General features: G+C 36.4%; 4 protein-coding genes across 4 annotated transcripts; 1 reads left to right on the top strand and 3 right to left on the bottom strand.

Moving 5' to 3' along the window:
* Positions 1 to 1841: 1841 nt before the first annotated feature.
* Positions 1842 to 4224, bottom strand: LOC143560580 (pentatricopeptide repeat-containing protein At4g21300-like). The gene has a single exon (XM_077048860.1). The coding sequence runs from the start codon at positions 4222 to 4224 to the stop codon at positions 1858 to 1860; it is 2367 nt and encodes a 788-aa protein (XP_076904975.1). The 3' UTR covers positions 1842 to 1857.
* An 18508-nt stretch (positions 4225 to 22732) lies between these two features.
* Positions 22733 to 25693, bottom strand: LOC143560262 (protein FAR1-RELATED SEQUENCE 5-like). Its single transcript, XM_077048602.1, has 6 exons — positions 25672 to 25693; positions 24770 to 25337; positions 24225 to 24483; positions 23780 to 24141; positions 23580 to 23670; positions 22733 to 23125 (listed from the first exon to the last, which is right to left on the bottom strand). Exons 1-6 carry the CDS (start codon positions 25691 to 25693, stop codon positions 22733 to 22735), a joined length of 1695 nt encoding a protein of 564 aa, XP_076904717.1.
* An 11651-nt stretch (positions 25694 to 37344) lies between these two features.
* Positions 37345 to 38442, bottom strand: LOC143560252 (protein FAR1-RELATED SEQUENCE 5-like). Its single transcript, XM_077048594.1, has 3 exons — positions 38297 to 38442; positions 37965 to 38223; positions 37345 to 37767 (listed from the first exon to the last, which is right to left on the bottom strand). Exons 1-3 carry the CDS (start codon positions 38440 to 38442, stop codon positions 37345 to 37347), a joined length of 828 nt encoding a protein of 275 aa, XP_076904709.1.
* Positions 38443 to 53113: 14671 nt separating this feature from the next.
* On the top strand, positions 53114 to 55540 carry LOC143560569 (protein LURP-one-related 15-like). The gene is made up of 3 exons (XM_077048854.1): positions 53114 to 53404; positions 53785 to 54006; positions 55388 to 55540. The coding sequence occupies exons 1-3, from the start codon at positions 53114 to 53116 to the stop codon at positions 55538 to 55540; spliced, it is 666 nt and encodes a 221-aa protein (XP_076904969.1).
* The last annotated feature ends 16549 nt before the right edge of the window (positions 55541 to 72089 follow it).

The raw sequence follows: 72089 nt of genomic DNA, 5'->3' as shown, positions 1-72089 counted from the left end.
TGTACGGGAACCCCTCGAGTTCCGAAATTATAGTGTAATGTTATATATAAAATCTGGAGTGCACCCCTTATAAAATTGAAGTGCACCACCCTAAACAAGCTAGAGGATTGGTGGGGTGGTTAAGACGCCAGATGTTAACACAGATGTCTTATGTTTGATTCTACTGCTGGACGTTTTGTTTGGCTTTTAATTTATTTTACTTTTTGTTAGCTTGGTCTAAGATTTGTTTTAATATTTTTAGGGTTCAAACACAGCCCATAGCAGTCGCCTCCTCTCCTCCAATCCACGGTTTGTTCACTTCAATACTTGGTTTATAATCTTTATGTGAGGGTATGAATGTGTTGCTTTGGATAATATTGAAGGAATGAGCTAAAATTAATGAAACTGATAAGAAGCTTTCTTTCACTTCTATAAAAAATGTTTCAAATGCTACTGGTTAGCTTCTAATTATTAAGTGATTACTGTTATATGCAGTTTGAGAATCATACCATCCATGTTTGAGATAATACTACAAAGCAAAGCAATGTGAAAGAAAGTAAATTAAATAATACTTTTAAAGTTTTTTCTTTATTTGTTTTTCTGATTGATTTTCTCTTAGTCTAGGCCTTATTTAATTGTTTAGTTTATTATTTTTTTTACTAGTTTGATGCTTTTTATATTAAAACTGAATCGACATGCATGTATTTGTGTTTCTTAGCTTCTTGCAAGGTAGTGTGGCGCACTAACATCTTACACTTATGTAGTTAATCTTACACTAATATCCTCACACTACTTGAAAGAAAGTTAAAAGAATGATTTGAGCTTTTTTTTTTTGTCTTTCTATTGCACTTTGGCACTTTGCATATAAGAAAAGGTAGAACTCGTAAAGTAAGCATTTATCATATCATTTTTTTGATATTTTGTTACTTTGATTTTTGATAATTCCATCTTATCTCATGCAAACCTTTAGCATTTTGTGCAATTTTCTACATGACATGGGCACAAACACAACGAGATTTTCTCAAGAACACAGACTGTTTTTCGGCTATGAAGCACGACTTGACTCAATTTGTAAATATGTTTTATGTAATTGTTTTTATTATTTGCACAATTTGACCCATACCAGGATTAGACTAAGATAAAGGTGATGAATTAGTTGTTGAGAAACAATTAATAATATCATGAAAATGCCCCGATCTTAAGAGTTAGCTTTCGTATGGATGCAAAAATATATAATGAATTTTTAGCATAAAGAAATAGCATTTGATGAACCTTACCTGAATCGTTAAACTGACCCGAATTTTTTTATCTTCAACTATATGAAATTAGAGCATCTAACAACTGTGCACCCCCGGAAAAAATTTCTGGATCCGCCACTGCTGCCGTCCAGTCAATTACAGTCATAAAATACACTAAACCAATCATCATCTCCACATAAAGTCCTACTAGGCTATGCGTCATGGGTCATTCTCCGTCATTTCCATCATTCGTCACATCAGCGTCACCTCAGTTTTTCCTCTATTATTCAACCACAGCACTCAACTCATGTTATACCTCATTCTCCACCATTCCATTTATTTACATTGTTTAAAAACAAAAGGAAATGAAAAAGAAACTTTTTTTTAAAAGGAAAAGAACCTGATTGGAAAGTTTAGAGAATGACCATCGTGAGGATGGTCATTTGCACCCGTCACTAGTGACCAAGGAGGGGGTGGTGCGGTGTTCCAGTGGTGTCACGCGCGCCAATGACCCTCCTTGAGCTATATCCCATGGCCTTGGCTTCTTTGAATTTCCATAGCACTGATCTTATTCTCTGTTTTTTATATTGACTGCATCTAATGACTTCTTTATATCTGCCTTTTACAATATCTCAAGTTTTTAACTCTTCAAACTACTTAACCCTGGTTTCTTCATCACTTTACCATCTCCAAAAACTTTCCTAATTTCTATTGCTTCATCCCATTTCTTGTTAGACGAGTACATATTTGAGAGCAACGAGTAATACCCAAAATCACCCGACTGAATCTTGGTCAACTTCTTTCTTACAACCTCTCCAACCTCCATGTTCATACTAAGTCTACACGCGCTCAACAAAGCTCCCCAAACAGCAACACTGTCTAATGGGCCACAATCAGTAGATTTGATCAAATCATACGCGTCTTCCAAATTATTGGCCCGTCCTAACATGTCTATAATGCAAGTCCAGTGTTCTAAACTTGGTTGAATCTTGTACTTTGAAATCATCAGGTGAAAAAATTTACACCCATCTTCAATTAGCCCACAATGGCTGCAAGAAGATAGCAAAGATGTGAATGTAATGGTGTCGGGTGCATACCCGTTGACCTCCATTTGACTAAAAAGTTTACTAGACTCGCTCGCTTGACCATTCATTCCATACCCTGCTATCATTATGTTCCAAGAGCTTTGATCTTTCTTGAAATCAGGTTGCATAAACAATTCTTTAGCTTTTTCTAAATCCCCGATCTTTGCAAATGCATCTATCAAACTATTCATAACTTGCGTCTCGGAAGCTAGACCGTATTTCAAGATATATGCATGAAACAGGTTAAGAAAACTAGCGGAGACAGATAAACATCCTTGAAGTAATGAAATAACAGTTACAGAATCCGGTTTGTATCCCTTTTCTGATTGCAAGTTTTGAAATAATCTAAGGCCTGTGGAAGAACATCCAACTTCCATATAACCATAAATCATAATATTCCATGTAACAATGTTCTTTATAACCACTGAATTGAAAAAAAGTTCAGCACTTTTTGCGTACCCATGTTTCATATACATGTCTATCAATGCGTTTCCCACAATAAGGTGTGAAGAAAATCCTTTCACAAGACTAAACCCATGGGCCATACTAGCATGGTTTAGAGAGCCCATTTGTCCACATATTTGACATAACGTCAGCACGGTTATACAATCTAGTGAAACGCTATAATTAACCATGACACGAAAAAGATTCATCCCGCTTTCAGTTTGGTCATTTAGAATATACACAGCAATTAGCGCATTCCATGTTGCAGTATTCGCGCAACGAGTAGAAGAAAATATAATCTCAGCAGCTTTCACACGTGAACACTTTCCATATGCATCCAACAATGCAGTCAACAAGACAGCATCATGCTCAATGTTTAAACCCCTTTTTATAATCATCGAATGGATTGATTCAACTCTTTGAATATCTTTCAGACTCGCATAAACAGGAAGCACATTTGCAAAGGAGAATGAATCAGGCTTCACATTCGGTTCAACCAGCATATGTTCATATACATCAGCTGCCTCTCGATCATAACCTTGTTGCTTGTATGCTGCAATTAATGCATTCCACGACACTAAAGTCTTGGTTATCATGTCTTGGTTAAATACAATTGCAGCATAGTCGAGCAGCTCACATTTTGCATACATGTTAAACACAGCGGTTCCAATTTGGACATCAGAATATAAACCATTACAGATTAAATGCCCGTGAATACTCATCCCGTTACTAGCTTCCCGAGCTTGGCCCACACTCGAAAGCAAGGCCAAGAACGTAACAACATTAGGAACAAGTTTGTTGGCTCGTTGTAAGGATAAAAAGAGGTCAAAGACCCTTAACCAGTTCTGGTTTTGTGCATAGCCTGTAACCAATGAGTTCCACGAGACAATATCGGTAAACATAATATCATCGAATACTCGTTGAGCAAGATCCATCTTGCCCATTTTACTATACATAGATATCAACAAATTCATCACGGAAACATGGTTGTCAAACCCATTTTGTTTCACATAATCATGTACAAAATAACCTTTTTTTAAGCTGTTTAATTCACTACAAGCCCTGATTACACGACAAAGAGAATGCACACTCGGAACGACACGTAACTCCACCATCTTCTCGAAAGCATCCACTACATCCTCAGCGGTCCGACTAACACTAAACCCATGTATTACACAAGCCAAAAATTCGTCATTATTTGTGTTGGGCATTTCATCGAACACCTTATATGCACTCTTGAAATCTCCATACTTGACGTACATTTGCAGCAAACCATTCCCAGCAAGAACTCCGTATTTAATCAAGTACCCGTGCGTCAGTTTTCCGGTATTAAGATCTTCTGGCAGTGAAGAAGACGAGTTGAGGATTGAATGGAATGTGGGAATTTGGGGTTTTGAAATGTGCACAAGTGTCTTGAAAAGAAAAATGGATTGCGAGTATCCACGGCTGTCACAAAAAGATTTGATCAGGGCGTTCATATGATATGACTGTTTTGATTTTTGAAATGAACATGGGAGAGTAATACTTTGTTAGGTGATGAAGAACAAAAACAAGGAGATGAGGAACAAGAAAATGTTTTCCTTTGTTTCGAATATATAATAAAGTATTCAACGCAATTAAATTGTCTTGTTTCAGCTCATAGGTAGCAAACAACCAAGGTTGGTTGCAACACGGACCCAAGAGCTTGATAGTTTTCACAGGCCTTGCACGAGTTATAAAAATAGGCCCTAAAAAATTTAACTTAAATATATATATAAAGTCATATAAACTGAATAACTGATAAGCCAAATTTTCAAATAATCAAATGCATTTATCAACGGATAAACCTAGCAAAATAATTTTTCAAGGCATAATTTTAGAACATGAGAACAATACCTAGCAATCGGCCATTCACGAAATCAAAGTTACTTCAACCGATTAGAATTTAGAACGAGAAAAAAAAAACCTTGTTACAATTTTTCATCATATGGTAACTCTACACGCAATGCTAGTAACGGAACCTAAACTTTTCAACTTGAGGTTCCAAAATGATTTTAGCTAAGCTTTCATTAATTGTTTTAACGCAATGTTTAGTAGGTGATAGTTTTATTTTATTTATCTTTTTGCCAATTTAGCTTTTTCTCTATATTTTTTAGTTTTAATGTTTGTTTGAATTTCTTTCACCAAATATCATATAAAATGGCATCTTGATAAAAAACTATAATACAATATGTATATATTTAAAGGTAAAAGAATAAACGTTATAAACTACTAAAACAATAACTCATAAAATAACTAACTAAATAATCTACATTAATGTAATATATATATAAAACAAACTTGATTGAATTATTTATTTGTAAAGAATACATATAAAAAGATCGAAGAAACTAAATAAACTATAAATAAACATATCAAGATTTGACAAGTAAATACTGTAATAGAAGGGTTCCGCTAACGCAATACACAATCTAATTCTAAGCTGACAACTCTTTTATTTGGACCAGTGACTAGTGATGGGCTAATGGCTGTAGTTGAGTTTTTTTTTCTTTGGGCCCCTTCTGGTTTTGGGCCCTGTGCGGCTGCCTAGCTTGCACAGACCCAAATCCGGCCCTACATGCCGGTAACAAAGTCAGGTTGGTAGCAAACCAAACCCTGTTTTCTTATAGCTTCAAACATACATCTTTAAACCTCAACTTTGTTTTAGACATGGTTTAAAGTAAAAAATCACATAACATAGCATATACCCAAAAAAGAATAACCATATTAACCAATGCTACATATAGTTAAATGTATCCAAAGTTTGAAAAAGAAAATCGTTTTCACATTTTATGAAAAACACAATTTTCACAAATTTCCAATACCACCTAACTGGTTTTGTTCTTAGACAAAAAAAAATGATTTTGTTTAAAAGCTAAGAGCAGCATCGCTGCTTGATCGGTAGGGAGGAGCATCTCAAAGCGTGAAGCAAAGGATCAAAGGATTTTATTTTGTAACCAGGGATCCACGAAGTACATTTTAACGGGTGGCTCGTTCTATTATTATAGTTTTTTTTAAACGATCATCAAAAAGTTTATTCTATAGTTGTACTCCCCTAGAATGGTGAGTGAAAAAAAATTACTTAAGCGTCTCTTTCTTTATCCCTTTTACAATCAAAACCAGTTTTATAAGGTTATAGAAAAAAAATATATATATAAAAAACAAAAGAAAGAAAGAAAGAAAAGAAAAGAAATAGCGCACTCTTTTTAATCTTCTCCGATGCTAATACTATGTGTAGTGGATGGAGTTCCTATGGAGGTGTTATATGCCATATGACACCATGTCATTACAGAGGCTTTATGGCTAAAATGAGTGTGGTGGATAAAGCCCCTTTTAATCATTACCTTATTTTTTTTTAGAACGGCAACTTTCTTATATTTAGGCTACCGCACTCTCCAAATTTGGAGAGCCCCGATGCCCCACTCTGGCTAGACTATGTTGTTTTAACTGGGCCCACGCTGGCTTCAGAGTTTGGCTTGGGCGTTCCCCCGGGAAACCATACCACCGACTGCCACTTGACAATCGTTGTGCCACCACAAGAGCAGAACTCTTTGGCATAACACACGGTGGGACGAAAACCCAGGTGGGCTCAGGATTCAAACTGACAACCTTTGCACAAGGCCTAGCTCAAATTCTTCATTGTCAATATCCACCCAAATATGACACAAGTGAAATTCGAACTTGACTCTCCACTGGAGAACCCAAGTCTCCTACCACTAGGCCACAAGTGAGGGATACAAGTGAGGGATACCTTCTTCTTCATTTAATAAGAATAAAGAAATAAAATTACATTAGATAAAATAAAGAAATAAAATTACATTAAGTATCACAAGAAATAAACTTAGATATTGTAAAAGATAAAATTTTAGGTAAAGATTTTAAAAGTTATAAATTAAAGGTAAAAAATGTAACATTTATTTTTCAAATAAAAGAAAATGAGTTAATGTAAACCCTAATCATCTTTTCCAGCCTCCTCTTCTTCTACAGCCACCTCCCTTTTCTTCTCAATGGTTATCGGCAACTCCATTTTCTCATAAAAGACATTAATCAAACACAATTAAACCAACCCACCGATCACCTTCCACTTCTTCTCCCTTTCTAGGGCTATGTGGGAAGCACCCCCCCCCCCCCCGCCCCCATCCATAGCGCCCCGAGGGGCGGTGTTCCCGGCGCTATGGGGGCTTCATGGGCTAGGGTAGCGCCCCAGTACAGATGGTCTAACATAACCCTTTTTTAATGTTTTGTACAACAACATATAAAGGGTGTTTGGGATTTGCTTATTTTCACCAACTTATAACTTATTTGAAAAATAATAAGGTGTTACAGATTGCTTTTGGTGTGAAAAGGAAAAGTTAATAAGTTACATTTTTAATTTATTGAAAAGTTATAAGGAGTTTTCATAAGAAATCCCAAACACCCCCATAATCTCCGCCCCCACCCAGAAACAATTTATATTGCGTTACCCCTCAAAATTTAGAAAGCCCAAAACTTCACCTTTCAAAGTTATGTTAATAGCTAAAAGAACAAGATTATTAAAAGCATACTACTTAATGACAAGTTAAAAGCCCAACTTAAATAACCGGGCAAAGGCACACGTGAAACGCGTAATCGAGCGTTGATACGCTCGAAACGGGCAACTAGGAGCCCGGTATACACTCGAAACGCGTGGAACTTGTAACCTGGCCCGGTATACACTCGAAACGCGTAATCGGAAACTCGTACTGGCGATACAGGTAAAAGAACAATTCTTAACATGAGGTTAAAAAATTTGTGCTACCTCTAAAATTATACCCTAGATCCGCCAGTGTGGTCTAGTGACAAATGCTTATGCCTTACAACGAAATGATTGTGGGTTATAGTATCATTTGAGACATGTGATAGGAAATAATATTCGTTGTTAAAAAAAAAAGAACAAAAACAATACAAAACAAAAGCTAGAAAACCATTTATGCATCAATTCTCCAAAAATGACCATAGCGATAATAACTTCCCTAGCTCATGTTTGCAAATATTACGCTATCTAAGTCTTGTAAAAACATGATTACATCTTTACAAGAAAATTATATATATAGCGAGAAGTGTGAGAAATGAACCTGAACCATTGATTGTGTTTAATAAGTAGTCTATATTATAAATGACAAATTCGTAATTAAAAACACATATTTATGACATATAATTTAATAAAAAGGTTAGATACGTCTTTGTGGTGTATGCCTCATTAAACCAGATTTTAATGTTTTCAGTGGTTACTTTTTTGTGCCCATTTAATGTTCATTTGAAGGTTAATACTATTTTATTTTTTAATTAAAATTATGATAATTTTTTATGGTTATGTAAATTGTTTATTTGCTTTCAAAATTTGTTCATAAACATATAAATTTTGCAACATTACATTGTACATTATGGATTTGTTTATAGTACATACAATGTATTAAAGTAAGCCTATTTTTATTTGTTTTGCCAACACTTTATTATATAAACAAACAGCTTCATACAAAGCATTAGTTTTGCCTACACTATATTAGATACTATATTAGTTATAACTACACAACATTCAAAAGTGTTCATACATTACATTTTTTTTACCTACGCTACGTTAGATATGTTTACACTACGCTAGTTATGACTACACAACCATTTGAAAGTGTAACTACACAACATTAGTTTTGTCTACACCACATTAGATATGTCTACCCAACATTAGTTTTGCCTACACTATGTTAGTTTTACTCACACAAAATTAGTTTTGTCTACACTACATTAAATATGCTAACACTACATTAGGTATGTCAGCGCTATATTAATTATGACTACACAACATTAAAAGTGTGCCTACACTATATTAGATATGGCTACACAACATTTGAAAGTGTACCTACAATACATTAGATATGTCTACACTACACTAATTATAACTACACACATTTAAAGCGTGATTACACCACATTACATAGCTATATTTAGATTACATTAGATCAAATAATAATAATAATAATAACAATAATTAGCCATTTTTAGAATAAAATGATTTTAGATCAAATAGATTCTAATGGTTCAAATTTTATATGAAATAAAAAATAGTAATAATAGTTTGTAACTTACCATTTGCTAGTAACTTATCATTAATTATCAAGCCATTAATGAGCATGGGTTACAAAACAAAATACTTTGTATTTCACTAGTATACCCTTGCATATAAATAATCAGAAAATAAGAAAAAAATATATGATTGGTTAGTATCTCTTCTCGCACTTCTCGCAATAAAAAACACTTCTGAAATGAACCTAATCCTATATATATATATATATATATATATATATATATATATAGGGGCTGTTAACGTATACTAATACATTATTGTACATTATGTACGTGAGTATCCTGAACGTACAATTATACGCGATTAAATTTTTTAAATACAACTATACGCCAGTTATCAGAAGGGTATTTCCGTCCAAAAGATTTTCCGTCCAACTATACTCCCCAAATCTATTCTTCAATTCCCCCGAATCCCTGTTCTTCAAAATTCCCCCAAATCCGTTCTTAGCTTCAATAACTCAATTACTACCAAAAATCCTAAAACCACATTCCAAACGGCAATCAAACTCCCAATTGCTTACAAAATGAAGTTCAATCAATAGTCGAAAGCAAACCCTACTTCAAACGTTCGGATTATTAAGGTTAACAAGGAACGTAGGTCGAAAAAGAACCACGACAGATCACAAAAAACTACAATATCAAATAATTCTAAAAAATTCTAAGCATACTTGTTAATATAAGTTTTAACCTGTAATTAAACTTATTAGACAAATTTTCGGATTTTGGTGGCACTGCATTGTTTTTGTGTCTTCAAAGTTTTTAACCGTATGTAATAGGTAGATGTTTATGTTTAAAGGAACGTATTAAGAGATTCTTTAGTTGCATAATCCGATTTGATTTTGGCTATTTTTAGACGAACATATTAGTTCAACTGAGATGATGTATAAAGCAGTATTGTTGATTTTTTTAAACAGAACGTATTAGAAAAACGTTTTAGCGAAGTGTATTAGAAAAAATCAAATTGGAGTTTTATAAGATTTTATTAAACATTTTTTTAAATATAACTTGTTAGCAGAACGTATTAGCAAAGAGTATTAGATGAACCCAAATTGGATTGTTGATTGTTTGTTTCAGACTTTTTTTTAACATAACGTATTAGAAGAACGTATAAGCAAAACATATTAGCATATATAGTTGTTTTTGTTAGTTTGATGCTTATATAGTTGTTTCAGACTTTTTTTTAACAGAACGTATAAGCAAAACGTATTACCATATATAGTTGTTTTTGTTAGTTTGATGCTTATACCTTGTTGTTTCAGACTTTTTTTTAACAGAACGTATTAGAAGAATGTATAAGCAAAATGTATTCGCATATATAGTTGTTTTTGTTAGTTTGATGCTTATACCTTGTTGTAATATGTTTGACTAGATGCTAATCAGAAAAAAAAAGGATGATAAACATAAGCAATCTGAAAAAGACCTCGCAACTGCAAAAAATAAACGTAAAAGAAATCAAGGTGAGGAAAGGAACTCAGATTCAAACTTTGAAACACCACTGAAGATTCGGACCATATTGAAAAGAAAAAAAAAGGCGAATTCAAGTTGATTTTGAAAATTCAGATTTTGACTTTGAAGCACTAGTAAAGAGAGATAAAAAATCAACCTCTATTAAATCACTTGTTAGAAAAACATTTCAAGAATATAGAGATACAAAAATTTGGATGAGGTGTGCACCGGCAAATATCTTCTAAGCAATAAAAGAAATGAATGAACAAGAAAAAAATGGGTTGAAGAAATGGGATTTGGATCATTGTTAACAATGAACATTACCACCATTCCCACACGTTTATGATATTGGTTGGTTGTGAACTATGATTATGACACTAATGAGTTAAACATAGGCAATGATATTGTTAAGATAACACCCCAATTAGTTCATGAGGTTTTTGGGATACCAGTTGATGGAGAAACAGTTTTAGAAAAGAACAGACCAAGGATAGGGTCGAATATCTATACAAATAACTTCAGAAAGCAATTTGACCATTCAAGGATAACTGCTCAAAATGTGTTGGACAAAATGAAAACACATAATGGGAAATGTGAAGAGTTTAAGTTGAATTTTCTTGTGTTTTTCAACACATGCATTGGATTGATAACAAAATCAACAACAGTCAATCTAATGTTTACCTCCTTAATTGATAACTTTTCAAAAATATCAAAAATGAATTGGTGCGTCTACATGATACATAATTTGAAGAAATCAAAAATGGAGTGGAGAGGTATAAAAGAAAAGGGGAAAGAAGAACAATTCAATGGTCCTGTAACCTTGCTTGCAGCACACGAGTATCAGAAACGTCATGGGGCATTTTAGGACCCAATAAAAACACCAGCAATTAGCTACATAACAACCAGAACTCTTTTTAGCATGGACAGCTACTTGTACAATAATGGCCCGTTAACTGATAATGAGGATGGCGAAGAAGAATCAAGTAAGTTACTATAATATACTTTAAAAAATATTTATTCTATAATAACTGTTTGTTACTGCTACTATAAACAGGGGAAAATGCTGAAACAACTGAAAATGCTATAAACAATGAAAGAGTGGGAAAAGAAGAAGCAAAGCATAAAAGAGTGAAAAAAACAGAAGAAACAAGCAATTGATGAAGTTAAGAAACAGAAGAAGCAATCAACTAATGAGGTTGAGAAACAGAAGAAACAAACAGCTTATGAAGTGGAGAAACAGAAGAAACATGCAACTGATGTATTGGAGAAACAGAAGAAACAAGCAGCTGAGGAATTGGAGAAACAGAACAAACAAGTAGCTAATGAATTGGAGAAACAGAAGAAAAGAGATGTATCAAAGTTGACAAATGATGAACAGAATGATAACAGTTTTGAAGATTATAATACTTATGACAACAATTCACCATTGGATTTCCAGATGCCTATAGGGACATCAACACAAGAAATAATAGACTACTATACTACCCCTCTATCGTTGTCTGGTTTGTCAGCATATTTGCCCAGAAAGCCGTTTACCAATGAGGAGCAGGTAACACTTCTAACAAATAAAAAATTTATATATTAACAAAAAAATTATAATTCGTTACATTAATATTTATTGTAGAAATGGAATGAAAAATGGATAAAAAGTTAGAAGAATTTGATAAAATTGTCTTTGAAATAAACAAGTTGGTGAAGAAAGGGAAGACAAAACATGGATCAAATGCTTGGGAAGCCAAATTTAATAAAAAAGCATATGAAAGTCAAACCGAAGGAGGTTTAAACAAATTAGGTAAGATAATACATTCTTGTGTAATATCTTACCTGTTAAACAATAAACTGACTGCCTTGTTATATAGTTGCAGTAGTTGATCTGTCTCTGAACGAAAAAGATATTGAAACATGGTGTGTGAACAAAGACCTTGATAATACTCAAGGTAAATATCTATCTAATACATTTCGTTCTAACTTTTATAAAATATCTCTAATACGATCAATTGAATTAGTTGAGAAAGGAGGGCATGATAATAGAGATTCAACATATGCTGAGAAAGGAGGTGATGGCTACAGCACTCAAGGTATAATATTTTTATACCTTCTTCTTATACTTTCCTAATACGTTCTTCTTATACTTTCAGAAAAAGGATGCAGTTGAATTAATCCGGGTAACTAAAAAGGATGCAGTTGAAAATCAAGGAGTTGAAACAAATATGGATAACAAAGTGCAAGGTATAAATACATTCTATTAATATTGTCACACCCCAACCTAAGGCTGAATGACGGGGCGTGATCCGATTGCTCACAGCTCGAAGATACTATCATACATAAACAGTGACAATATCTATTTAATTATTTTATTGAAAATAAATACACACAATATCCAAATAGAACAAACAATTTAAATACATGAATGTGAACTCAAATAATGATTATCCCGTTTATATCCTAAGGTCTAGTCTAAGTGTCTAACTTCAATCTTCAATACAAAGCAACCTGCATATGCGTAGAAAATGGAGTTTGTCAACAACACATGTTGAGTGAGATGATCACCAATTTTGACACAACAAATAGTTATATAATAGATAAATAATAAATGGTAAATATTTAATACGCAAACAAACTCATGTGAAAGTAATCAATCAAATCATAACAAACATATATCAACCATAAACACAACCAAAGACTAATCCAAGACTTGCTAGTGTGCCAACGAATCGTTGCCAAGCGAATCGGGCATTGATTACGATGACTAAAGTTGTCGTTTTACCTTCGCTAAGCGAATCAGGCTCCGGTTACTAAGACGGTCGTATGATCATACTAATGAGAACCCTATACAAGGGGATATGTTGGACCTCTCCAAATGTGGTCAAGTAAACAATTAAACATGTAGCAATTAGCAAATAACATTCAACTAATATTCCCATAATGGTTATGTTTGAAAATATGAGTAAGTACGCATATGTCCCCAAAACATTTGAAAACAGTGTATAAAAACGGGAATGATCAAACTCACCTGATCAAATAAGCCAAACGGGAATGAATACAACAAGGAAGCGATAATCACGCTCTTCGGGAATTACCGACAAGAATCCTAATTACAATAATTACGGGAATAAATATGAATCCAATAACGAATCTAAAACTAGATAGAGACTCGAGAATTAATGATCGAGTGTATTCTTCCGAAAGTTAAATATTACTTAGACTTATTATCAATTTATTACTTTTATTTATCAATTTTATAATAAATAGCGTATCTTTAATAAATTTATAATTATAAAAAAAAATACTTAAATAACTAAATATTATAATCTTCCATAGACTATATAAAGAGGTTTGTTTTAAGTAATTATTTTAAACCAAAATTACACTTAATGTATTTATATATATTTTCACCATTAAAATAGATTTACTTTTTAAATACATATTGTAAATAATAAAGGATAATTAATAGATAATAATATTCATATAAAATATGATCTCTTATAAAACACTTATATTTTTAATACGTATTAACGAGATTATAATAAATATATATTTTAAGTTAAAACCTTATAAAGATCAATACTAAATACATATTCATACATATGTTCATCTATGGTTTTTAACAAGTATTCGGAAAACATTTAGTTTAAATGTTGATGTTGTAGAAATATTGAATAAATAGTGTATTTAAAATATTCGAAATATATTTTAAATAATTAAGAAAATGATTAAATGAATAATTAACAAACTTAGCAAAAAAACTGGGCTGGGTGGGATCGAACTTGCGACCCCGGCCAGGAAACCTTAGCACGCACACCCTAGCCACTGGGCTAGGGGGTTTTGTTGATTAATATGTTGAACATATTTGTTTATAAACAAATACCAGATAACAAATAAGAACCCTAAATCAGAAATCAATCAATCCGTTAAATTTTTGATGAATTGATGTTAGGGTTATTGTGATGCACAACAAGACGAACTCAACCATATAATTTATTACCTAATGTGATGTTTAAACATGAGACCAATTGGAATCAACAGGGCCGGCAAAGATAACTACGAACAGCATATCACCAAACGTTGATAACCCAATTAACCAAGGGGTTTCAGTTGGCGCCGAGTCTAGAGGTGTGCAGACGCGAGTAATTGAATTATGATCAATCCTAAGTTATATAATCGGTTTTAGGTCAAGTCGGTTTAGCTAATGAATAAATACGCGTTATATCTGATCTTGTTTCTTAATTAGTGTTGTCGGTTAGGCCGATAATGGTAAGAACAATCACACGATTCAATTCCTAATTTAGAATGACAATTGTGGCTCAATATAGCTAAACAGCTCACAGGTATACGGGCATACGGATCTTAAACCACGGGTTAACGGGTCAGGGACCAAATAGTTATAATTATAATATGCAGAAATTGCAGTTTAGTCCTCGGAGATTGATGGTGGGAACAATAGAGGTATAAAGTTTATATTTGGGTTAAAAATGTACATTTTTCAAAGTTAAATATATATTAAATAAATATAATAAACAAATAAAAATTATATAGTAATTACTCGATAAACGTGATACTTTTCAGTGTTAAAAATTTCCCGAACTTAAAACGGGTCGGATAATAGATATAAATTAGTACGTGTAAAAACCGAGTTGTTACAAAAATCATCCTATACGTTTTCTTATACGTTCTTCTTATACGTTCAAATATCAAGGGGTCTCAACAGAAGGAGTCAAAAATCAAGGGGTCTCACCCGAAGGAGTTGAAAACAATGTGTTAACAAAAAAGGTAACAAAATCATTTCCTCTAATGCGTTCTTCTAATACGTTTTTTTTAATAATTTATTGTTTATAGTTATCTCGAGTGAAGATTTTGATCAAGGTACCTCAAATGAAACAGTTGAGAACAGATCTGATGATAATCAAGGCTTTAATAACAAAATCATTGACAATGCTCAAGGTGACTAAATTTGTTCCACTTATACGTTCTTCTTATTAGTTCATAATAACAATGCTTATACGTTCTACTTATACGTTCTGCCGAAGTTGCAGTTGAAAATCTAGGGATCGCATTCGAAGGTGACGAAGAAAGAGATTGTGTTGCAGATCCAAGGGTGGATAACAAAGAGCAAGGTATAAACACAAAAAGTTCTTGCTTATACATTTTGATTATGTAGTTCATAATGGCAATGCTTATATATTACTCTTATACATTCTGCTTATACGTTAAGCCGGAGTTGCTGTTGAAAATCTAGAGATCGCAATCGAAGGTGATGAAGAAAGAGATTGTGTCGCAGATCCAAAGGTGGATAACAAAGAGCAAGGTATAAACATAAAAAGTTCTTGCTTATACATTTTGATTATGTAGTTCATAATGAAAATGCTTATATATTATTCTTATACGTTCTTCTTATACGTTCTGCCGAGGGTGCATTTGAAAATTCAGGGGTCTCAATCGAAGGTGATGAAGAAAGAGATTGTGTTGCAGATCCAAAAGTGGATAACAAAGAGCAAGGTATAAACATAAAAAGTTCTTACTTATACATTCGGATTATGTAGTTCATAATGACAATGCTTATATATTACTCTTGTATGTTCTACCTATACGTTCTGCCGAAGTTGCAGTTGAAAATCCATGGGTCTCGATCGAAGGTAACGAAGAAAGAGCTTGTGTTGCAGATCCAAAAGTGGATAACAAAGAGCAAGGTATAAATATAAAAAGTTATTACTCATACATTCTGATTATTTAGTTCATAATGAAAATGCTTATATATTATTCTTATACGTTCTACTTATACGTTCTGCCGAAGGTGCGGTTGAAAATTCAGGGGTCTCAATCGAAGGTGACGAAGAAAGAGATTGTGTTGCAAATCCAAAGGTGGGTAACAAAGAGCAAGGTATAAACATAAAAAAGTTATTACTTATACATTATGATTATTTAATTCATAATGACAATGCTTATATATTACTCTTATACGTTCTGCTTATACGTTCAAAAGAAGGTGACAGAGATGACGGCGAAAGAGATGTCGGTGAGGGACAAATTAATGAGATCATTCGAGGTTGTTGAATAAAATATTATTTTTATACAAATAAATAAAAATTAAAAACACACAAATTATATTGACAAAAAAATATGATTTTGCAGTTACAGAGATTGAAGAGTTAAATAAAGAAGTTGGAGAAAATGATGTTGACAAATGTACTAATTCAAGTGTTAAAGATGATGCGAAACACATCAAAACGAGTTCATTCAAGGTTAGACAGATTATAATTTTTATTTCATATTACACTGTAAAATTATTTTTTTTAACAAAAATATTATGCAGTTACAGAAATGGAAGAATTAAATAAAGTTGTTGAGAAGAATATTGGAAAGGGAGAAAAATCAGGTTGAAAGTTTTATACATTGAAAAAAGTATAAACACTCATGTCAATATATATATATATATGTATATAACTTAATTTATTACAGGACTTGTTAATGTTAAAATTGATGAAAATTATGATTATAACAGTCAAGTTTTGGATTCGGTGATAATGAATTCTCCATTTTTAAATCAGTCAACAATATTTGCAACACCAACATCAAAGTCAAAGATTATACCGCTTAAAGCTACATCTCCTACACCACCATGTGACCTTAATTTGGAAGCGGTACAAAGAGAAGCACGAGAGAAAAAACTACCTCCTGCATTGAAATCACCTTACCTACACAGGCAAATCGCAATGGCTGAAAAAGTTACAACTGATGAGAGGATTGTTGCCGGTTACATTTTTTCTGAACCATCTGAGAACAATAAGATGATGATCATTTAAAAGTCCAAATTCACATAATATTTCAAGTTTGTCTTTGAATGTTTTTACCTTGATGTATCCATTTCAGCTGGTGCAATGGACATTTTTATTGAACTGTTAAATTACGAAGAAAGGAAGAGAGATGAAAAATCATCACCTTTACGGTTTTTTGCATCATCTACGCTTATAGTAAGTATTACCTATTGAATTATATATATATTATTAAAATTTTTTACTGTTTTATTTCAACCCTAATATTTTTTTTTGTATGTGTAGCCGATTCACTACTATGATGAAGCAAGTACTGCCAACAACTTTCTATTGCTGGGAATTTTCACTGATAACCTTGAGAAGTTAATGCGGAAAAATAATTACAAGTCTCTTCAAGCTGTTACCTTGCTTATTGTGCCAATATTATTCGATTACCATTTCTATTTGGTAGTTTTCAATTTGAAAACAGGAACAATCGAGCTGATAAACAACATGATGAACGGGGAAATACCAAAAACCAAAAAGTTTGACTTGGTTGTGGAGAAAACAGCAGCTAATAAAGATTCTTTTCATGCAATATACAAAGCGATACCGAACAAACTGGTAAATATTTTTATTTTCTTATAAAAATGTTGCTGATCTAATATTCTTTAACCCCCCCCCCCTAGACTGGAACTAATATTATTTAATCCCTCCTTAGAGGGGTATTTTTTTGCATGTACTTAAATAAAAAAAAAAGAATCCTATTGGACAAAGGTTGGAAATTGCTATTACAAAAAGAGTTGAAATGGAGTGGAGAACAAAAAACAATTTGAAGGATTGTGGGATCTTTGCTATAAGACACATGGAAACATACAAGGGGACGCATCCATGGTCATCTGGTTTTTATAAAGAGTCACCAAGACAAAAAAAACAACTAAACGATTTGAGGGTAAAATACTTGTCTAAAGTGTTACTCTCGGAAATCAACACTGTCAGAGACAAGTTAACATAGTCAGCAAAAAAGTATAATGAACGGGATAGAAAAGGTGACAAGTTTCAATTGAGGAAGATATACAATTTAATCAAAGAGAGACAGGAAGAATAACAGTTTTTTGCTTTTTTAAATCTTGATTGTGTTTATACGTTCAGATAACACGTTGTATGTTATTAAGTAGTTTATCTAATACGTTCAACTAATACATTTTTTATTTTTGAATTTTGTTTGTTGGATTTAATTTGGTTGTGTTTATCTACCATGCTCTGCTAATACGTTCAACTAAACATTTGAAAACAGTAAACCCTGATGACCTTAAACTCAACACATAAGTCTTGATGGGATTTCATTCTAATATTATGCTAATAGGTTTCTAACCTTTACATTCTTTGTTGTAACAAAACGTTTATACGTTCGCCTAATACTTTCAATCTTTTTATTTTTTTGATAGATATATTTAAAAATTAGTTCAAATCTTATAACATGCTCAAAACAAACACAAATTAATCATAAAACCTGATAAAAAAGCTTAAACACAATAAGTTCTAGATGAAAAATACATAAACACATTAGACAAAAATCAAAAGAAAACATGAAGCATAGAAAACTGCTACCATAAAGCACAAAACATATTCAAGTATAAACTCAATCTACTACATGACAGCTTTGAGAAAGTCAATCTTCAATTGAATATAGCAGTTTAGAAGCTTTATTGCCTTGCACAACTCTTTTAGCTCATCAACTTCTTTTATCCCTGTGTCAATGTAACGCCCGTTAATTCCAGTTTCAAGTATTAAAGTGTGTAGAGTATGTATAATTCTCGGGACTTATCCGACGTTTCTCAGGAGCCTTTACGTCATCCCGGTACGTTAAAGAACCTAACTTTTCCTTCCATTTTGCCTTACACTTCAATCTGGAGGGACTAGAGTGTAATATATTATGTTATAACATAAACTAACCCTAGCCCCCCCTGTTGCGATCGGCAGGAAGCAAAGACCCAAGACCCTCGATTTTTCTTTTTTGCAGCCAATTCTAAGCCTTAGAACTTCAATTCAAGGTATGTACTACGATTCCCCAAGTCTTTTACACCATAATTGATCGCTATAACGCGCGTATTGATCGATTTATGGCTTGTTGTAGGCTAGCATGGTAGCTGTCCAATTGAGCGTTTCCGGGGCTGTTTTGAGTGAGGTTTTTGCACCAAAATCCTCCTAGGTATGTGTGGTACATCATACTTAAAAACCGTATTCATTGAAGGTGTTTAGATCGGTCAATTAATTTTAGTTCGAAAACTGGGGTTTACCGGGTGTAGGATTGGCAATTGTTGAGTTTGATGCGTTAATCGATCGGATGACAAACCGAATCAGTTTGTACAGCCCTGTGGGAAAATTAAATTTTTGATACTCAGGGCTGTTTTGGTTGGTGATTGGTCAATCGAGTCGGCGGTGCGCGAATTTTCGTTTAAATGTTAAATTGAAAGTTGTAAAAAGGAACCGTCAACCCTATCAACTCGGGTGACATAATTATGATGTAAGAAAAGGTTAAGATGGGAATCTAGTCCATTTGGGGCTGATTCGTTTGACAATTGGTTTTAAGATTTATTACGCGCGTATTCGACTCGATTTGATTACCGGCGGGTGAGTTGTGCATCATGGTTAGCGCCGACCATAATCATAGGGTGGATTTGGTTAGTTGAAAGGTTTTAGGGGCTAAGGTAAGGTAATTAGGTTTGGGTTGGGCCTCGGCCTAAGTTGTGGGGCCTTGGGCCAACATGTTGGGCCTTGAACGGCCCATTAGGCAAGAGTGTTCTTACGGTCTAGTTTAGTAACACATTGTGTACTATTTACAGGCCCTTAATTGTGAGTGTGCACTTAGGGATTTCCTAGCTCGTTGCAGGTGTTCGATTGATTTCAGGTGAGTTCTTGATGCCCCGTTTAACTCTTTTTAAGTTTTGGGCTAGCATGCACACCTAAATGTTTTCTTACTGGATGAAATGTTTTAAACGATTTTACATAGGCTTGCTAGTATTGGTAGGCCTTGGAATGTTAAAGAATGTGTGTATGTGTGTGTGTATATATATATATATATATATTAGAATGGCCAATATTTGGTGAATGTTGTAGTCGTCTCGACTACTGAATGTTGCGTATGCCTACTTTGTGTTTGCATGCGCTGAATGTTACGTGTTTGGGTTGTATGTTTTCTCGGCCCTGAATGTTATTATTGAATGTTATATATATATTGATATATATAGGAATGCACGTATAGAGATGCTCATACGTAAGGATGATTATTTATTGAATGTGGTGACTTAACCGATGTATTTCCGTTTACCGTTTTAAAACCGTTGGAATGATTATTAAAACTTTTGTTACATATTTAAAACTTGAACTCACTCAGCTTAAGCTGACTTTGTATGCATGTTAGTGTGAGTTTCAGGTTAGGAAGAGGATGCATTATCGCTTGGACGTGCACGAAGTTACTTGGACGGTGAAGGGCATACGGGATCTGAAGACTTTATTATTAAAACATTTATTTTTAAAATTTTTTTTATTTAAAGATAATTATGTTGGTTTTGGGCAAAATTCCCGGGTTTTGGGAACTTATTTTGTTATTTACGTTTTCTGCCGAATTATACTCTGTGATGCTCATTTTAATGAAAAGAATTGTTTTAAGTTTAATTATTTTTACGAGTGTTTTGAATGGTTACCAATTGTGAGGTTCCTGGGGTTCGGGGCCTTACAGTCAACCAGAAACGAAGCACAAAATAATTAATAGTACTACCAGGCATGTTTACCAGCAATTTGTTATTTCATCCCTCATATCCATGTTAACACCAGTAACTTTGATAAACTGATCCTGTAAAGCGTAACAGTTTTTGGAATCTTATCTGATCTTTTATCTTTTTTAGCAACAACTCTTTAACAGATGAAGAAGAAGAAGATGATGATGACGAAGATGAACCATCGCAATCCATTTTTTGTTGATAAGGTTTGTGATTTGATGGAAATTGTGTGGTGAAAATCTCTTCTCCTTGTTCTTATAGTGTTGAAAAATTATGTGATGAAAATCTATTTAATAAACAAAATTTCAAAAGCAAACAAAACGTCTTTTAAAACAGTAATAAAATAAATATTGAAAAACGTGAAGATCAATTAAAATATAAATTTAAAGGGAAAAGTAAAGATCTTTTAAATCTTTTAAACTCCAAATAAAATTAAATTAATAAAACATTCAATTAATACGTTCAACTACCAAAATTATTAAAAATTAGAAATGTAATTGTGCCTAGAAGAAAAAATAGTGAAGTGATACCCATATGTAATTATACTTACGTCAAATATTAAAAGTTAACATTGTAATAACTTTCTACAACAACCAAGTTTATAACTAAGATTTAAAAATTAAAACTTTTAGAACAGGAGCAAACAACACAAGCATACACAAAAAAAAAAAACACACAAAATATTAAAAAAGGATAAAAGGTATGATTAAACGTTAAACTTCAATAGGAAATTAATTTGATTAAACGTTCAATTAAAATTCAATTGAAAATTAAACTACAATAAAAAATTAATTCTCAAAATCAAAGAAAAAATATAAAATGATATGATTTAAACTTCATTAGAAATTAGTTTTGTAAACGTTGAATTAATACGTTCATCTATCAAGACTTAAAAATGGAAATATAATGATGCCTAGATGAAAAGACATCTGTAGGTAATGATGCTTACTTCAGATATTAAAATCTAAACACTACAATAACTTCCTTTAACAACCAAATTTATAATTAAGACTACAAAATCAATATAAGAACAGGGGCAGACACCCAACACAGACACACACAACACACACACATTAAAATATGGATTCAGCTAATCCTACTGTGAAAAGCATTCTGAGGGCAAGAATCAACCTGGAATTGGAGAAAGATTCCTATCGTCTAGGTGTGATTCAAGAAACCAAGGAACGCTTGTCTGAAGAAGCAACAAAAACCAACGACCTGTATGAAGAACTACTGAACCAACCCTAAAGCTCTTTCAAGACCAATGCTGTGAGCTACTTCGAGCAGCAAGCTTCATACTATGGACGAATTCAAGTCGTCCTGGAGAAAATTGCTCACATGGTGTAGGTGAACAAAAAATCAAAGCTTGAAGGAGCTGAAGATATCATCGACAACAACTAGGGATGGCGATGTGGTCTTCTTGTTGCTTGGTTTTTTGATAATGTCTTTTGTGATGTTGTTTTGTTTGCCTCTCTGTATTCCATGACAATGACTTTTGTTTTGTAAATGGTTGATGGATCTAATATAAAAAGGTATTTTGAAAGTTGTTGTCTACTACCATAATAAAAATATTTTGTTAATACGTTCAAGATATACTTAAAACGTTTTAAGTCAAACTAACAGAGATATAAGTCTTTTATGATAAAATGCTAATCAGTTCCACAACTTCTTATGATAAAAAACTATTTTTTTTCAAGTCCGGGACATGTTCTGCTGTTATAACTCGACAAATTACAAACCTTTCATTCTCTATAATTCTTCCCAGACTGACCTATGGCTATCTCTTTCTGAGATTTAATCCTTTTATGTGACCCACGACCCTTATTTCTTATTCCACTCGGCACACTGACGGTCACCTCTAACGGTTGATCATATCCTAAAACTGCAGCAAATCAGTCCCTTTTTGACAAAGAAATCCTTTTGTATCGTGTCTCATCTACTTTTTGGATCATAATATTCATCTGATTCCTAACTTTAGTAAGTTCATCAATGTCTGTGACATAGTTGTTTATAAGATACTCACCAGCCAATGTTACTTCCCTTGAAATCTCCTTAACTTTCAAATTCTTCTCATTACCAAAATTTGAAATTGGAGCCGTCCTAGGATTTACACCCACATCTCTCTTCCACCGATCCAAAATGTATTTTTTAGGGAATCTTTTAACTCGGAACAAATTTAAAACATAAAGAATGTAACGACGCAATAACCCGTATTGTTCAAATCTTTTGCAACTACATGATACAATAGAATCTACTCCATCTTCACCATCATTCTTAAACAAAACCTTAACAATAAAAAAATCAAACAAAACTTAGACATTTATAAAAACAAAATTAAAAATTAAACCTTCAAACCAAAAAAGCTATTACGTTTTGCTAAAACGTTCAGCTTATACGTTCAATTTTAAAAATGTATAACAAAATTCATCAACAGTTCAATTTTGATTTCTTCTAATACGTTCCGTTTATACGTTCAATTACATCGCGTCTGGTAAAAATTCATCAACACTACAAATTTTGATTTCTCCTAATACGTTTTGCTAAAACGTTCTGTTAATTAGTTCGGTTAAAAAAAGGTCTGATAAAATTCTTCAATCACTCCAATTTATATTTTCTTATAATAATGTTAAAAGACAATTATGCCCTTATGTTAATACGCTTTGCTAATACGTTCTTTTATCATACATCAACTTTAAAACAAAAAAAATATACATTCTGTATAATTTAATTAAATCTTACCTCCAAACATCCTGGTACATATGCGTTAAAGTCGAAGATGGAAAACTTTATATAATCTTCTTCTTCAGTTGACTTAAGAGACGCAACACCACTTCGAATGTGATACATTTCATCTTGAAAATCATTAAAAGTTGCCCTTGTACATCAGTTCTACTTCTTCCTCAATAGGACTTTCGCTTAACATATCAAGATGTGTATACCTTGTATCATGATCATTTTTCCTACTATTGTGCCTTTGAATCTCCATATAATGATCAGAATGACTGAAAAACTCAACAAGTGATAATTGTGAGTTAGAAACTTGACAAAAAAAATGATTTTCACTTTCTGATCTTGATGTAGTACGCATAAGACCAGAAAACGGTTCATCTCTATAATAAGTTGGTATCCAATCGTATCTCATATCAAACATGTCAATCAACCATTTATTAGACTCAAGATCATATTCCTTCATTATCAACTGCCACTTAGTCTCAAATTCGAATTGAGAAATTGAATCAGTCCATACAATGTCACAAATTTTACGTTTAAAATCTCCATTGTTGCAAAGGGCAACACCAACCTAGAGTAAAAATAAACATGCATTACTACAAAAAAAAACATATGTTAATACGTTTTGTCATCGTTAATACGTTCTATGATTACCTTATCAGCAAGTTTCTTCATAATATGCCACATACACAACCTATGTCTTGTGTTTGAAAAGACTAATGCAATTGCTTGCTTCATAGCCGGATCTTGATCGGTAACAACAACCTTTGGAGCGATACCAAAGGAATCAAGAAAAACTTTCAAAAGCCATGTATATGATTCAATAGATTCAGAGGCTAACAACCCAGCACCAACTGTTACATTCCGGCAATGGTTATCAATAGTCGTAAAAGACACAAAAACCATCTTGTACCTATAAAGATAACATAAAATGTCAATATGAAAAACAACTATAAAAATTTGAAAAGTATAAACAAGAGTAAAACACACTTATTGGTCTTGAAAGTGGCATCAAATGCTATAATATCTCCAAATGCCAATAATTATTCTTTGAAATCTCATCAGCCCAAAACAACCGAGTTAACTCACCATTATCATTAACAGTGCATTCAAAAGAAAAATCGTCACAACATCTTTTCTTTCCACTTAATCTTTGGACATCCATTTCAGCATCAAATTAACCAATAAAACAATTTAACCTTTGTTTAAAATTCTTACAATCATCTTTTGAAGCCCCAACTTCTTCAAAACCTCTATACTTTGTCCTAAGAATATTAAATGCCTTAACTGGGCCCAAATTTAATGTTGACAGCTCATATAAGATATCTTCTTGAACATGAGTTAACTTCCTATTAGATAGAACAAAATGCATATCTTCTTCTTCTACCATTGCATGATTATGTCCTTCCACAAAGTCGTTTATTTCAAACTTTATACCATCCACTGATTTCAAAAATATTTGAGCTGTACAACCACACCGAATTGTTGGTCTCTTCCTCCTTTTATAATAATGTCTTTTTGAACTATCTTTATCATCCATTGAGTCATAACTCTTTGGAGGTTTATGACCTTCTTTTGAACAAGTGAAATACTTAGACTTTAATAAACCATCATTCATGTATGAACCTCCTTTACGAACACAAAAACCAGCTTTCTTTGCATATTCACAATAAAAATCATATGCAAGATCAATAGACTCGAAAACCTTTCCTTTAATAGGTTTTAAAGAAGCATTCACTTGTAGTACGACATCATCTGGTGGAGGCCCTGATAAGATAGATAAATACACAAAAACAAAAAGAAGTTAACACCTATTTAAAGTTAGCATGTTCAATACGTTCAATTAATACGTTCTATTAATATACATACCTATTTCAATTTAGCACTTTTAATACTTGACTAATTCGTTTAAATTGTAATACATTCTTCTAATACGTTCCTAATACTCTATTTACACGTTTTTCTAATATGTTCTTAACTAACTAGTTCAATTTTTATACGTTTTTCTAATACGTTCAGTTAATACGTTCTGAATTCTATACACACATATTTAAAGTTAACACGCCCTAAAATACTTAACTAATTCGTTCAATTATAATACATACAGCTAATACATTCTTCATAGTGATTACCAGATTTTTCAGCTAATTACCTCTTATCAAATCAAACTAGTTTACCGGTTACAAAAATAGAAAAATCGACTATCAATTCAACAAAAAATTAACTGAAAACAAATAAAATTTTAGATTATCAAATTTTAAATTACTAACATCTATTCAAATACATCAAATTCTCTTTAAAACTACTTACTTTGATGATCGGAATATATCGCGTTCGATACAACGATAATCAAAATCAACAAATCGCCAAAATCGTCAAAATCGTAATCTCAATTACTCAACAAAAACGGTTTATGGGTTTTGATTTAAAACAGAGTATAGTAAAAACCGTTTCTAAAATTAGTAGCGCGATTGAATTTTTATACGATGTTAAATGACAATTATACCCTTATGTTAAATTACGATATCAGATTGTGAAAACTTACGATCTACGTTCAGGATACTCGCATACCTAATGTACGATAAAGGATTATTGTACTGGATCCTTTATATATACATGGGGGATGGTTCATGCGAGAATACAATAATCCTTATGTTAAATTACGATATCAGATTGTGAAAAGTTACGATCTACGTTCAGGATACTCGTGTACCTAATGTACGATCAAGGATTATTGTATTGGATCCTTTATATACATATATATAGGATCAGGATCATGTGAGAACTTTTTGGAAATTGAGAACTATGAGAACCATTTTGGACAAAAAAAAACCCAAAAATAAAAAAAAAATCATAAAACAAAAAAAACACAAAAATAAAAAAAGTAAAAAAACCAAAGTTCTTATTTATCATCCCGGTTTCTAAAAAAAATGTAAAAAAAAAAATTCTCGGTTTAGCTAAATTATACATATACATATATGTATAATTTAAGGTAAATGATAATGTACATATGTGTACATTACATAACTAGAGATTAAATGAAAGTATACATATGTGTATAGGTATAATACGAATTAAAAAGAAAAAAAATCGGTTTTTTTATTATACATATATATATATATATATAATATGTACATACATGTTTATTCCTATACACATATGTATAATTTATGGTAAATGATAATGTACATATGTGTATATTACGTAACTAGAGATTAAATGAAAGTATACATATGTGTATAGGTATAATACGAATTAAAAAGAAAAAAAAATTCGGTTTTTTTTAATGAAACCGGAATGAAATATAAGAATTTTGGTTTTTTTTACTTTTTTAAAATTTTCGGTTTTGTTTGTTTTATAATTTTTTAAATATTTTTTAGAGGGTTTTTTTAGTGGTCCAAAATGGTTCTCAATTTGCCATTGGTTCTCTTAGGATCCTTACCATATATATATATATATATATAGATGGTTCATGCGAAAAGTCAAGTTACAGCGAGAAGTGCGAGAAGTTAATCTAGACCACTCATCTAATTTTCAATCATTAAAAATATATGAAAAGGGTATTAAAAAAAGTAATATAAATGCATTCTCTCTCTAATTAATATATATCATTAAACCATATGAGTTACATCTTTAACTAATATAATTAATCTAATTACAATAACTAAAATATTTAAAAAATCTAAATCCATAATACAATAAATTTATCTTTATAATTTTTACCCTATCTCTTAAGTTCACCCTACAGTACACAACTATAATTTTTTCCTACACCTCTTCAATTTTTTCCTACATGTCTTTAATTTTTTCATACACGTCTTAATTTTTTTTCCTACACATTTTCAATTTCTTCGTACCTATGCTTTTCATCATACACATCTTCAATTGTTTCTTACGCATATTCAGTTTCTTACCTACACATCATTAATTTTCTCATACACATCTTAATTTCTTTCCTAAACACATTTAATTTTCTCATACACAACATATTTTTTTTACTACACAACTATATTATCTTAAGTTGTTTCCTACGCATATTCAATTTCTTCCTACACATCATTAATTTTTTCATACACATCTTAATTTTTTTTCCTACACATATTTAATTTTCTCATACACAACATATTTTTTCCCTATACATCTACAATCGTCGTACACTTTATTTTTCGTCCTACACATCTTCAATTTTTTCTACGCATATTTAATTTCTTTCTACACATTTCTAAAATTTTGCTACACATCTTTAATTTTCTCATACACATCTTATTTTTTTTCCTACACATTTTCAATTTCTTCGTACACATTTTTTTCCGTCTTACACATATTCAAATTATTATTATTATTTTCAAAAGAGTAATCAATGATGAAAATACTATTTTGCTTGAATCTTATAAATTAAAAGCTGTTTATTGGTGAAAAAAAAAACAAAATTACATCTTACATTAACATATAATGAAATAAATAAATAATTAAATTGTAACTTACAAATTATAACTTTTAGATATTTATGTTTTGAGCTTTTATTTAGGGATAGATGAGATAAATTAAATAAATAATTATTTTTTTCTACCTAAACTAACCTTTTCATATTAGTTTTAATGTCTTTCAAATTTTATTAATTACAATAAATGCAATAATGTTTCAACCATTGATTAATAATCTAATGGTTGAGATCACTTCTTGCACTTTTCGCTATAAGAATCACTTCTGAAATAAACCTAATCCTATATATATATATATATATAGATAGATAGATAGGGGATGGATCTTGCGAGAAGTGTTGTTAGAATGAGAAGTGCGAGAAGTGAATGTCAGCCGTTGATTCAAAAGATCTATGGTGTAAGTTAGTTAGTGGCAGTTTGGTAAATTTTTTTAACTTGTAACCAGATATATTTGGTTGAAAGGGTAAGTTTGTAATATATGTGCAGCTGGTTAGGGGAAACGGTTGGTTCATCAATTAATTTTCCCGGTTGTCACGCTTCCTTCCATATGGTTTCACGTTCTTCTATGAACGAATATATTATTGGTTTCCAGATGATACACACAATCAAAACGTTAGTTCACCTACACTGTCATCATCGTACAAAATCCTCCTGTTATACGAAACCGACGAACACAAAAATCCGGTTAATTAAATGAGGTGGATCCTATTTTGTGTACTATAAGACGCAATTTCCGTGGCGTCTAGTTATGCCGCTGTCGGATTACAATCGATTTGGGGGTTTGGTGTCTGCTAGTTCGATTAAAAGAGTAAGGGGGTTTCGAAGGTATGTACAGCCGTTTCAGTTATAGATGTTCTTTCGTTGTAGTTTTTATGTGTCTTCTGGTAGACGAACCCTAGGTTGTGGCATAATAAAGGTTTTTGTAGCATTACGGTTACTGTTTTATGGTATTTTTGTTGGTTATCTGTGTGTAAGCAGGTTAGATTTGGGGTTGTTTTTGTGTGCGTTGGTTAATGTTTTAGGGTTTTTGTGTTGGTTATCTGTGTGTAATTAGATTAGTTTTGGGGTTGTGTAGTTAAATGCAGCTTTAACTGGTTGTTGATGGGGTATGTTTCGTGTTGGTCTCGTGATGTGTATGTGTAGGAGTGGTTTTGTGTAGGTACGAAATCTGTGGCGTGTTGGTCTCGTGTTGTAGACGTGAGGGAGTGGTTTTGTGTAGGTACGAATTATGTTTCGTGTTGGTCGCATGATGTGTACGTGTAGGAGTGGTTTTGTGTTGGTACGTATGATGTTTCTTGTTGGTCTCGTGATGTATATGTGTAGGAGTGTTTATCTGTAGGTACGGATTATGTGGATGGTGACGTTTGTGTATGTTGTGCAGGTCCTAGCCGGACGGAGCGTACGTTAACGATGTCGACCAGTAAGTTATCCTAATTGTTGAGTTGTTATTATATCGGGTTTTTAAGTTGGACATCGTTAACGGTGTCTCAGGTATGTGGTTTGGTGTTTTATAGTTTCGGTTGTGTATTGTGTAGAGAGGAAAAGTGAAAGGATTGCCAAGAGAATTAGTTTTTCTAGGTTTGTAAACGATAGTGTGAACCCGGTGGATGTTGACGCGCAAGAGGGGGACACGTATACGAAAAAAGGTATGTGCTAGTGTTTTAAAATGTTAGGGGCATAGTTGTGAAAGGCTATAGTATATTATGTTGTGGTTGCTAATGTTTGTGTTTTGCGTGTAGCGGATGTCGCGAGCACACATGAAATAGGTAAGGTACCAAAAGCACAGCAGTCACCTGCTAAGAAGAAACGTAGAGGTATGGATGGTGCGTACGAGAATTGTGTAGCAGTGTTGTGTGTAGGAAGGATATATTTATAGAGATGGACTAATGGTTTGCAACGGTTGTATGAATGTAGGGGATGTAGCATACGGTGAACAAGCTGGGAGTAGGAGTAAGGGAAAAGGTATGTGTTTATGTGTTGAAAGTTTTCTTAAGGGGCTGTAAAAAAGAATAGGCTACATTGATGTTGTCAGCTGTTAGCTATCTATGTGTGGATGATCGGTAGTATAGTATGGCGGGTTTTCTAAACCGTGATTGTCCGTGTAGTGCAATTCGAGAGCCGAGATGAAACTGAGGAGTTACATAAAGGACAAAAGTCAGCTACTAAGAGGAAACACATTGGTAAGTTTGTTTTGTATGATAATAATGGATCATTGTCTTTGTATGAGGAGTTGTTTACAGAATGTTAGAAACTGTTGATGTAAATGTAGGGGGTATAGCATACGTTGGGGAAGCAGAGAGTAAGAGTAAGGAAAAAGGTACGTGTGTGTTGTTAAAACTTTTTATAGGTGGTTTTTAAAATAAATAAGCTCGACTTTTGTTCGTATCTATCGATGTTGTTGATTCTTGATTTTATAGTTTATTGGTTTTCTAATCCGTGTTTTTGCGTGTAGCGGAACTCGCGATACGAGATGAAACTGAGAAGGTACAGAAAGCACATCAGTCAGCGGCTAGGAAGAAATATATAGGTAAGTATGTTTTGTATCATAATCATGTAGCATAATGTTTATAGACGCATGTTTTGTTATATATTTGGAGTTACTGTTAACACCGGGTGATGTGAATGTAGGGAATGTAGATTACGGTGGGCAAGGGGGAAGTAAGATCAAGAAAAAAGGTATGTGTTTGTTTCCAAACAGATTCTGTGGGGTTGTAATAGAAGTGATCGTGTTAGTTTGGTAGATACTGATGTTGTAAATGTACTTTATGTTGTATGTTAAATTTTTTTATTTGTGTTTGTGGGTGTAGTGGACCTCGAGAGCACACGATCAGTTGATAAGGTGCAGAAAGGGCATCTGACATCGGCTAAGAAGATACATATAGGTAACTGTGTTTTCTAATACAATCTTGTAGCATAAATGTTGTTAGAGGCTTCTTGTTGTAGATATGTGGGTTTATGGTTGACAAATGTTTTCCAAAATGTAGGTGATGTATCATACGGTGAAGGTGGATCTGGTGTTGTGGTCTGTTCGTTGACGGAGCTAATGGATATTGATGACGACTTCGTGAAAGAGAAACCGTCTTTAGTTGTCCATAACACTGAGTTAGACGTACCAAAGCAAGAGAACTTGAAACGGAAGCCAAAGTATGATAAGTATGATGTACCAAGCATAAGGACCAGATTTCGCCACACTCGCTGTGTAGTGCATTGAAGAAACTTTCTAAGTCACAGCGGAAGTGTGTAGAGGATATGGGTTTTGGTAAATTCATATCGATGACTATTGATGGTATCCCAGGTAACTTGGGATATTATGTGGTGGACAAGCTTGATACATCAACAATTACTCTGGAATTGTGTGAAGGTGGTTTAAGGCTAACAAAGGATGGTATTCATTCGTTGACGGGGTTACCAAAAGTAGGTCAAGTAGTTGTTAAGTGTGAGGATTCAAAATCCATTTTAAGTGTAAGTAAGGCATGGAAAGCGGTCCATGGTAAAAGTAATTTGAGCCCTCCGGATATAGATAGCAGGCTTGGAACATATGATCAAGCTGACTGGATGTTTAAGGTTGACTTTCTTATGATTTTCATGTCAAAAATGGTAGAGTGTTCTGGGAATAGTAGATGTCTGAAGGCTTTTCTACCATTCTTTAATAAGGAGTGTGATGTGAAGGACATTGATTGGTGTGAGGTTATATACCGGAGTATAAGATAGTGCACGGATAAATGGAAGAATGATGATCGTAAGAATTACTACGTGGGGCCGCCAACAATACTAGCTGTAAGTGATGTAACCTAATGTATTTATCATTATTTGTACAATGCCGTATTGGTTCTGTGATAGTAGCTGCAATTCGTTTATGTTTTACATGTGGATATGGAATAGGTAGTTACACGTAGTAATAACTGATATAACTGTTTAGAATATAGTACTCGTTGGGGTGAACATTGATGAAATAAAATTCAAAGGTATAGTATTTTTTTTTTGGTTATTTGTTATGAAATTAAATATTGATGTTTGCTATGTTTGAAGTTGTTTTTTCATGTGGGTAGGGTGTAGTTAAGTAGACGTAATTGACACTGATATAACTGTTGATAATATAAACATTAATGTAGTCGTTGTTATGAACATTTATGCCATAAAAATTAGTGTAAATAATTATCTTTGTTGTGCTTGCAGTTGTATTATGTTGACAAAGTAAGTGTGGATGGAGTACCAACCTCACTATCAAATCTCGGTCTATCAGGCTGGAATTTGGATAAGTTGAAGGAAAGGCAACATCTTGAAATGGTTGGTGGTGGGTTCGGTAGACACATGAATGTTAAAATGATTGGATCATCGAAAAAGAGAAGTGGTAAGGAGAAAGTTATTAGGGAGGATAGTCGGGCAATAGAAGAATCTGAGTTGCAGGTAATAGTCGTTTAGGCGTTTTATGTCACACCTGATTATTGTTTACATGGTTGAAAGTATGGTCGAGTTTGTAATACTACTGACTGTTGTGTATACAGGCAAAGGTGCAACGCATGTCGAAAGTGTTAGACATGCTTTCTAGATGCAAGGAGGAATTTGAAAAGTTAATAAATGAGGTGTATGATGCGTATCCTGGGAAGCTTGAGCTGAAAGAACTTGCTGAGAAGTACAATGAGGTTGTTCAATATGAAGACGACTAGAAGAGTTATTTGGGGGATTCTGGTAGTAACAGCAGAGGTAAGAAAATGGTGTACGTGCATGTAGGAAAGCAGTTACCAATGGCAACATGTGTAGCAAAGGGTAGTAACGAGAAGAGCGTTGAGCGTAGTGTAAGGAAAGCGGTAGAAGAAAAGGGAGAACAGGTACGAGAATTTGATGAGTTAGATGATCAAGATCCTAATTGCTCACCATTTTGGAGTGATCCGGAGGTTGTGAACGAGTTGTGCGACAGTGCGGACAAGGTGAGTGCTGGTGGCAAAGGAAGCGGGAGTGGTAGTGACATTGGAATTGGTAGAGCTAGGGCATTGAAGGGTGTAACACAGGAAAGTAACCCGATTTTGGTTGAGCCGTCGTTTAGTTTGGGAATGACACAGATTGGTGATGAAGTAGTGTTGAAGACACCAACGACAGCAAAGATAGCAGTTGATACACTTGGTTTGGATGTTGAGTTGACGACGGTTGAGAATCATGGGAAAAAATGATTGATAGTGATACGGAGCACGTTACATTGAGTGGAGTGTCAAGACATATGGTCGATAAAGGTAAAGGTATCGAAAGGGAAAAAAGGGAAATCCGTCAAAGCTACCGGCTTAGATCGCCGTATATGTATAGGCCGGTGGATGTCACTAGCAAAGAAGAGAAAGATGAGACTCTTGTATGGAGGTAGATACATCGGACTGTTGGTCCAGAAACGTAAGTCGTTTGACATACATAACGCTAAGTTCATATGTTAGTGTGAAAACTAGTAACAATATTGTGTTTCGTTGTAGGGAAACTTTGTTTTCGACTGTAGGTGGACTGTTAGGTTTACGTGGTGCATTCGAGACGCTGCAGCCGAACATGACGATAAGTAGCAATGTCATCTCGTGTTTCTCAATGGTATTGAATGAAGGGGAGGCAGCTCGGAGCGATTCGTCACCGTATCGGTTGTTTCTCGGACCAATCGAGCTTGTAAGTTTTGTTGTAATTGCTTTTCATGTATGTTAAAGTAAATGTTAAGTAGTTGGGTGTATTGGGATGGTGTTTACTGCTTATTAGGGGATAGTTTTTTAAAATTGAAACCTTAGTTTTGGGTTGTGGACAAATATGGGAGGGGACCATGCGTTAGAAAGACATGGTTATGTCGTCAACATGGTGTGTAGGTAGTTTGTTAGTTATTATTTTTTCGACATGCAGCGTAGTAGATAAAGAGAAATTGTAACATGTGCTTGGTTTTGCGGGTTCATCAGATGAGGTAGTGTACAGTTGAAAAGTGTGCAGTTTTTCAACTGTCTGTGTGTATTATTGTTTATTAGGTTAAGAGACTGCGTAGATTTATTGTTGATCGGATACGGTTGCGTGAACATGTTCAACTGGCTGTGTGTATTACTGTTTTGTGTTGGTCTCGTGATGCCAGCTGGGTAGAAAGTTGATGTGGTTAGTATGCAAAGGTGGATGTTTGTTTTGTTATGTGTGTTGGAATGCGATGGTCTAACGATCGCTGTAGGTAGATATGTAGGTATTAGTGAGATGTTGTGTGGGTGATTTATGTGTGTTGTGCAGTTGTAAACTTTTTCAACAGTCTGTATGATATTGTTTTATGCCATTAACATAATGCTTAGATGTTAAGGTTGGTTGGATATAGTGGTCTGGCACATGTTGATTAATGTATCTATTTTTTTGCTTCTTGTGTTGATTAATGTGTTTGAAATTAACAGAATGGAAGCATGATCGAGTTAAAAGATGTGACGTTCACAGAGGGTGTTGGATTGATAAAGGAAAATCTAAGGCGGGTGGTTAACAACGATGTGAGAAAATTACGAATACGGCCATATGACATGTTTGTAATACCGATTATAATAGGTGATCACTGTTATTTGGTGTGCCTTGATGTGAAAAATCTGGCAATTGAGGTGTTAGACAATGTTGATAAGGCCATAAACAAAAGGCGGTCGAAATCAGATAAGGATTCGGATGACGAGTACAGTGGCGTATGCTCACATAAAGTGATGAAACTTGTTAGTATGGTTTTAGTAAAAATCCATTTTTTTTATTATTGTATGATGATTAATGACAACGATGTGTAACGGTTAATGATGAGCTATTGTTGCAGAAGGAGTTTTTTGTGAGTTACCTCCGAATCGTGGATCATCCAAAAGCAATTCCAATGGAAGGGGTAGAACCGAAGTGGCTGAAGTTAAAGTGCACTAGAAAGGAATATGAAGAGTCCGGGTTGTTCACGATGAGGCATATGGAGACGTTTAAGGGGGGTAGTAACTGCTGCTGTGGGCTTGGGGAGGCTTCGATGAAGAATAAAAAGGTGTTGATCAGCATAAGGATAAAGTACACGGCGAAGATTCTGCTTTCGTCCGTCAACAAGAAGAAAGAGGAGATCGATGAAGCGCTGGTAGGCGAGTGATGGATGCATGCGTGAAGTCTAGTAACACGGGTTTAGTGTTTAATGTTTTATGGTTTTCTGAATTATGTTTCATGGGCTTCGGACCAAAACTCCCTTATGTTAAGACATTAGTATGTTTTGTTCATTATTGATAAAACATTCTGGTATGTCGATGTGCTTTTGATTATGATGTATCAGCTATGTATGAAAAGCTGGGTTTTGATGACCGAATTTTGAGGATTTTTAAATGTAACTGGGTTTTAGTATGTTAATGAAGTTGGTTTGTTAATCAAATGCGTATGTTTTTTCGGATGCAGTATATGGGTGGATAATTGATGTGTTGGGAAAGGTAACAGTTGTTGACTGAGGTTGTTGCGATGTGTTTGTCGTTACACACAAAGTTTGTGACTATTTTTTTGGTTTATATGTTGGCTGCCAAAGGAAACCATTGTGTGTGTTATTTCGTTGCACCTCAAAGGTTCAATGTGTCAAATTAGTTAGTGTAATGCTCCATTGTTGAGATATGGTGGTTATGTTGTAGGGTAGTGTGGATCAAACTGACATTTGGTGTGTTCAAGAGGAAGATAATGTTGGTTGCAACAGAAATAAGATGTCAAACATCAAAGTATATAAGAACAAACGAGTTGGGCAGACGTTGGACTCAGCAAACATGAGTACCTACCGGGTGACGTAGACAAGCGCACGTACCTAGATGCTAGACGATGTTAGTACACACTGGAATACATGTGATTATAGTTACATAGCCATAAAGTTTGATTACATAAAAACATTGGGATACTACTGTGTTGAGTAGACTGGAGAAGCGCACCAAGAGAATGACACATACGTGAACACCATTTGGTGCATCTGAATGATAGTACACAATCATAGTTGGCCAATAGGTAACCACATACGGGCCTAATCTAGGTACAACCGTCACGTAAACACCCGTTTATCCAGAAATTGGTAATTATAGAATATAACATGTTGTGTATGTAGGTTTTTAAAAGATATTCACATACCATAACTTTGTGAACAAAGTACCTTACCAAATGAGTTGTTCGACCACAGCAAAAATCCATGCTCACTTATTGGTTGACAAACAGAGACGCGCGTAGTTGACATGAAGGGGATGATGATAGCTGTTTGTATAGCTACTTATGTAAATAAATCAATGTAAGTTACACAAGCGTATGCAAGTCTAAAAGTGTACATAGGCGAATAACATGTCTTGTACATGTAAGCGTACAACATGATTTGTGTTAAGGCATCAAATCCATGTTCAACAATCGGTTGGCAGATAGACATGCATGTATTTCATATGAAATAACTGAATATAACATTTCATATGGCTGCAAACGAAAAAAAATAATCATATGTTACACAAGAGTGATGTGAATAGAGGTGTATGAAATTGAAATGTGATGTGAATTGAAAATGCTAAGGTGTAACAGTAGACGATAATGTCTCGTAAGCAAAAAACACAAAATAAAAAATAAAAGAAAAGACATTATTCAGTATTGTAGTCGGTATCGCTCGTGTCATCCGAATCTTCAGAAGAATCCGTTTCAGATGTGTCAACGGTCTCATTGGTTTCAGCATCTTCCGCCGGTTGGTTATCCATCGTTGCCATTTTGTCTTTTCTCCTTTGTTGCCTTTCCTTTCGGCGTTGTTCCCTTTCTTTTCGCATACGTTCCTTCTCTTCCATAACTTTCTTATGGTTACGCAAGTCATGACCACGAACCCGTTTGTTACATTTTGCACAAAACGTTTTGGTTTTTTGCTTTTCTTCTTAGCCTTCTCGCCTGGACCAATCTTGCGCTTGCGAGATCCTGAACCCTTATTTTTAATCCCTGTTGGTGGCTTTATTGTGATTTGCTCAGGTAGCTTGTAGCCAATCAAATCTTGTATTATGGCGGAGTTGCTATTATAGGAAGGTTCTATAGGAATTGTTCCCCATATTTTGTCCTTGATTTGATGCCTCTGATCGACCAACGATTGGAGAAGTTCTATGTTTCCTCTTGCACGGTCGGCGCACTGATTGGTTAAAGACAAAAACTGTTGCCTTAGTTTAAATCTTTCATCAAGGGGAACGCCGTATCTGGTTTCAATCTTGAACAGTGATGAGGGTAGGACGTCACTCCTCCATTGAGATGGAATCTATTTGTCAGGGATTTCATCAATTAGCTTGATTTGGAGGACGTTGAAGATGTGTCTACACAGGTAGCCGATGCGAGTGAAACTCTTACAGGAACATGAAAATGTGTTGTCATTGGGATTGTGAGTCACAATGATACAATCCCTTTGCAATCTCTTTCTGAACTTCTTTGAAAATTGTTATAGTGTAGACGTAGTACGCGTGACGCTCGATTGGCAAACGGGTCTCTAACGGCGGTGTCTTTGTTGTGGTATCATTTTGCAATTCGCGCTGCACGTGCCGTTGGGCATTCAATGCCATTTCAAAGCAGTTCATGAATTGAACAAGATTGTTGCCAGGGCTAGAATATACTTTGAACTGTGAGTTGCAACTCTCAGAACGTGAGGTAGTCTTCATCAAACAACACATTGGAATATCTCTAAAGTAAGCCGGAACCCAACTTTCCCTAATAGAAAACATGTCTTTTAACCATTTGTTTTCACTTAAATTAAATTCGTCAAACAAATCATGACATCTGGATTCAAACGTCTCGGGCTTGATGAATACATTCCAAACCAGCTTGTTAACACGACATCTAATTTCTAATTTCACCCTTCAGCTATAAAACAAAACAAAAGTAACTAGTATTGTTGAACGTGCAATAGAGCCAATAAATAACTTAAAATGACCGACGCATACCAAAATAATTAAAAACTGGAATAGAACATTCATGTTGAAATGCGTATACAAACCTTAACAGGTATTTTGTTTGTAATGTGCCACATGCACAGTCTATGTGTAGATTCATTCAAAACAGATGAAACGGCTTGTTTCATTGCTGGATCTTGATCTGTCAACACCAACTTGGGCTGCTTGCCATGAGCTGATAGGAACGCATGTAGTAACCACTGGTATGAGTCAATCGTTTCTGAATGTATTAAGCCGGCACCGAAGGTAACACATTTCTTGTGGCAGTCAACACCCGTAAAAGGAACAAAAATCATGTCATGCCTGAATTAAAAATAAAGTGTGGTAAACTAGAATTAGAAGTTGTTGCCAATAAACGTAACGCGATATTTGTTACCTGTTTGTTGAGTATGTTGCATCAAAAGCTAGCACTTCACCAAACATACCGTTGTTGCATCTAGATATGCCGTCAAACCAGAATATAGACCTTAGCACACCGTCAACAGCTTTGAATTGGAAAAAAAAATCCTCCAAATGACTCATGTTGTGGGTAAACCTATCGACAATCATTTGAGCATATGCATCAGCTACACAATACCTGACATTACGAGCATGGTTCTTAAAATCAGTCTTTGAACCCGTAACCAAACGTTGTCCACCCTTCAAATATGACTGTAGGTTCCCAGCCGGATCTACACAAGATATCTCGTTCTACGTAGGTGCGGAATCCCTACGTAAGACGTTACGAGCGTAGAAAACGATACGAGTTAACACAATCGAACACACGTTGCAATAAACAAATACTCGTTATATTGCAACCTTAAACACGTGATATCAATCACTGATTACAGGACTCTCTGACTCGTTACTAAAACTGAAACTCGTTGAATTATATAAACTTAAGCCGTAACCTAGGTTTATATAATCACGACAACTTCGCCTGGCATGTTCAGGCGAAGTTGTCCCTAACTTCGCTTGTCTAACAAGTTCGCCTATATCAGCGAACTTGTTAGCAACTTCGCTTACATACAAACTCAAATCCAAACGACTCGATTACAGACACTAGACACTGAACTACTGACATCATGTACCAACAGACTCCCCCTGGCAGTAGCTTCATCTCTTTATCTTCAAGCACGTGTCTTGTAATCTTCAACGACCTTGCATCTTCATCTTCAAGCATGAACTCCTTCGCGTACACAAACTGATACAATTCTTTGATATTTCTTCGCTTCGTCTTTCCAAGCAGGAATATAAAAGATTTTCTTCTCATTCAGCACCTGCAGATCAGCTTGCGACAAGTTCACTAGATGCATCGGATCATAAACTCTTAGCAGCTCTTGTTCATCTTCGTCTTCCATCACTGCTTCAGCTGTTTCACAATCAACATACCACCACTTTAGATCTTTGAGCACATCCTTGGGCATCTGTTTCATCGGCACTTCTTTAAGGCACCGGATCGGCTTATACTTCATAATCATCCAAGGTTTACCATCTGCTCTCAATCCACGATCTTTGTCTTCGATAAGTTTTCCCTTTTATGGTTTCAACAGCTCAAACTTCTTCTCTTTTATACTTTCCTTCCAAACAATCTTCCCAATAACTCTAGCCATATTATCATCACTTCGGTTTATCAATCCCAATCTGGCTAAGTCTTTCACCTCACATTCTGGCAATGTATTCAATGATCTCAACAATCTTTTGAAGTACTGAACGCCATCATATCTCTTAATCACGAAGAGCCTCAACTGCTCATCGTATATCCAGCAAATAATCCCCTTTCTCGCTTCAGCATAGCCTCTAATGTTGTAACTCTTCTTAAACATTGTAGGGACCGCTGGTTTCTTCGTTTTGACGAACCACTGAGCATAGCCTTCTTTCCATCTAGGCTGCTCTTCCCATTCAGTCTCATAATTCCCAATCTCTTGACTCCTATCTACGTTCTCGACTTGACGTAACTCATGCTCCACATTCTCCTCTACTATCTCTCCCTCTTCAATATCATTATCAATCACTATCTCTGCACCAACCTTCTCTATCTCATCACTCGGTAGTACATCATCATCACCAACCAACTCATCATCCATCTCCTCTACGTCCACTACCACCACATCATCATCACCAGCTGCAGTTGTCGACTCCCCCTGAGTTGTGGAAGTTCCAAGAGCTTGATCAGTTCTTGGCAACTCACCACCTGCATCTTTCGACGCATTGGGATCATCGTCTCTATCATTTCGTCTCTTGGTCCTCAACTCATCGCCTTTACAGCTCGTCTCCCCCTGAGATGCCAAGAACTCCTTCAGAGCATCTATGATTTTTCCATGTTCTACCAGCAGGGACAACTGCATCTGATTCTCTGCAACTAGGCGTTGAATAGCCTGGGTCTGGATAAGATTTATCCTTGATTGTTCTGCCACGACCTGTTCAAGTGCTGCTATTCGTTCTGAGTCTGATAAAGTTGCATCGAAATCAAACCTCAGATGTGATATATCTTGAGTGTACTGAGGAGGGATTTCCGATGTAATCGGGACCTCAGAAGTAGGCAAAGACGTAACCGCAGGTGGTATCGTCACCGATAACCCTGCAGTGGCCACAACAGTCGACTCAATAAAGCGTGCCACGACCTCCGTTGGAGTAAGAGTTGGAGGCGGCAACCGGACGATCTCAGGAGTCGGTAGTTGGAATGAAGTTGGTGGGAGGCCAAAGGCAGATGAGGTAGCCACCACGGGAACGTCCGTGGCGCTTGGCCTTGTAACCTGTAATGATGAGGGAACCATTGTCATACCGGACAGTGCGGGTGGAGTGAAACGTACTACCCTCGAGCTCTCACCGGCTCCCGATCCTGCACCTGTCCGTTCCCTTCTTGATCTCCGAATCAACTGTTGTACCTCTTCCTCGTAATCTGACTCGCTATCATCATCAGTTCTCTTTCTTTTCCCATGAGTCCGTTCATGTGTTACCAAAATCCTTCTTGCCTCATCAGAACCAGCCACCGTAGCAGCTGTCCTAGTACATTCACAGTCGACACCCTCTCAACCGAGACTTGCACATACTCTCCAGGGTCCACCCGTTCCATATCAAAGTAGCCTTGACCTCCAAACTCAGCATCAAGGTCCACAATTTCCTCCTGTGACACAACAGGTGCAGCAGGTATAACTTGAGGTGCTCCTGCCTGTTATGGTGCCGGGTCCCGAAACTCGTCCCCACGAGCAGGCACATACCCTGGGTTGATTAAGTACCCAAACAGTGGAGTATGGCGAGGACGGAGCTCAGGTTTGCTCCTCGCACTCGAAGATCTACATTGGGCGAAGATCCGTTTATTAACACTTTCAACGTATCTGATCGGACGGCGCTGAGGTAGCGTTGGAGCAACATGATTCAAGATCATTTGTAGGAATCTTGGATACATGATGAATTTCTCACGCGCCATCGCCCTTCTCTGACGATCAATATCATAGAAGACTATCTGACTAAAGCTGTATCGCTTGTTGTAAGTCAGAGCACTCATCGCCGACTGCATGGTCGCGCCCATGCCATCAGTGCCCGCCTTTCTCCCTGACATGCATACAATCATGACATGCATGAGAAAGCGCCACTGGTCAAGTAAAAACCCTTTCCTTCTCTGAGTATCTCCCAAGGGACCAGAGTATCCCATCCTCAAAAATGCTCCATCACGGTAAGGAGCCACAAACTCTGTCGGGTCATCCCTCGTCTCATCTCCAAATCGTAAAGCCGCCCGGATCTGTTCAGAAGAGAACTGAACAATCTGATTGTTGACTGTTGCGCGCATCACCGGGGGCTCGACTCTACAGTCATATTCCATGGTCTGCCAAAAATCCTCAATGTTGGGCAAGGATATCGGCAGTGTTGTAGTGATCGCGTGGAATATACGCGAGCGTAGTAAGAATGTGATGATTTCGCGAAAATCATCAACTCCGCTCGCCTCCGGGTCTAATGTTATATACATGTTGTGACCCGGGAAGAACTGTCTCTAGTTATCACCACCGTCATCTCCGCCTGCACCACCTACAGCAGCCATATCTGCATCAAACAGACTAAGTTAGATACACGTCAACGCAAATCACAAGTTCGCCTATTACCATGAGCGAAGTTGTGATTTATTCTGTATAGGCAAAGTTAGAGGTGGGGCGAAGTTGGGAACAACTTCGCCTCAACTTGAACTTCGTCTGTTAACTGTTAAGTAAAAAGGTCCAGGCGAAGTTAATGATAACTTCGCCTAACTACAACATCGCCTCATATACTGTACCCTAATTAATTGTCAGGCGAAGTTAAACCTCAGGCAAGTTATGGATAACTTCGCCTAAACTGTAAGTTCGCCTGAATATGAATCGACAACAGATAGACGAATCAATCGACGTGTAGTTGGTGAAATTGGAGATTAAGGCCTCCGTAAACCATGTTTTTATGAAGTACTAGACGACCAAATTGATTACGACCACGTAATAACAAGTTTGAAATCAGGTGTTTAATGTTTCGAAAGACGAGGTCGAGAAACGGGTCAATACGACCTATCATTAACACCCTATGACAAAGATTATACGATATATAGAACCCTACACACCTTTAATCGGATTAGAATCGAAAAAGAATGAACACAGATGATTGAGATCGATAATACGATAAGTTCGCTTAGGTTTCGGAGATAAGTTCGCTGGTTTTGAAATAATGAACATGTCTGACCTTAAAACTTCTTTATATAGGGTCAAAATTTGACAGGCGAAGTTATGGATAACTTCGCCTATTGTAGGCGAAGTTATGGATAAGTTCGCCTATATATGAAAATTTTCAAAACAAACACCTACAATTTGCAATTAAGTTTTAAAACAACCTTTAAAGAATTAAATGATACGATTCAGACCAAGTAACCAGGTATAAAATCAAACAACTACATAAGCAGAAAAATTTTTAAAAATAAAATACACGGGATCAAATTTCAGTCTCGATAGGGACTACCATGTTTTAGAAAAGATCCGAACAGGAATCATACTAACTACGTGACTGTCACACAGATCGGTGTTTAGCTGTATTATGACATAAAGAAACAGGTTGTAAGCAGGTAAATAACTTAGAATGGTTTTCATCGTTTCTGTGATACGGGTTAGGTTCAATTAAGCTCAAAATTTTAAATGGGCAACAACTCAGAGATTATGATACCTCTTATCTATTCTCAAAGCGTATTTGGCTTTCCCCAAGTCACCCCGTAGTTGACCTCATTTTTTTTTTTTTTTTTTTTTTAAGTATTTACACAACTTCAGATAAACTACTGCAAGTCCCGAATCTGGATCACTGCAGTTTCTTGACACGCTATCTTCACGGGAATCAGAACACTCACGGGCTCGTGTATGACTGGGTAATCGCTTTTCTGCCTATCATTCGGAAAGATATAAATGGAGACATGCACAACTCATAAGAAGTTTCCACATAAAATCGAGTAGATTTAGTTAGTATCACTTCTACTTTTACGCACCATAAAAAGCTACCATGACATACAATGACTGTTCTAAAGTCTTTTAGGCCTTATAACTTCACTAGTTAAGCACACAGAATCAGTATATCTATCACTTTCCAAGGTTGGATCAATTTTCTGTTAAACATAGTAAAGGTACTTCTTACGAAGTAGTAGACTTGAAAAATAATTTCATCTCCCTGAAAAATTTTTACCTTCAATCGCCCCGATCAAATTGAAGTTTTCAGGTAAACGGCTATCCCGAAGATCCAATGGATCAGCTGGACCGACCACATACAAGTATGTGTCCTTCTAACTAAGTATGATCGACTAATTTTCAGCGAAAGAATAAAAACACATCATAAACCGCCCCGGTCACTTTCAGTCATCTGATTAATGGCTATCCTTATATTCAACAAGTAGAAATGAGGACCAAACATATCCGAAGATATGTCCTTCAAACTGAGGCAACCGACATAATTCTAAGCGATAGTGACGTTTTTTTTTTTTTTTTTTAAAACAAAAACATAAAGCATGGTTACTCGGGATTGAACATCCCATTCAGCTCAACAAGGTTTTGAAATCTAGTTTTATCAGACGCTTTCGTAAACAAGTCAGCGAAATTATCTAGCGTATCAACCATTTCGAGCTCAATCAGTTTCTTCTCAGCACAATCCCGTATAAAATGATGACGTATGTCAATGTGTTTAGTTTTACTGTGCTTAACGGGATTGTTAGTTACTGAGATAGCAGCAGTGTTATCAATGCAAATAGGAGTAAGAGTAAAATTCAGACCATAATCGCGCAACTGTTGTTGAATCCAAAGAACCTGGGAGCAGCAGTTGGATGCTGCCATATATTCTGCTTCACAGGTTGAAATTGCGACTGAGGTCTGCTTCTTGCATTGCCAGGACACTAGTCTGCCACCAAGAAACTGACATCCACCAGTTGTAGACTTCCGACTCTGATTGCACCCTCCATAATCAGAATCTGTGTAGGCGACCAACTCCAAGTCTCCTCCTCTCGTGTACCACAACCCCAGCTTAGGCTTGCCTTTGAGATACCATAGAATCCTCTTCGCACCCTTCAAGTGAGATTCCTTTGGGTTTGCCTGAAAGCGAGCACAAAGACAAACATCAAACATTATATCAGGCCTAGAAGCAGTTAAGTACATTAAAGAACCTATTATATCCCGATATTGGGTTGGGTCCACGTCTGCATCGTTGTCTGACTCAGCACCCAATTTGTGGTTGACGCAGACTGGAGTATCGTATGGAGTGCTGTCCTCCATCTTGAAACGTTTGAGAACATCATGGACATACTTCGTCTGATGAATGAACATACCATCTTTCTTCTGATCAACCTGCAGTCCTAAAAAGAAAGTTAGTTCACCCATAGCACTCATTTCAAATCTCTTCTTCATGACGGCCTCAAATTCCTGACACATGGCGACCTTTGATGCAGCAAAGATAATGTCGTCCACGTAGACTTGCACCAGTAGAAAGTCGTTCCCTTTTCTCTTGAAGAACAATGTGCTATCAATCTTACCTCTTTCAAACTCATTCTCAAGCAAGTAGTCAGATAACGTTGAGTACCAGGCTCGAGGTGCCTGATGTAGTCCATACAGCGCTTTACTTAGCTTGTACACGTGATCGGGAAAGTCAGGGTCAGGAAAACCCGGAGGTTGCTCAACGTACACAACCTCATCGACTTTACCATTTAGGAACGCACTCTTCACATCTAACTGAAAAACCTTCATCTCCTTATGAGCAGCAAATGCCAAAAACAAACGAATGGCCTCCAATCTTGCCACAGGAGCAAACACCTCATTGTAATCAATCCCCTCTTGCTGATTAAAGCCTTTAACAACCAGCCTCGCCTTGTTCCTGATAACAATCCCTTTCTCATCTCTCTTGCATTTGAAGACCCATTTTGTGCCAATCGCATGCACATTCCTTGGTTTTGCAACCAAGTTCCATACCTCCATCTTCTTAAACTGGGCTAATTCTTCTTGCATGGCTTCGACCCACGAGCTGTCCTTGAGAGCCATTTGATAGTTCTTTGGTTCAATCCGGCTGATAAAGCAGGTGTACAAGCATCCGTTGATTGTGCATGATTCTTTAATGCTTGTGTAAACACAGGTGTGCTCATTCAAGCTTTGTCTTGTTTGTACACCATCGGACAGATCACCTATCACATTTTCCAGAGGATGATTTTTGTGAATTCTCGTAGTCGGAACCGAACTGACATTCAGATTATCTTCCAAGTTTGAAGATAGCTCATCAATGGGTGAATGATGTTGAGAGTGAAACGGATTGATGAATTCCTCTTCAGTAGAGGCAGCAGGGGTATTGACAGCATTTGACGAGGAAGGCTGACATTCATCATACTGTGGTCATTGCACCAAAGTGTCTTCCTCATCGCATATCATCTTCCTAGCCATTCTTTCCTCAACTTCTGCAAAATCCAAATAAGGTATGTTAAAAGATTTAAAAATTCTATCATAGTCGAAAACCGCGGCGGGTCCCGTGCTTGGTTTTGGTGATTTGTAACTTGTGATATCAGTGTTACACACCACCTCAACCTTGCTAGTCGATGTATTAAAGACCCGTCTGTTGGGAGTCCCAACAACGTATCCGACTAAGATTCCTTCGTCGGCTACTTCACCAAATTTAGAATTGGTCTTTAATATCGAACACGGTGACCCGAATGGTTCAAGACCACTCAAGTTGGGCTTTCTCCCATGCATAAGTTCATAACATGTTTTATTTAATCTTTTAACAGTTAACACTCGATTAAGGATATAACAGGTTGTTGCAACAGCTTCAGCCCAGAACACCACAGGAAGTTTCGAATCAGCCAGCATGGTTCTGGCTCCTTCAATTAAAGTTCTGTTCTTCCTCTCAGCCACTCCATTTTGTTGCGGTGTATACGGAGCGCTGTACTGGTGTTCAATCCCCTTCTGTAAGCAGAAGATCTCCATCTCATAGTTCTTGAACTCAGTCCCATTGTCACTTCTGATGTACTTAACCCTTTTTCCCATGATATTCTCAACCTTGGTAATCAAATTCTTTACCATCTGAACAGTTTCATCCTTTGACTTCAGGAAATATACCCAGGAATATCGAGAGAAATCATCAGTGATCACCAAGCAGTAAGATGTTCCTCCTAGACTTTTTACATTCACTGGACCGAAGAGATCCATGTGAAGTAGTTCTAGGGAACTGACTATAGAATTAATCTTCTTGGTGTGATGGGATTTCTTGTGTTGCTTTCCCTTCTTGCATGATAAGCATTGGTCTTTGAAGTTGAAATTCTTCAAGGGAACACCCAACACCAACCTATTCTTGACAATGTAGTTCATCTTCCGAAGATGAATATGCCCCATTCTATTATGCCATAATTCGGACTCCGATTCAGTCGCTTTCGACAAAAGACACGATTCTTCTGTGGCCATTTCAGTCGACCTCATGTCCATGATATACGTATTCTTCTCTCTTGGAGCCCTCATAACAATCCAATCCTCGGGTATCTTAAAACCAGGATGCAACACAATCGCCTCATTCTTGGTAAAATGCATGGTGTAATCCTTGTCACAGATCTGCGAAACACTCAGCAGATTGTGCTTCAATTCTTCAACAACGTTCACTTTCTCTAAAGTCATCTTTCCATTCGTCACAGTCCCAATTCCTGTGATCCTTCCACCGCTCTCTCCAGCGAAACTCACTCTTCCTCATTGAACAGGTTTCCATTCGTGTAACAAATTCTTGTTACCCGTCATGTGCCGGGAACAGCCGCTATCCACAACCCATAGATTGTTTGCAGCCCTGTTCAACTGTTCCTGCACGATTAAAGCAGAGGGTTAAAATCTGGGGACCCAAGACCTCTTGGTCTTGGGTCGATACATCCCGTACCTTGGCTGTCCAAAGTTAGCATCAGAATAATTTCTGTAAGTCCTGAGCGGATACCTTCTTGGAGATTGACTATGAGGCCATCCAAACCATCGTGAATTAAATGAATTATTACTTATGGTTTGGTTGTTAGCAGTGAAAAACTGAGATCTATTTCTTTGAAAACCTGAATTAGACCAATTTTTGAACTTTGATGAGTTTTCAGTTTTACCACTATTGTAATTACAGTTAGTTCTGTTTTCAGTTTTTGAAGGCCTCACACCTCTGAATCTCTGCTTCAGAGGGCAATCAACAATTAGGTGTCCTAATTGATTACATATGAAACAACTCATGTGTTCAACTTTCTTTTCCATAGTTGTTTTAGATGTTGAGGCTGTATTACTGCCCGTTTGTCTCACATAAGGTGGGACATACGGGTTTAGTGGAGATTTCTTTTCGGATGTTTTATGTTTCTCCCCACTTTTTGGTAACACTGCCTCTTGTTTTGTCTCACTCGACTCGGAAGACTTGTCCGAGTTAGATAAGACAGGACTAGGCACAGAAATTTTCACATTAGACACATGCTTACTCGTTTCGCCTTTACTAACTTCTGGATCTTTAATAGTTACCATAACCGGAACTGTCTGACTATAATCAACATCAACAGATTTTTGATTACTAGGATCATAAGTGTAATTATGATTGTAAGGTGGTGGAACTTCATGATAACCAATTCCTCCCCTTTTAACTGGGGAACCTTGATCACTACCGAGGTGATCAAATATAGCGGTGGAATTTCTGAATTTCTCAAGTTTCCTGTTTAGTTCCACCACTCTCACCTGATGATCAGCTATCTGTTTATCCCTTTCAGCTATTAGTTTGGTTTTTTCTTCTAACACTTCATAGCTCAGATCAATTACTTTAATTTTTTCAGCTAGATTTGCTTTTAGACTTCTAATATCTTTTTCACTAGCTTTTATTTTTACTTTATAACTATTTTCTCTAGCTTTAGTGAAATGATGTTCTTCTTTTAAGGTTTTAAATTGAGCATCCAAACTAACATACTGATCAGTTATAGTTGTCAATTGTTCAGACAGATTTTCACACTTAGTGCAAGGGAGTTTAGTACTTACCTCGGTGAGCTGATCTTTCACATCTGCCATACAAGCTTCATTTTGAGCCTCTGCCATGTAAGCTTCACTTTCGCCAGTCACTTCCTCAGTATCTGCAGTTTCGATATTCGCCACATTTGCCTGTTCGAACACTTCTTCAACGTGCAGATTCTAGTTATATTCCCCATTCTGTCTGGAAATCATGGCTCTATTATCATTACCACCCCCATTCTGGTGTGTCGACCTGTTCTGACTACGTTCAACTCTCTCATTCGTGCACTCCTTCGCAAAGTGGCCATTCTGCTGACAGTTGTAACAGCGCACCTTTGACTTGTCAAAACCCGGTCTCTCACCAACAAACTTCCTTCCTGTCTTCTTCATAAACCTCTTAACCCTTCTCACAATCATCGCCATCTGTCACTGCAGATCCATCTCTTCCAGATCATCAGCATCGATCTGATCATAATCTTCATCCAAAGTCATAGGATCAACAATCTTACCCTGAATGTAATTTTCATACGAAGCAATGAAGGATACATAGAGAGCAAACTGCTTTTCAGCAGATTTAACACTCATGGGCATCCTTGAGTAGTTTTTGTTCGAAACACCTGGGGAAAAACTACTCTTGGTTGCTTGAGGGTTAGAAGCATTTGATCCTCCAGCTACAAAGCATACATCACCATTCATGTTGAGAGATACATGACCTTCATGTGTTGAGTTAGCGCCCGACTCTCCCTTTGAGTAGTAAGCAGACGAATCAGACTTCGAACTTGAACTTGTATTAACCTTGGCACCATACATTCCTGGATCTTGAACCTGATCAGTAGGTGTCTCTTTTCGAACCATGTTTAGTTCAAAAGTTCGTAGCTTGTTTACTGCCGTTTCCAAATCAAAGTCGGCAAAGTCTTTGTCTTCACTCATCAACACGATGTACATCTCCCATTTCGGTGGGAGAGCATCAAGAAGCTTTTCAACAATCTCATCTTCTTTGTAAGTAATCGAATAATTGCTGAGTTCTGTCATCAGATGATAATATCTAGTGATGATATCATCAAGTGATTCATTCTTCAGATACTTGAAGACCGAGAACTGGGTTTTAAGTAGTTTAATCTTTGAAGCACGGATTCCCACATTACTCTCAAAACGGTTTTCAAGCGCTTCCCAAAGCTCTCTGGCAGTTTTATACTTTCTGAAAGTGTGCAGAATCTCTTGTGGAAGAGCCATTGTAATTGCTGCATGAGCTTTGCTTTCGGCCTCATACATTTTCTTCTCTTCTTCTTCCATCTCTTTGTATTTCTTTATCTGATCACGACCCTCATACTCAGCAGTAGGTGGAATGTAACCATCTTGTATGCATACCCACATCTTAGTATCTTGGTACTTGACATATTGTTCAAAACGATCTTTCCACGCTACATAATCGGTTTTCTTAAGCATCTTCGGTGCCTTTGTAGCCGAACCCGCTTCCACTTCCATCTTAACTAGTTCCGTAATGTTGATTGAAGACATCTTTCACGAAACACACAGAAACCCGAAAAATAAAAATTTTATTTTTAACAGTACTGTAGGCGAAGTTGTGGATAACTTCGCTTAAGTCTGAACTTCGCTGATTCTGAACTTCGCTTCCTTTTTAAATTCGCCTGATTCGGCGAAGTTGTGTATAACTTCGCTTAAGGTAAGCGAACTTGTGAAGTAGGCGAAGTTGTGGGTAACTTCGCTTGAGATAAGCAAACTTGAGAGGGTAGGCGAAGTTGTGGATAACTTCGCTTAACCTTATATCTTCGCTGAAACCCTACGAACAGTGACGGCAACTTCGCCTGATGAACACGATGAATATGCATGTTTGATTTCTGGACTTTACGAGGTTTGTGAAGGTGTTATGGGTTGTTTATGATTGTAGGAGGTGAGTAGGACACAAAAACTCAGAAAACTCGTCCCGCGAATAATCGAACGGAACGATTTCTACACCCACGTGATAATCCCGAACCACACAATCGAGCAAATGCTCTGATACCAATTGTAGGTTCCCAGCCGGATCTACACGAGATATCTCGTTCTACGTAGGTGCGGAATCCCTACGTAAGACGTTACGAGCGTAGAAAACGATACGAGTTAACACAATCGAACACACGTTACAATAAACAAATACTCGTTATATTGCAACCTTAAACACGTGATATCAATCACTGATTACAGGACTCTCTGACTCGTTACTAAAACTGAAACTCGTTGAATTATATAAACTTAAGCCGTAACCTAGGTTTATATAATCACGACAACTTCGCCTGGCATGTTCAGGCGAAGTTGTCCCTAACTTCGCTTGTCTAACAAGTTCGCCTATATCAGCGAACTTGTTAGCAACTTCGCTTACATACAAACTCAAATCCAAACGACTCGATTACAGACACTAGACACTGAACTACTGACATCATGTACCAACAATGACTGTCCGAGTAACAACTCACTGTTTTCTGGATCACTCGTTTATATCTGTGCAACAGCATGGTTTCCTGGAACAAAGCAGTTTGGATCTGATTTTAATTGCTATATAATGTGAAAAATGTTGACCAGCTAGAAAAATATATGAAAATAGGTAGTCAAATAAAAGTAACAACAGTATACTACAACATAAACGCAGCTACACATCCGACGGAAAAGAATACAACTGTCAGACCTACAAAGTATACTGCATCGACAAATGATAGCAATAACATAACAGCGTAAATGGATTAACAAAAACAAGATAGCCAATAACCGAAGACTGAAAAAATTCCTAACATTCATACGTCTTAAAAAAACTGTCTTTCAATAAAATGAAGATCCAAAGACACGAAAATAAATAAAATTTGCAGAAGGTGTTGGTGCTTCCGACTAGAGAAAAAGTAACTCCTAATTCGTTGAATGACATTACTTTAGTTAGTTACAAAGGTACATGTAATAATGTAAAAATAATATAGAAAAACAGACAAACGGGACGGTGAACGTAAGATTGTATCTGTTTGGAAAAAACAAAGAAAACCAAACAATAAAAGGCAAAGCTACACGGGTGAAAAACGTACACGAATATTTGTCAGGATCTATGCATACAAATGTATGAACATACATACACAGGTGACAACCACACACGCATATTAGTTATGCATGAACCTACATACACAGGTGACGAAGCTACACAGGTGACAAACATACACACATTTATGCGGATCCGTTCAGAAAATTGTTTGAATAGACACACACACGTGACAGCCACGCACGCATATCAGTTATTTATGCACATACATACACATTTTGACAATGCTGCACAGGTGAGAAACGTACACGCATATTTGTCATGATCATTACAATTTCTGAGTAAAGATTAAAGTTGAAAAAAAAGATAAAAGAAGGAACACGTATAACTAACCGTCATACTCGTTAATCGGTATACTGCTTGTCTGAACTTTATGTGTAGTTGACTCATTATCCATTGCACCTGTTTAGATATAGAATTTCAGAAAACCAACTGAATTTAAAAACCAAATTAATAGGAATAATTGTACCAGGATATTGGTTATATGTTTTGTGGAATAATGTGTTGAGCAATGAAACAATTGAGTAGAATAAGTAAAGGAAAATAAACAGTTTTATAATGATAAATGGACATTTATGGCTATATATTAAGTAAGACATCTATAGGTTAATGAAATTGATCTTTCATAAATAAAAAACAAAAACCCAACACATGTTAGGATACATAAAAAAATGAAGAAAATCATCATCCAATAAAATTATATACATTTAACAATAAATGTTGAGCAATTTGAGAATCATTTATCAAACAATTAGTTGATTTCATAGTAAATTGCCATGTACTTTGATAACCTGATATTAAATTAACAAACCCTAAAAATTAATATGATCATACAGCCAAAATTGGGGGAGGAGGGTGAAAGGGGGGAATCGAAATTGATATATACCTGGATTTGCTGATGTCGAATTGCCGAATCATCGTGATTTGAATGTAGCTATATCTGGAGCATAATAATATTACGCATGACTTTAGCTGGGTGATTGTCAAAATCGAAGTATATATGAACATCATGATTGAAAATCGCTTAGATTATTTGGGTGCTATTTCTTTGGGATTCTGAAATCAGATGTTTAATTTGAAAGATGGGGATGATAGATGTGATATCCGATGATCGCCATTGATGTATAGATGTTGAAACGGTTGCCAGATTCCAGGATTTAACTATTTTATTAATAAAATAAAAAGTCCATTCTAACCTTCTAATTATTTAAAAGAAAATATTAAAAGAAAAAATATGATTGGATGATATTACTTCTCGCTGTAAAAAAACTTCTGAAAAGAACTAATACCTATATATATATATATATATATATATATATATATATATATATATAAACGCATTGAATCAATTTTTTTTGGAAGAATTAATGTGAGGTGACTTTTAATGTACAATTCATTTATAGTGCTCAGATAAACCGTTGAAAATGTGTTAGAATGAACGGATAAATAAATTTTGGTTTGATCAAGTCAACTTTGGAACACAAATTGATGTAGCCAAATATAGAGTTAATGAAAACCAGTGAAAGTCGACATTCCTGGTATATCTAAAGGATGAAGTTTCATCTTAAAAATAGTTAAATGTCTCTTGGAACCACCTATTTGGTTACGACCTTTAGAGCGGTCTCATGTTCATTGTGGTAATAAGGTAATGAGGCAGATTAATTAGACAATTAACATGTCGAGCCCGTACTCGATGGCTAGCCCATGTTATTCATCTGATGACGATGGTAGGGGAACCCCGGATCGCGTTTTTAAAGAGCCTGAGTATCCGGTGGTGATAGTGGACCAAAAATATTGTTCAACTTACCCAATGCAGTTAACTTTTGAGAAGGACCATGCCGCGGAAGACAAGTTTAAGATCATTGACGATGATGGAAATCTTCTATTTAAAGCCAAGAAGAAGAAGAATGGCTATCGCAACATGGTAGACGAGTCGGACCAAACCATCATCTCCTTTGCAACAAAAGTAATTTATTTTAGACGTAAAAAACAATTTGATTTTTATATAAAGGATCTTTTAAAAACTCCAATGATTCAAAAACCGTGAGAACTCTTATCAATTATGTTTTTTTTTAATTTCATTTTTCTTATGTGTATTATATGCCATTAATCTTTATGTAAATATAAAAAACATATATAGGCGGACTATTTGCATGTATGCAACGATTGATCGAAAATTATGTAAATCATCTGGGTTATATGTGTGATGGTGTTGATTACATATTTTTGCACTGATCATTACATATATGTAAATGGTCGATCTACATTTGTTTATTTATTTTTTTCTTTAATTCATAAAGATGTAATTTATTTTTTGGCATGGTTATGCAAATTTTATTATTGCAGCATATTAGCGTCCATAGGAGACGTCAAGCTTATAAGGGAGATCACCATGAACACCACAGGCTATTCACTGTAAAGAAGACAAGAGGTCACAAGTCTTTTCGATTTGATGTTTACATGACTTCCAATATGACAGAAAGCACATTCAATTACCGAGTTTATGACAACTTTAAAGATGGGACATCTACAATATTTGCTCAAGATAAAGTTACAGTTCTTGCTCAGGTATAGATGACTTGAAACTTGTTTACTTAACATCAGTTTTTCTTTCTTTCTTTCTTTAAAAAAAAAAATTGATTAGTTTGAAAACACAATGCATATATGAGTAGTTCGTAAGATCTAAGATATCCACTTTAAAGTTGAAGTCGCTATTTTAGATGACAACTTCACTCTCCAGAATCTTGTTGGATTGAAGTTACAAAATTTTGTTTTCTTGCTACGTGTCAAATTTATTTTTCAAAGAGTAAAGTGTCATTTTCGTCCTTTTGGTTTGACAAATAATGCGAATTTAGTCTAAAAAGTTTATTTTTTGCATATGGACCCTCCACGTTTTTCAATTCTTACCAATTGCATCCAAATCACTAACCTCGTTAAATTTAATCGTTAAGTTAGGGGTAGACATGTCTTTTCACTATTTCCTTATTATATGAGTAAAGTGTCAAAATCGTCCCTGAGGTTTGGTCATATTTGCGAATTTCGTCCAAAATTTTTTTTTCACAAGTAGACCCTCGATTTTTCCCAACCATTGCCAATTTCGTCCAAATTGTTAACTCGGTCTAAATTCAACGTTAACTTATGAGTGTTACTGTCCTTTTACATGCTTGTTTAAATTATTGTTATTATGTGTTTGTTTTATGACATATATAACATTTTACGATTCCTATGTTTGAATCTAATATATTATCCGTTTGTTTATTCTTCTTTATTTTTAGTCATATAAGGGGTTTAGCTCAGCGTAATAATAATAACAATGTAAACAAATATGTAAAAGGACAGTAACACCCTTAAGTAAACGTTGAATTTAGACCGAGTTAACAAATTGGACGAAATTGACAACAGTTGGGAAACACTGAGGGTCTAATTGCGAAAAAAATATTTTTGGACGAAATTAGCAAATGTGAGCAAACTTCAGGGACGATTTTGGCACTGTACTCATATAATAAAGAAAGAGTGAAAATACATGTCTACCCTTTGAGTTAACGATTCAATTTAACAGAGTTAGTGATTTGGATGTAATTGGCAAGAATTGGGAAACATGGAGGGTCTAAATGTAAAAAATAAACTTTTTAGACTAAATTCGCATTATTTGCCAAACCATAATAACGAAAATGACACTTTACTCTTTTTCAAAGGTGAAACTAAAGTCCTCATATGAGATGATGACTTAACCATCAAAAAGTCATAACTTATGAAGGCTTCTTTGATCTAGTGGAATTTACATACTTCAAGAATCTAAAGTTATTATCTTTAATATCGATTAATCTAGATTTGAAGTGTTTCAAAAAGAATCCGAGTTTCTAAAACCGGAACCCTTAATATTTTCATTAACGAATCTCTATATACTTTTACTATTACAAGGAGAATTAATGACCTAATTGTGTTATAGTTACATACTGAAGTTAGCCATCAGAAAACAGTGAAAACGCAAGAGAAGTTTGCGGTATCAGTATCTCCAAACGTTGACAAAGCATTTATTTCGGCCCTTCTTATCATCCGAGAAGAGGTTAGGAGGTCAAGAGGTAAAGGATATGAAAGCTGATGGGAGTAGAAACCATATCCTCTTTCGATCAACATACTATACAATACAAATTTATTTGTTTCTTTTAATATTATAATTTTTAAAAAATATTTTTATGTAAAAGAGTGACTTATTATGTAGGTCATGATATTTTTTCACATTTAAATATTTTTGGTGGCGTGTAACTTCTTAAGCTGACTCATCTTAATATTTTGCCCAAATTATTTTATTTTAAGTTTAAATATAGTTAATTTTAATAACCGGTAGTCATGACTCATGACCTATGCATTATGCATTGCGACAGAACCGTTAAGACATATCAAAACAGACGTGACAACATTAAACCGAATGTAAAATTAAACTACAAACGTTAGTATGTTAATTAAAGAAATAAATGCATAAATCCAAGATGTATAAATACATATATCTTCCATCACATGTCATATAGATATAACATAGCAATCTCATTGATATCACTGTAAGTGTTATTTATAAGATTTATATAAACTTAAAATTTACATTATACAATATACATTTAGCCTATACATTTGTTTTATAATTGTTATTTTTAAAAACTTATGTATTTAAGTTTTCAAAGAGTTAATCACCAGTTTCATCTTGTGGTTTGGTGAAATTATTGGTTTCCGTCCCTATAATTTATTTACTACGAAAATTTGGGTTTCCGTTTCTTATCAGTTCAATCACTAAGACTAATGGCTATTTGGTAATTACTGAGCCATTAAGTTTAATGTTGAACCATTAAAATGTCTGAATGATTAAGAGACTTTGAGTCGGTAAGTGTTTAACCCGTAAGTATTGTTTGGTTGGACCTCTGAATGAATGGACAGAATGACTATTTTACCCTTCTAAACTATTTCGTACTTAATGAAATATACCTGTTTAATCAGAGGTCTTAATAACTGTATAGAATGATCAAACTTTCAATGGTTAAGCTATATCTACTTGACTACTTGTTCACTCCATGGTTGAGTTTAAACAATCCTTCTATAGTCTCTTAGGTTCAAAAAATTATGATGATCTAGGGACTAAACAATAATCTCAAAATACCATAAAAAATAATCTCAAAATATCATGGCTGTTATGCTCCGAATATGTTTCTATAATGTCTAAAATCAACCCCCCACTACTATAAAATGACCTTTAACAGTTGCAAAACGTCCTTTTTAAACACAAATCAAACATAAAGGTTACATAAAAGCACAAACATTTGCATTTATCAACCAGAAAATATTTTTTAAAAAGTTTGCATAAGATATCACTGTTCTAAATAAAATACAAATTTACGTGAACGGAAGCTTGATTCACAATTAGACAATTTTCATCTCTCATCTAGGAGTTTCAGTAGCAAACCACATTCATTTCACAAATTATTCCTTTATTTGAGGTGGAATTGATCATTAAGTCAACACCATAGTATTTGAAGCCATAGAATTTAGAAACGGGGAGCTTATTTGGCCCTAAAAGTAAAAAAATTATACAAAGACAAATTAATCATCAAAATAGTATGAGCATTGTTGAGTCAGAAAATTGACTAGGAAGATTGAAATTTTCTCAACCTTCTCAGAAAATGGTCAAGTATGGAACTCGAGCAAGCTTGGACCTTCGAGCATGACTTTTACTAGCTCGAGCATGATATCTTACTCGCGTAAGATTATCTTCTAGAATTCTTCTAAGTGTTTAAAGCTTCGAGCAAGCTACACTTCGTCTAGCAAGGATGTTATTATCAAGCACAATTTACTATCCGAGCAAGCACTTGATCTATCCAAGCTTAAACCAAATATTACAAGTATTTTTGTGGGTCGAGCATGGATACAATATAGGTGGTCTCAATATGTTCTAAGTAAAGCTTCAAGCATAGTTCAATCTTGAACAAGCTTCAGTACCTGAGCATACTGGAATTGTTCTCAATAAACTTAGTGAAGATTGAAGAGATCTAGAAGAATATGTTTGCTCGTGGGATTTGCCCGAGCAAAGTTAAGATAAGTTATCAAGATTGAAGTCTGCTGGAGTAGAATATTTTCTAAGGAAAATGTTCTAAGTAAAGGTTGATCGAAAACATGATTCGAGCATACTCATTGTTACAAGGACTGCTCGACAAGGATATATCATAGTTGAAGACCTAGTTTACACTTGTGTTTATTTTAATTGTATTTTGTAATCATTAGGGTTTCTAGAAGGAACGTTTATGGGCCTATATAAAGAATACTAGGTTTACGTTATAGGTACACGTGCATAAACGATTAATGAGAGACTAAGACCTCATTCATGCAAACATAGTACGACCGTCATTGAATACGAAACCCTAGACGTTCCAAACAAACCCTAAACACTTATGTTGTTCTTGAGTGAATATTCTAATATACTAGAAATCTTTTGAGTATATTTGTGACTATTTTAGACAATCATATTGCTATACGAACATCCTGATTATAACTAATTCTGCCGGATATAATCAGTGGGTCTTCATATATTGATTTTGCGTGTGTTCTTGTCAACTGTTTTTGTTTAACACGAGATCCCGGCCTTGACAGCTATGAGTTACATCCACATACAAACCCTTGTTAAAAATCCTTGCAAAAAGGTCAAAGAGTGCCCAAGGATTAGTTAGAAAGTAGCAAAGAGAAAACTGTACAAAAAGGAAAAAAAAACATGAACATGATAACATTATTACCTTTAAGGAAATAAACTAGTAACTGACCCGCGTTCGTTGCGGCGCATTAATACGCCGAAACTTAAATATATGTACATAAGATGCTCACTTCATTTTCAAATATCATCATTGGCTTCCTAATGTGTTTTTGAGCTTCGGTTCAAGATATCAACGTTTATGTGTGTTTGTAATGCGACACACATATCCTCCACCTAAAAAATAATTTGTAGTAAAAAGGAATATAAAAAATTCGGTATTGGTATCGATTGGTATCGGTACCGATTTGGTACCGTCGCCACCAGTACCAAAGTTTTGAGTTTCGGATTTTTGGCACTTGTACGGTACCGGTACCAAGCCGAATAATTCGGTGCTGGTACCGGTACAAAAAATTGCGGTTTTTGGTACCGGTAGGATACCGTTCTCGTCCCTACCAAAACCACACACGCTCCTAAGTCTACAATTTTGATGTATAAATGATTAATATAAACAAAGATAAGTATGAAGCATAAGAACAGCAAACCTTTTTGAGCGGTGATGAGTTTGAATGAATCCCCAAACCAAGGGTGTGGGCCATCGTAGAAATTGAAATCTGCAAAAAGCAAGAAGTCATGTATACAACATAGCGGAAGAGCAACTACTATATAAGCGACTTTTGAAGCCTCAAACCATATATAGAAACCATAACTAGAAATACCTAGAACCCCAAATTGTCGAGAGATGAAGAAGTAGAACAATCAGTACTCACAGAAACAAAGAAGAACAATCCATATATGTCCGAATAAAATATCTACATCTAAATGGTTCTATTAAGAGCCAAACAAACACCCCCTTAGTCGTTGGTAAGATATCTGCATCTGTTAGTTTCATCTGTATGGGTATTCTAGTATTTTTAATTCAAATACAGATAAATAACACTAGAGGTAAAAACGAGATGGAAACCATATGATGGCGTTGGTAAAAGAATTAACAAGCATTCAAATCTAGAATTTCACTAAATTAAATGAATGAAAACTATAATTAACTCTTTGTAGTTTTAAAAACATTTCAGTTAATTTGCCAACCCTACGGGATGAAGCGAAAATGTTCCGGACCGTGCCACTATCTATAATATATATAAACTAGTTTTAGAGCCCGTGTTACGCACGAAATAATTCAAATTATAAAATTATAAATAAAACAAATAATTGCACGGCGTATATGAAAAAAATGTATTGCATCTATGCTTGTATCTATACAATGTGTAAATAAATTGATTTTATTTATATCACAAAATGGTTTTTTTAAATGAACTTAATAAAAAAATGTCCATACAAAATCGTATCCGAGAATGCTTCTTTCTATTGAAAAATTCATTCACGGTGTCATATATGTATAATTGAAAGAATTTTGGTTATGAACCAATTTCAAAAATAAGACTTCTCATACGATAGTAGTTCTAACCACTCAGCCTAAATACAAAATAGGCGTTATCTTTATTGATATATTTATCAATTTATCACCCATAAAAAGAAAGTAGGATAATAAATTGTAACAATAGACGTTCTTCAAGAACTATGTTTTTCTGAGCTACGGCATAAAAAAGATTTTGATAAGTTTCAGAGGGCTTCTCGACTTTGTCATAATGACAACATAAAAAATAACATGTTAACCCATTCAATTTTGTGAATATTTTGTTTCATTTGAGCATAGTTTTGCATGACATGCTTCCCATACAACGTTCTAATCACCATTGAAGGAAAAATTAATGTTGGCATAAATATTTGAAATTTGATAAAAGTTAGAAGCGTTGATAGGTATGGGGGTGACATGTCGAAAGTGTCGCAATTTTTTCTTAAGTTTTAATATTTGAGTGAAAAATAGTCAATTTACATCCTGAACCTTTTGATTATTTCAAAAAATGCCCTAAAAAATAAACATGAAATCCGAATCATGTTTAAAATTCTAACTTTCATACTTTTGATATTTTAAAGTCAACACTTTGAACCCATAACAAATTTGACAATAAATCTATTTTGCATTCTCAAACTTTTAAAAATACTCAAAATTTTTATTTTTGACCCGTAACAAAATTTGACCTAAATGTAGTTAACTTGTACCAAACAATCTATTTACCAACTTTTAACCCATAAAATCAAATTTAACTTCCACAAAAAACCCAAAACAATTTTCATTTGAGAAACATGATTTGTTGTTGATTTTTGGAATTCACCAAGTATTTTGAAATATATAGTAAAGTAATATATTAATATTTATATTTATAAAAATATATAGATATTATATAAATATAGTGTAAAAGGAAAGTGAATAATTATTGATTTATTACATATATTAGGGTATATTAGTTTTGGAGGGAAAAAAATTGTAAGAATTAACAAAAACATGACAAGTGTCTCAATTTATTTTACTTTATTAGAATAGGTAGATGAAACCCCAAAAATCCTACGTGTCGTGATGTGGTCGCTCCCCCCTTTTATGAAAGCCACCAGATTGCTTAATTGTTAAATGGAGGCCTCTTATTGATTTAACCCAAATTCATGGGTATGGGCCTTACCAAAACCAGATAGCTCTTAAACGGGTTATAATATCTCATTAAATTGGGTTAGGTTCAAATAAGAAGTTTGATTTTCCTAAGAAAGCTAGAAAGGAGGGTATTATAGTTTTAACACTTTAATATCAAAACCCACTTACTTTAATCTCAAAATCCACTTATATTAATTTCAAAAACGCACTAACATCTTCATTCATCTCCTACAAGCACCACCACTCCACCGCCACCACAACCGTCACCTCCTCGCCAGAAAAGTCTATGGAAATTTCGCCGGAAAATTCATAGGAAAGTCACCGGAAAACAATCCCCGAGAAATTTTGCTGGAAAAATCGTCGAAAAGATCACCAAAAAGACGCCGAAAAAAAGTCACCGGAAAACGGCCGCCGGAAAAAACACAATGGAAATCACTATGAAAAACACAATTTAAAAAACACAATGGAAAAAACACAATGAAAAAAAAACTATGAAAGACAAACACAATGATAAAAACACAATTGTATGGCACAATGTAAAAAACACAATGGAAAAAAACACTATGAGAAAAAAAACACAATGATAAATACAATTGTATAACACAATTTTGTAAAACACAATTCTAGTAAAACGCAATACGTAAAAAACCAACTAATTTTTTTTTAATTTTTATATAACAATATGATACTCATATAAAAGATAAAAAAACACTCGTTATTATGGTGAATTTGTTTTTCAATAAAAACGTCGTAAAAAAAAGTTATGAGCATTTTAAAACGATGGGGGAATTTGGCATGTGTCTTGCATGTAGAGAGAGAAAGTCAACAAATGTATTATTCCTTTTATGCCCACTCCCCTTATTTTCACACATGATTTTCACCTAAATTAATCTCAACCCTCCATGTTCAAAATCATTAGACAAGATTACTTCCTATCATTCCTACAAAAACTATACTTCCTATTATAACCTAACCCCATTAAATTAAAAATTAACCTTACCAATTAATTGATATGAAAATCCTATAAAATAACGATATACTAAAATTTAATATCCAATTTAAAAAGAAAAAGATATTATTTATAATTAATAAACAATTTTATAGTAAAAAACATAAGCGGGTCATGGGTCACCAAATCCAGATAGCTTTTAAACGGGTTTTAACATATCATTTATTTATGAAACCCTTTCATCATCAAACCCTAAGTATATTATTAACTTTCTTACAATAAAGAAAATTAAAATCCAAAAAACAAATACTAAAAAACGAAAAATGTAAAACAACTGTTAGGGCTCGGATTTTCAGTATCCTCAGCAAGGGATATATTTAGGATAACTCAAGGATACAGTATCCTCCGAATAAACAGGTATCCTAAATATATTATATAACTAACGATTCAATGGCTGTTATTTACCAGGTCTTATAACGGCTCCACGACTTCCTGAAGAATCGGGCTACTCGCCAACAACTTCCAAGAATGTGCTAAATAAGGGAAAATGGCTAATATTTGATTTAGTCTTCCATTTCATAATTTTAGGCATTATTGTTAGCTGAATTTATGTATAAATAGAGCTCACTTGGATCATTTACCACACACTCTTATCACTCGAGACTTAGTAGTACTCGCACTTTGTAATCACGATCCAGTTGAAGCTCCACCACTTGTAACAGACTTTTGTTATTAATAAACTGGTGGTGATAGTTTTCACCACCAGGGGGTTTTTTCTTGTTATCCTCAGGAAAATAGGTTTTTTCCTCGCAACAAATCTTTGTGTTCTAGCACTTTTTGCATTCATCTTAACCAAGCACCACGCCTCACTTACTAATTTGGTTACAAAATCACTTTTTTTAAGTTTTGACCAAAACAATTTGGCACCCACCGTGGGGAAAACGGTGCTATAATCCTTCAAATCCCTTTATTTCATTCCCAATCATTTTCATCCCTTCATTATGGTCTCACAACCAAAAACCAGTTATGTTTTTGCTCCGGTGGTTACCACTGCTTCAGGTGTCAACCCTGGTCCTCCACCGGTCCCGAAGAAGAGCACTCAGCCCAGAGGAGAACTTCCACTGTACCCGGGATCCTCTACACGGGTTGATCTGGTTATCTCTAATAGTGACATTTTTGCTTTGATGAAACTGGTCAAAACTCACATGGAGCAGCAAGAAAAGACCAACTCAAGGCTATTTAAGGATATTGAATGGATCAAAAAGAAACCAGGGCAGGAGACTACTCTAATCATGCACAGAGTTCTTGATTTTGGTTCTCCAGGATCATCTATACTTCAGATGCCCGGATCCTTAGGGCCACAGCCAACAAGGACTCCGTCTCAGCAGCAGTCAGGATACTGGAGAACTCATCCTCTGGTATATTCTCTTCAGGATCGCCCATGGTGTCCTCTGAAGTGCACGTATGTGATGATATCCCCATGCAGACATCACCTTATCCTGAGGATACCCTCAATGGAGGAACTAGTCGTCAAGGCTTATGATACCAAAGGCTAACCACGATCTCGGTAACAATTTATTTAATGCAAATTTATACACTAACCGTGGATCTGTTCAAGATAAGAGGATATCCCCCGAGATAGCTAGAGAATTGTAGAAAATGAAGGATATGATTTACAATATCCTCGGGATAATACGTCCCATAGCTGAAGTTCCCGCAGGCAGCCACAGGTTATCCAGGTTCACCTGGACTATATGCAATGTGGAGATCCTCAAGAAGTTCCAAACACCCAGCATGAAGTTGTACGACGGCACTACGGATCCTGAGGAACACATAGCTAAGTATAGAGAAAGGATGGAGATCAACCCCTGATGTGTTGTAAAACACTCGTATTTTCCGTACCTTTTATCTACGTAATATATTATATTTTATGTGTGTTTACTTGATTTATTTAGGTTTTACGTAAGTTTAATAACCTTGTAGGTTTTGGGTAAAAGAAAGGAAGAAACCGGGACTTTTCGAGCTTTTTACGAGCCTTTTACGCATACAAGTTCTAGATAAAGCTCAAGGCCCGACCCGTATGCATAATGGAGGCCCAAGACCATATTATATTATATTATATAAAAAAAATAAAACCCTAATCAGTCTAGAGAGCTGCTGATCGGATTTAGCATCAACAACAGCACAACAACAGCATCAACAGCAGCATCAATAGCAGCACAACAACAGCACAACAGCAGCAGCAACAGCATCAACAGCAGCACAACAGCAGCAGCAACAGCAGCAACCAACAGCAGCAGGAAGAAAAGAAAAGAAAAAAAAGTGTTGTTCGGCTAGGGTTTGATCGTGTGACGGCTAGGGAAGGAAGAATACACAAGAATCTAGCTTCGGGAAGGTTCGACATCAGTTTACACAGCAAGGAACGGCCGGGAATTCATCATATATCCTTCATTTTTTTCACATTGTTCATTACTTTGATTATCTTGTTCAATTGTTTACTAGTTTTTGCAATTGATTGATAGATTGAATTGTTTATGAGTATTGTTGATTGTTGAATGATATTTGAGATGATTAGTAGGAGTTTTATGATGTTTTATTTGATCATTAGCTGCTGTCCAAAAACTATGTTCGGCTAAACTTGTTAGTTCTACCTAGGGAATATGAAAATTGTTGAGTTTTGATGAGTTTAATGGATTGTTTGATTAATGGACTTGAATTGCTATTGTAAAGTTTGATTTAGACATGAAATAGGTTGTGTTTAAGGGCTAGAAATTTTGGTGATTTATTGCATAAACCCCGTGTGTCGGTTGATTAGTTTTGTATTGATTGATCGGTGCATTATTTGATTCTAGACTTTGTGTTTAGGGTTTGTTTGCGGTTGGTACCACCGTAGGGTTTTGTTGCATGATTTATTGGATTAAGTACAACGGTTAAACACCTTCTTTGAGACTGAGAGGTGATAGGAAGTTAGGGTTGTCTCATTGCCTTTGCATGCTAGAATAAGGATTGCGCGAGAGCGAGTTCGTTTATTGTCAGGTTTAGGTGTTTTGAGCGACTAGTTGATCTATTTTGGTTTAAATTAAATTGTTCCTCTATCCTTGGTTGTGTAGTATTCATTACCATTAGGGTCGAGTGTTGGTGAGACCGAGAGGTGATCCTTCATTAGAACACGTTAGCAATTATTTCCCGGTTTGGTCGTTTTAGCCGATTTTGAGTAGTTTAGGCTTGTTGAGTGAGACCAAGAGGTAATCCAGTGAGCCCGAGCGATCCTTAGTCGTGTCATCTTTAGGGACCAGTGTCTTGAAGTCATCCAATCCATTAGCTTGTTAGACCTACAATTTGATTCAGATCTAGGTAGACGTTTTTCCCAACCGAAGTTAACACCGTCAGTTTTCCGTTAAGTTTTCTATATTTGGTAACTTTTGTCAGTTAGGTCAGTCAGTCCAGTTAAGTCATTTTATAAAAAAAAAATTTAAAAATCAAAAATTAATTAATTATTATTCTTAGGTAGGTCGTGTCTAGGGTCGTAATCATTAGCTTCTTTCGTGTCTTCGTGTTCGATACTCGGACTTCCTAGAGTTATTTTACTTGCGACCGGTACACTTGCCGGTTGTGTGTGGTTAGGATTTTTGTTTTAATTAAAGCTTCGTTGTGAGGGTTATCCGACGCACATCAAGTTTTTGGCGCCGTTGCCGGGGACACGGTTTTAGGCGTTTTGAGAGCAATCCGAGTTAGGACTTACCTTTTGTGCTACTTGTAATTATTTTTGTTTAATTTTGCTTATTTGTTAGAATAGTTTAGATAATATTATTCCTAATTATAGTTTTATGGGACAGACTCGATCTCTAGGACCACCCGACATGGAAGCATTTCCCGAGCCAGAGAGAGAGTTTCGTGAGAGACGTCGTCCCGTTTCACCTTCATCCACTTCTTCATCCGTTGACCCCGACGATAGGGATAGGATCATGGGCTACATTCCACCACCGAGGAGGACAGTTGCGGACCGGGCCCGACCGGCCAATGCTGGCGCGAGATCCAGCATCGCACCACCCGCCATTGGAGTTGCTACGAACTGGCAGATCCCGTCGAACATTCTAAATACCATTGCTCATTCTGCTCAGTTTCACGGGTTGCTTCATGAGAACCCGCACTCTCATCTCACTCGCATCGTGCGTATTTGCTACACTTTCCATCTTGCGGGCGTTTCCGAAGACGCCGTTAAGCTCCGCGTCTTTCCGTTTTCTCTCGCTGATCAAGCGAGTCTGTGGCTCGAGTCCCTCCCACAGGGCTCCATAGCCACTTGGTCTGCCATGCAGACCCAATTTCTCGAGAAGTACGATCCTCCGGCTAAGGTCGCTCGTTTGCATAACCAGATACATTCTTTTCAAATGGAGGACACCGAGAGTTTTTGCGAGACCTGGGAGCGATTCAAGAATCTATTAGCGTTGTGCCCCAACCACGGCTTGCAGGACTGGGTGGTCGTCGAAAAGTTCTATAATGGAGTGACGTACACGACGCAGAGTATGCTCGAAACGGCGGCGGGAGGAAATCTATTGACAACCAAGGACCCCGACGAGTGTATCGCTTTATTCAATGGGCTAGCTATGAGTGGGTACCAGAGACTACCCGCCAGAGGAGGTAAGACCGTCGATTCCATCTCACGAGGCATGCATTCGGTGGACACGACCACCGCACTGACGGCACAGGTCGAGGCATTGGCGAAGATGGTGAAGGATATGCAGACGAAGAGCAAGTCGTGTGAGATCTGCAGAGGGGGGCATGATACCGTTCAGTGCCCAGTCAGTTCCCAAGAGGAGGCCGTAGACTTCATAGGAAATCCAAACCGAAATCCAAATTCTTTCAATTCGTATAATTCGGGATGGAGGGGAAATCATAACTCCAACTGGAGGAGCGGCAACTAGTCCGGTTATCAGCAGCGTCAGAGCCTATTTCAGGATGCCGGTGAGGGAGCGAGCAGTGGGGAGAAGAAGCCCACTTTGGAGGAGATGATGGCGCAACAAACGCAGATGCTGTCACAACTTATGTCACGAGAGGATTCCCGACACAAAGAGACGCAGGAGAAGCTTCGAGAGCACGAACAGTTCATGAGGAATCAGGGAGCGTCAATTCAGAGTCTCGAGCGGCAGATGGGAGAGATAGCGAGTAGGTTGAACGAGAGGCCGCAGGGTTCACTACCAAGTAACACCGAGCAGAACCCAAAGGGATTCGCCAAAGCTGTGACAATGAGGAGTGGTGCAGGGGCACGAGAGGAGCCCGGGATTCAGCAGAGAGGAGTCGTCGAGGAGCCTGTAATTGTAGAGGAGCAGGTGGATGAGGAGATTCAGATGGAGTCTCCAACGGCCCAGGTGCATCGGAGAAGCAGCTCAGGGAGTTCAGCACAGGCCGAGAGACAGCAGCTACCAAGCGAGCCGCCGAGAGTCTACAAGCCCAGAGTACCATACCCCGGAAGACTCCGCCGAGACAGAGATGAGGAGCAGAATTTCAAATTTCTTGATCTTTTGAAGCAGCTCCACCTTAACATTCCATTCCTTGAGGCACTGACTCAGATGCCTAAACACGCGAAGTTCCTCAAGGATATCCTTTCGAATAAGGAGAAGCTTGCTGAGGTCGCTTCCATCCCATTGAGTGCTAGCTGTTCTGCTGTCTTACAACAGAAATTACCAGAAAAGATGGCCGATCCAGGGAGTTTCACAATTCCCTGCATCTTGAGTGATGATACGGTTATTTATGCGCTGGCCGATCTCGGTGCCAGCATTAATCTCATGCCGTATTCTGTGTATCGCAAGCTGGGTTTAGGCGAACCGAGGCCTACCAGGATGAGTATCCAGCTTGCTGATCGTTCTGTGAAATACCCTCGAGGGGTGGTCGAGAACATGCTGGTTCGTGTCGACATGTTCATCTTCCCGGTGGACTTTGTCATTCTGGAGATGAACGATGATGATAGCGTACCACTTATTTTAGGCCGACCATTCCTTGCCACTGCACAGGCGTTGATCGACGTCTGCGAAGGTAAGTTAATTTTGAGAGTTGGGGATGAGAACGTCACCTTTGACGTTCGACAGTCACTGAAACACCCCAAGTCCGCTGATGACTCACTGTACTTTATTGATACCATCATGGAGCATGTTGGGGAGTTTTTCAGCGAGATCTGTGGAGGATTTGCCTCTGACACTCAGATTCTAGATAGGGACATTCTGGAGATTGAGATGGTTGCCATGACTGACCAGTCAACGGAAGATGACGCCGATTCACATCACCCTGAGTCTGAAGTGTCTGCTGAGATCGTACGTGACGATCCGATGGACCGACCTTCTGTCGAGAGCCCCCCTCCTTCCTTAGAGCTTAAGGAGTTACCTGCCCATCTGGAGTACGCGTTTTTGGATGAAGAGAGGAAGTTGCCGGTTATTGTCGCATCTGCTTTGACGGAGGTCGAGAGAGGGACTGTTGAGTGTGCTTCGAGAGCATAAGGAGGCCATTGCATGGATGATTATCGACATCAAGGGTATCAACCCTTCGTTTTGCACACATAAAATCCTCATGGAGGATAATTATAGGACTGTCGTTCAGCCGCAGCGGCGGCTTAATCCGAAGATGCAGGAGGTCGTGAAGAAGGAGATCATCAAACTCCTTGATGCGGTGATCATTTTCCCCATTTCTGATAGTTCGTGGGTTAGTCCAGTCCAAGTGGTTCATAAAAAGGGTGGCATGACTGTCGTCACCAATAAGAGGAACGAGCTCATTCCCACTAGGACTGTGACCGGTTGGAGAGTCTGCATCGATTACCGCAGACTGAATGATGCCACGAGGAAAGACCACTTCCCTCTACCTTTCATTGATCAGATGTTGGAGCGTTTGGCAGGTCAGCAGTACTACTGCTTCTTAGATGGTTTCTCCGGGTACTTTCAGATTCCTATTGCTCCCGATGACCAGGAGAAAACCACGTTTACTTGCCCATACGGTACGTTTGCCTATCGACGTATGCCGTTCGGACTTTGTAATGCTCCAGCCATATTTCAGAGATGCATGGTGGCTATATTTCATGACATGATCGAGGACTCCATGGAGGTGTTCATGGATGATTTTTCTGTATTTGGGAGCTCTTTCGATCGGTGTCTCTCCAACCTTGAGAGGATGTTGGCCCGATGTGTTGACACCAACCTAGTTCTTAACTGGGAGAAGTGTCATTTCATGGTACGCGAGGGCATCGTTTTGGGGCATCGTATTTCGAGTGCGGGGATAGAGGTCGACCGAGCGAAGGTCGATACCATCTCTAATCTTCCCCCGCCCACTTCCGTGAGAGCCATCCGGAGTTTTCTGGGTCATGCTGGGTTCTATCGCCGGTTCATTAAAGATTTTTCTAAGATTGCGAGACCCATGACCAAACTCTTGGAGAAGGATGCCCCATTCGTGTTTTCTGAGCAGTGTATTGAGGCGTTTGATCTTTTAAAAGACAAACTCGTTAACGCCCCAATCATGATTGCTCCCGACTGGTCGCTTCCTTTTGAGTTGATGTGTGATGCGAGCGACTTCGCAGTCGGAGCGGTTCTTGGACAGCGGAAGGATAAACACTTCCATCCGATTTACTATGCTAGCCGGACCCTGAATGGTGCACAGGAGAGTTACACCACCACCGAGAAAGAGCTTTCAGCTGTGGTGTTTGCATTCGACAAATTCAGGTCCTATCTTGTTCTGTCCAAGACGATTGTGTACACGGATCATTCTGCCATTCGTTATCTCTTTAGCAAACAGGATGCTAAACCACGCCTTATCCGATGGATCCTCTTGCTTCAAGAGTTTGATATTGAAATCCGTGATAAAAAGGGGGCGGAGAATGTGGCGGCCGATCATCTTTCGCGTCTTGAGGGAGCTGAGTTAGGAGAGCCGGGGGTCAGGATCAATGACCACTTTCCGACAGAGAGTCTTATGTTTGTTTCGGCTCAGGATGAGGGTTTCCCATGGTTCGCCGACTTTGCAAACTATCTTGCTGACGGGGACTACCTGAAGATGTCTTACTAGCAAAATAAGAAATTCTTTGCTGATGTCAAGTTTTACCTGTGGGACGACCCGTATCTTTTTCGTGTAGGTGCTGACCAGTTGATTAAGAGGTGTGTTGACGTTAAGGAAGGATGGCAGATTCTGAGCCATTGCCATGTTGGACCGACAAGAGGTCACCACGGTGCGAGTTTGACGGCAAATAAGGTGTTTGATTGTGGTTTTTATTGGCCTTCGATTTTTAAGGATGCGCACGCGTTTGTGAAGAGTTGTGATCGTTGCCAGCGTGTCGGCAACATCTCGTCGCGAAATGAAATGCCCCAGAATGCTATTCAAGTTTGTGAGGTTTTCGAAGTGTGGGGCATTAATTTCATGGGACCATTTCCGTCTTCGCGTGGGAACAAGTATATACTCGTGGCGGTTGATTATGTCTCGAAGTGGGTTGAGGCCAAGGCCTTACCTACTAATGATTCCCGAGTTGTACTCCGTTTTCTCAAGAGCCTTTTTGCTCGTTTTGGTGTCCCGAAGGCGTTGATCAGTGATAGAGGAACTCACTTCTGCAATGCGCAGATGGAGAAGGCGTTGCGTCGCTATGGGGTCACCCATCGGCTTGCAACCGCCTGCCACCCACAGACTAGTGGGCAGGTAGAAGTGAGTAACCGGGGGATCAAACGTATTCTTGAGAAAACGGTTGGTTCGAATCGTCGGGATTGGTCCGAAAAGCTGGATGACGCGTTGTGGGCCTTCCGTACAGCCTACAAGACTCCGACCGGTTCCACACCGTTTCGAATGATTTATGGGAAGGCCTGCCACCTGCCTGTTGAGTTAGAGCACCGTGCTTCTTGGGCCCTACAAAGGGTCAACTTCGATATGTCTGCCGCAGAGAGCACTCGTTTCCACCAGTTGCACGAGTTAGAGGAGCTGAGAGATCACGCTTACGCGCAGTCATTTAGGTATAAGGAGCGGACGAAGGAACTGCACGATAGGATGTTGAAGGGTAGCAAGCAGTTCAAGTGTGGGGATTTGGTTTTATTGTATAACTCCCGGTTGAGGTTATTCCCGGGAAAGTTGAGATCCCGATGGTCGGGACCGTTCACTGTCACTGAGGTCTTCCCGTACAGCACTGTTGAAATAGAGGATAAAGGTGGGAAGTTTAAGGTGAACGGTCATAGACTGAAGCACTACATTGGCGAGCCGGTGACTGACCAGACGGTCGAGGTATTCTACCTTGACGCGCTCTCCGTGACTTAGATGCGACGGATACACACTCGGGAGACTGCCCGAGTTGTAGAGTTTGTATTTATGTCTTTGTGTGATGCTATATGTTTTCTTTGTTTTTTCTATTTAAGGTTGTTCCAAGATGAAACCGCTCGTACTCAATCTCCATTCGAGTCGGTCGATTTAAGGAGTATCCTATATAAAAAAAATGTTTATTTCTTTATGTTTTTGTTTTCCGTATTGTACGCCGCTACATGCGAGCGATTTTGAGTTTTGCAGGTTATATTATACGCATGGTAGCTATGATGGCATCTTGGAATAGGTTCTCCCGAGGTTGCGGCCGCGAATGAAATGCTATACGGTCGTTTGGACACCAATCAGCTGTTGAAGATTCTGCACACAAACCAGGGGAGTAACCCATTCTTTGTTTTAGTCTTGTATATTTATTTTTATTTTCTGTTTTAATTTTATTTTATTTTATTTCTTTTCCTTATACTCATCGAGGACGATTTCGTTCTAAGTGTGGGGATGGGGTTTATTTTACTTAGTTGTAGGAAAATTTGTGGAAAAAAAAATAATAAATAAAAATTTGAAAAATTGAAAAAATAGTCCATTGAAATTTGTTTTCTCTACATTAAACAGGAAATGATATTACTACCGAGTAGTGTTTGTTTCATAACTTCTTGGTGTTTTCAAAAAATATATATATATAATAAATAAGAACAGTGCCCATTAAACCCGCACGTAATGTATGGTAACCGAACGGTTTAGACTCAGTGATCGTGTGTCGGTAGGCTCAGCCTTTGAGAATGAAAGGGCGGTTTGGTTGTTGACCTAATTGAACCTCTTAAATGGCCTGACTATAGTGGGAAACATCTTAGGGATTTTGTTTGTTTAACTAAGCTCGTGACAGGACTGGAATGAAAAGTCGGGTCATACTCAAGCCTCGAGTCACATGATCGTCTGTATATTATTTGTATAATCTTTTGTATATGTGTCTATTCCTGTGAAGCTCTGTACTTTGTTGCGCGGTGGCGCAGACCTGAATGTTGATGCTAGTAGAAGACAGTTTTGCTCGGCCCTCTGTTGCGCGGTGGCGCAGACCTGAGCCTTGATGCATTTCTGTAGTTTCGTCCAACATGGTAAATAAAAAAAAATGCAAAAAAGCCAAAGGCAGAAAAAAATTATTTTAAATCAAA

This window comes from Bidens hawaiensis, unplaced genomic scaffold (genome assembly GCF_021521415.1).
Source record: "Bidens hawaiensis isolate Kalapana, Puna unplaced genomic scaffold, B.hawaiensis_p1.1 tig00001143_1, whole genome shotgun sequence".
NCBI classification, from domain to species: Eukaryota; Viridiplantae; Streptophyta; class Magnoliopsida; order Asterales; family Asteraceae; genus Bidens; species Bidens hawaiensis.
This window is presented reverse-complemented; position numbering and strand designations above follow the sequence as displayed.

Excerpts from the sequence above, each read along its gene's own strand:
- LOC143560580 (XM_077048860.1), bottom strand. The coding sequence starts at position 4,224 with ATGAACGCCCTGATCAAATCTTTTTGTGACAGCCGTGGATACTCGCAA.
- LOC143560252 (XM_077048594.1), bottom strand. The coding sequence starts at position 38,442 with ATGAGTCATTTGGAGGATTTTTTTTTCCAATTCAAAGCTGTTGACGGT. Across the intron at positions 38,224-38,296 it reads GCAACATACTCAACAAACAG|GCATGACATGATTTTTGTTC; the intron begins GTAACAAATATC and ends TTTTTAATTCAG. Across the intron at positions 37,768-37,964 it reads CAAACAAAATACCTGTTAAG|CCCGAGACGTTTGAATCCAG; the intron begins GTTTGTATACGC and ends GTATTCATCAAG.
- LOC143560262 (XM_077048602.1), bottom strand. The coding sequence starts at position 25,693 with ATGAAGAATGTATTAGCTGTAT. Across the intron at positions 24,484-24,769 it reads TGTAAGAATTTTAAACAAAG|GTACAAGATGGTTTTTGTGT; the intron begins GTTAAATTGTTT and ends TTATCTTTATAG. Across the intron at positions 24,142-24,224 it reads TGAAGAAACTTGCTGATAAG|GTTGGTGTTGCCCTTTGCAA; the intron begins GTAATCATAGAA and ends TTTTTACTCTAG.
- LOC143560569 (XM_077048854.1), top strand. The coding sequence starts at position 53,114 with ATGTCGAGCCCGTACTCGATGGCTAGCCCATGTTATTCATCTGATGAC. Across the intron at positions 53,405-53,784 it reads TCATCTCCTTTGCAACAAAA|CATATTAGCGTCCATAGGAG; the intron begins GTAATTTATTTT and ends TTATTATTGCAG. Across the intron at positions 54,007-55,387 it reads AAGTTACAGTTCTTGCTCAG|TTACATACTGAAGTTAGCCA; the intron begins GTATAGATGACT and ends ATTGTGTTATAG.